Source organism: Felis catus, chromosome X (assembly GCF_018350175.1).
Source record: "Felis catus isolate Fca126 chromosome X, F.catus_Fca126_mat1.0, whole genome shotgun sequence".
NCBI lineage: Eukaryota > Metazoa > Chordata > Mammalia > Carnivora > Felidae > Felis > Felis catus.
In genome coordinates, this window is record NC_058386.1 from 47,336,342 (window position 1) to 47,408,430 (window position 72,089).

Genomic DNA, 72,089 nt, shown 5'->3' on the forward strand with positions numbered 1-72,089 from the left:
CCACCCAGGTGCCCCACTGAAGACTGTTTCTAACAGCAAGAAATGGAAACAAGAGTATGGGTGAATAAATTCAGACATATTTATACGATGTAATAGTATAAAGAAAAAATGAATGAACTCTAGCTACATGTATCAACATGATGAAACTCAGAAAACCTAATGCTGATTCAAAAAAAGTTATAGGAGAATATGTTTATATAAAGTGGAAAAACATGAAAAATTACACAGTATTTGGATACAGTCATATGTTATAAAACTACACAAAAAAAGCAAAGAATGAAAAATGAAAATTCAGCACAGTGGTTACCTCAGGGAGGGGAAAGAGATGTGACTGGGGAGTGTTACCCAGGGGGTTTTGTCATTTGTAAATGATCTGGTTTTGAAGCTAGGTGATGGGTACACAGATATTTATTATTTATTCAAACAGTTCATATATGTATATTCTAAAGTATATAAAGTATATCATGAAAAATAAATAAAATTCATTTAACAAACAGGAATAATTGTGTAGAGTGCTGTTGAGAGTGTAAATTATTACAGGACCCTCCATGGAATCTGAGGGAACAGAACACCTTTCTCACCCCTACTGAAGTGGACCTGGGTGTGTAGGCAATTCCACTGAGAAGCTTGGCTGTGAAGGGGAATAGAGACCAGAGAGATAAGATGATGGTAGAAGGAGGGTTAAAAAATTATTTTTTTAAGTTCATCAGTTTATTTTGAAAGAGAGAGAGAGAAAGACAGAGAGAGAGAGAGAGAGAGAGAGAGAGCGCACAAACAGGGGAAGGGCAGAGAGAGAGGGAGAGAGAGAAACCCAAGCAGAGCCTGATGTGGGGCTTGAACCCATGAGCCATGAGATCATGACCTGAGCTTAATCCAGAGTTGGATGCTTAAACAACTGAGCCCCCCCCCCGACGCCCTAAAAGCATGATTTCTTTAAAGATGGGAGATACTAGACTATGCTCGTTTGTTGCTGGGAATGATCCAGTAGAGGGGGAGAGGACAAAGATGCAGAAGAGAAAGAGAAAGGAGGGATTGGGATCTGGGGCACTGAGCCTCCAAGAAGAGGAGGGTCTTCAAGCCCCTCATTGTAACTGGTAGGAATGAGACAGAGCTGAACACAGTTAATGGGAGGTTTAGAGATTCGGTGGTGAGAAGATGAGGGCCCAGTAACCATTCCTGATGTCTGATGGCTTCTATTTTGTCACTGAAGCATGAGGTAGGGTCATTTCTTACAGAAATAATAAAAATATTAGGCTTTCTTAATAGCGTGGTTGATAGAAATTTGTGTTTTAGAAAAGTTTCAGCTTCACAATAATGTACATTTTTAGGACTTGTCAAGTTTGGGAAAACTTCTGTTTAGTTTCTTTCATATATAAGCTGTAAGATGTTAGGGCATTTCAATTTTCTTGCAAAGTAACAAATCCTCATTACTCTTTGATTTTTCACTGATGGTTAAACAGAGCCTTAGAAGGGACCTGTGCAAATAAGGGATCCTGAACCTTTACTGACTTCTGTATATATCTGCCTCTGGCCTCTTTGAACTATCCCCTCCTCCAGGAAGCATTCTCTGATTATCTCAGGCTGGGGTCTGCCACAGTTTATTAGTGACACTCATAGGACTTTTTTTCCAGTCTCTCTGAGCTAGCCAGGCCAACCTTTTTCACCGGATGGAGGGAGCTCGAGAGGGTAAGGAGTCGGACATGCTAACCTTGGCTCAGCAGGCTTCCATCAGTGTCAGTAAGGCTTCACTGAAGCAGTGTGGTATAATGGTCAAATGTGTAGACCTTGGAGCCAGACAGACTAGAATTTGTTTGCACCTCAAGTTCATGGTCAGGAAAAGATTCACCTTAATCCTTGGTTCAAGAAATACTTTTGCCATTGGTACAGGCTGGGGCTTCACTCCTAGTTCCTCTGTGTGACCTTGGGCAAGTTACTCATCACTCTGAGTCTCAGTTTCTCCATCTGTAAACTGGGAATGATGATAATAATACCTACCACATCAGAGTTGTAAAGATTCAATGGCAAAATCCATGCAATGCATACACAGTTCCCAGGACCTAATATTTAACAAACAGTAGTCCTCCACATGATTGGGAATATATTGTAGATAGAGGATACAGTAGTGAATAATGAAGGCCAAGGCCTTGCCTTCTTAAGCTCATAGTCTAGTTAGCACCACACAGCCCAGTGCCAGCCCTGATATATCCAAGAGACTTGCAAGTTGTTGGATCAAGATGAGTTTATTTTGTCTTTGTCTTTCTTATTTTTTACTGTCTCCCCCTCCTCAAGTTCACCATCACTGTTAACCACCTCTCAGACACCACCCCCCCATCTCTGTCTACATTTTGCTTTCTCTTGTTTTTCTGGTTACATCTCTCTAGTGGTTTCTTTTTCCTATCTCACCTAGTCTCGCTCCATCTCTCTCCTCTCCTTGCTCCACTCTCTCTATATTGTGTATGTTGGGGGTTGCCTTGTTTCCATCCTGTTCCTAATTCATCTTGGTCTGAGTCTCTGTCCTCATACATATACTACCATATTGCCATACCTCATCTGTTTCTGAATTTCTGTGTGTTCCAGAATGTCTGTCTTTTCTATTTCTCTTTCAGTTTCCTTTGGCTCCTTGGCCTCTTTACTGTCTGCCTTTCTGTCTCCACTGCTCTGTCCCTCCTTCTCTCTGGATGTTTCCCAGTCATCATCTTTCTGTTTATATTGCTGCATTCATCTGTCTCTCTTCCCAACCTATCTTTCTCTATTCTCACTTTTCTGTTCCATTATTTCCCTGCAACATTTATACTCTTTGTTTCTATCTCTCTTTGTTGGTCTTTTTGCCCTTGTTTCCCTATTTTATTCTCTCCTAATCTTTTCCTTTTCTGTCTCTTAGCATCTCTCTTATTTGGTTACTCTCCTCATGTGCCTGTCTCTCGTCTTCATCTCTCTGTCCCTACATGGGTTTCATCTGTTTGCTATCTTGTCCCCAGCTCCCCGTTCCTCTGTCTCTCTTTGTCACTGATAGAGTAGCCAAGAGTACAGTCACTGGTGCTAGATTGTTTGAATTCAAATCTTAGTTGTACTGCTGACTTGCTGTGCCTCAGTGTCCTTATCTGCAAAATAGGGTTGATAACAGTACATGCACAGCATTACTGTGAGCATTAAATGAACTAACACATGTACAGTTCAAAGGGCCATGCTTCAGACATAACAAATGCTCAAAAATTTCAGCTTCTACATCATCAGCCTGTCTCCTCATCTTTAACACTATCTGTTTCTATCTTTGTTTATCTCATCCAGTCACCCCCTTCCTATATACCTGGCTGTTATCATCTCTGTGTCCCTCTCTGTCCTCATCTTAAAACAATTTTTTTTAATGTTTATTTATTTTTGAGAGAGACAGAGACAGAATGCAAGTGGTTTAGGGGCAGAGAGAGAGGGAGACACAGAATCTGAAGCAGGCTCCAGGCTCTGAGCGGTCAGCACAGAGCCCGACGGGGGACTCGAACTCACGAGCTGTGAGATCATGACCTGAGCCGAAGTCAGATGCTCAACCGACTGAGCCACCCAGGCACCACATCTGTCCTCATCTTTTATATAGCTGCCTCTCTAACCTCATGTCTCTCTCTCTCTCTCTCCCTACATTCATGCCTCATTCCTGTCAGTCCCTCTTTCTTCACCCTTCCCACTCCATCTCTCTGTATATCTGTCTGTCCCCATCCTTATTTATTTATCCCTATTTCTGAGTATTTGCTCCCAGCTTTCAGCCCCTGTTTCTTTGTCTCTGTCTCTTTGTCTTTATCTCCTGTTATCATTTCTGTATCTGTTCATCTCTTCCAAAATCTAATCTTTATTTATCTATTTACTTTTAAAAATCTTATTCTGTTTCTTTGTCCTCATCTCTCTGTGTCTTCCCCTGGCCTCTCTGGACAATTTGGATCAGAATTGGTCTGGTAGATAATGTGGAGCTATAAAAGGGTTTAGGAGGAAGAAGTAGGCCTGGCAGGAGGCAAGTGGCAGGGTGTGGAATTTCATGGCTCTGCCAAGTCCTCCTGAAAGACAAGGCCTCTGAGGTCAAGGTTAGCATAAACCCCTTCAACTCAGCCTCTTGAAAAAAGACAAAGAATGTTGCAGTTATTGGGAGGACCAGGAAGGGGTATTTTTCTGAGTGAAATTCCATCCGGAAGCTGGAATCCAGAGCATTTCCTGTTGTAATGTTTCTTCCAGACTTGGAGAGTCTGAACTTGCCACGTAGCATGTGCACTCCATGCATATATTTCTACAGTGAAACAGAGATGCATACAGAATTCTCCCCACTCTTAGAAACACAGACGGGTGCAGAGACATAAAGATACACACAAAATCATGAACCCTTATAGTTGCAGAGACTCTGAGACATGGAAAAACACACAGAATTAATCAACACTGGTGGAGAGGCAGACATACACAGAGACACTGAGAGACCCAGGGAATTACCCTCTTACAGCTCAGGGACACATATAGACAGAAAAAATAACTACACAGAGGATCATCCAGCTAATTTCCCTTTGAAAAATTGTTCTCTTTTAGTTTATTTTCGTATAAATAGAAACACATTAGAACATCATGTATAAACACACACATTTATAAAAGTGCACACATTCATATACAATCACAAATATCCAAAGCAACAAAGAATTACACATAGCCATTGCTTTGCTGGAAGTGCAAAGGTAGCCAATCTCCCTCTGGTCCCAAATGACAGACATGATGCTCCTTTAGTGCTCCCCTGTCCATGAAGGTACTAGGTAGTCAAGCCTGAAACCTATTAGGAACTAGATAGAAATAATTGGAAAATCTAGGTAAAACTTTATTCCTAGAAAAATATAAAATGACAAAAATGGAATAGCAAGAAGTAAAGAACTTGAATAGACCATTAAGTATTAATGAAATTGAAATGGTATGCAAGGACATCCCTTCCCCCCCCCCGCCCCCCCAAATCCAGGACCAGATAAGTTTACAGGTATATTGTGCCAGACTCACAAGGAATACTTACTTCCCTTCTTATACAAGTTATTCCAGAAAATAGAAAAGGAGAGAAAGCTGCCTAGCTCATTTTATTAGTCTAGGACAATCTTCAAACCTTGATTCTAAAACTAGATAAGGACAAAAAAAGAAAAGAAAATTATAGGCTCATTTCAATTACGAATGCACAGATCCCAAATAAAATATTAGCTAACTGCATCCAACAGTAGTATGTCAAAAAGTACATCACAATCAAATGGAGTTTATTCCAAGAATGCAAAGAGAATTCGTTCAACCTCAGAAAAATCTATGGATGTAATTTACCACACTGAGAATACTTATAGGATTATCTCAATTAATGTAGAATAAGTATGTTACATTCCCACTTATGATGAAACTCTTAGCAAACTAGGAATAGAAGGAAAAACTTTTTTTTCATAAATAAACTCTATGCCCAACATGGGGCTTGAACTCATGACCCTGAGATTAAGAGTTGCATGCTCTACTGACTAAGCCAGCCAGGCACGCCAGAAGGCAAATTTAACTTGGTGAAGGTTACATACCAAAGCCTTACAACATATTTTATACTAAATGGAGAAACTTAAGATACATTTCCTTGAAGATTGAGGATAAGACTAGATACTCTCACCAATTACTGTTCAACATAGAACTGGAAGCCTTGGTGAATACTATAATGGGAGAAAAATAAATAAGATGTATAAGGATTGGAAGAGAAGAAATAAAACCAACTGATTCAACAGACATACTATTAGAATTAAAAAAGAGTTCAATGAGGAGGCCAGGCACAAAACCAACTCATAAAACTCAATAGTATTTTTTTTTGTCTTCCATTTTCTTATTTGAATACAGTTGACATACACTATTACATTAGTTTCAGGTACACAACTTAGTAATTTGACAAATTTATACATTATGCTATGTTTACCACAAGTATATATAGCTAACCTCTGTCCCATTACATCGCTATAACAATATCATTGACTGTATTCCTTATGTTATGCCTTTTATTCCTGTGACTTATTCATTCTATATATAGAATATATATCCCTGTATATCCCTCTCCCTTTCACTCATTTTGCCCCACCCATCTTCTTTCCTTCTGGCAACTAGACCTGATTCTGCTTTTTGTTTATTCATTTTTTAAGAGTCCACTTATGAGTGGAATCATATGGTATTTGTCTTTGATTTATTTTACTTAGCATAATACCCTCTAGGTCCATCCATGTTGTCTCAAATAGTATAATCTCATCCTTTTTATGGCTGTGTAATATTTTATATCTCTATGTCTATATCTATATCTATTTGTCTATCTATCATCACTTCTTTTCTTCTCTCCTTTTTTTTTTTAGTTAACATATATTGTAATATTGGTTTCAGGAGTAGAATTTCATCACTTTCATATAACACCCAGTGCTCATCATAACAAGTGCCTTCCTTAATACCCATCACTCATTTAGCCCATCCCCCACCCACCTCCCTCCATCAACACTCAGTTTGTTCTTTATCGTTAAGAGTCTCTTATGGTTTGCTTCTATCTCTCTTTTTTCCCTTCCCATATGTTCATCTGTTTTGCTTCCTAAATTCCACATGTGAGTAAAATCATATGGTATTTGTCTTTCTCTGACTTATTTTGCTTAGCATAAATCACTCTAGCTTCACCCACATTGTTGTAAATGGCAAGATTTCATTCCTTATGAAGACTGAGTAATATTTCATTGTATACATATACCACATATACTTTATCCATTCATCAATCAGTGGACACTTGGGCTCCTTCCATAGTTTGGCTATTTTTGATAATGCTGCTATAAGCATTGGGGTGCATGTACTCCTTCAAATCTATATTTTTGTATCCTTTGGGTAAATACCTAGTAGTACAATTGCTGGACTGTAGGGTAGTTCTATTTTTAATTTTTGGAGGAACCTCCATTCTGTTTTCCAGGGTGGCTGCACCAGTTTGCTTTCCCACCAACAGTGTAAGAAGGTTCCCTTTTCCCTGCATCCCTACCAACATTTGTTGTTTCCCGTGTTGTTCACTTTAGCCATTCTGACAGGTGTGAGGTGTATACCACTTCTTCTTTATGTATTCATCTATTGATAGACACTTAGGGTGCTTCCATATCTTGGCTACTGTATATGATGCTGCGATAAACATAGGGGTGCATATATATTTTTGAATTATTTTTTTCATTTTCTTTGGTTAAATATCCAGTAATGGAATTACTACATCATATGTAGTTGTATTTTAATTTTTTGAGGAAACCCTATACTGTTTTCCACAATGGCTGTACCGATTTACATCCTATCAATAGTGCCCAAGGATTCCTTTTTCTCCACATCCTCTCCAACACTTGTTTTTTTCTTGTCTTTTTGATACTAGCCATTCCGACAGGTATGAGGTGATAACTCATTGTGGTTTTGGTTTGCATTTCCCTAATGATTAGTGATGTTGAGCAGCTTTTCACAGGTATAATACAAGTTCTTTATATATTTTTAATATTAACCCCTTATTGGGTATACCATTTGTAAATGTCTTCTCCCATTCAGTAGGTCTTCTTTTTGTTTTGTTGATGGTTTCCTTTGCTGTACAAAAGCCTTTTATTTTGGTATAGTTTCAATAGTTCCATTTTGCTTTTGTTTCCCTTCCCTTAGGAGACACATCTAGAAAAATGTTGCTAAGGTTGATGTCAGAGAAATTACTGCCTGTGTTCTCTTTTAGGAATGGGTTTCTTTACATTAGCAATACACAAGTAGAAAAAAAGTAATTAAAAATAAGATACCCCAAATTAGTCATTAGGCCAAAATACAAACTTTTCTAAACATCAGAGTAACTACAAAAATACCAAACAAAACAGACTACATAGTAAAATAGATTTTTAAAAATGTTCATTTATTTTGAGAGAGAAAGAGAAAGAGAAAGAAAGTACATGTGTGCACACGTGCACATGAGCAGGAGAGGGGTGGAGAGAAAGAGAGAGAATCCCAAGCAGGCTCTACACTCAATGCAGAGCCAGATGTGGGGCTCGATCTCACGACTGTGAGACCGTGACCCGAGCCAAAATCAAGAGTCAGACGCTTAACTGACTAAGCCACCCAGGTGCCCCTAAAATACTTTAAATATATAAACACATAGCTAAAAAGTTAAATAAAAGTTAAAATAATATGACAATGTTGACACCAAACATCTTTTGTATCAATAAATATAAATGGCCTTAACTTATTTGTTTAAAGAGAAATATTTTTCCATTGGATCACTGAGTAAAATCTAAATGCTGATTCAAGAAAATCGATGAAAACAAATTGATTCAGAAAGGTTAAAAATACAAGAAAAGACAAAGGTATACCAGTTAAATGTAAATAAAGAAAATATAGATTGCGATCTTAGTTATCAGACAAAGTCAGGAACTCAGAACAAAAGGCATTAACTGATTATCAAGGTCATGAAAAACAAGGATAAACTGAAGAAGTGTCACAGATTGGAGATATGATGACTAAATGCAATATGGGATTCTGGGTGGGAGTCTGGAACAGAAAAGAGACATCAGTGAAAAAATTGGTGAAATCAAAATAAAGTCTGGACTTTCGTTAATAGCAATGTAGTAATATTTAGTCTTGACAAATGTAGTCATACAAGATATTAACATGAGGGGCAACTAGGTGAAGAGTATATGCAAACTTTGCACTAACTTTTCAACTGTTTTGTAAATCTAAAATTATTCCAAAATAGAAAGCTTGTTGCAAAAAATGCATTAATTGAGGCAAAAAGGCCACAATTCACAATAGACATATAAAGTTATGACTATTTTTGTACCAAATAACATAGCAGCTTCATAAATCTGAGATGTTAAGGGATACAAGGAAAAATAAATAATAGATTAAAACACACTAAAAACAGGAGAAATTTAACTCACCTTTCTCATTCCAGGACAGATCAAATCATCATCAACAACAAAAAAAAACCAGTAAGAATATAAAAAACCTAAATAACAAAATCAATATTGGGCCAAGAAGAAAATCTTAACAAATTCTAAAAAGTAGAACTAATAACAGTGTTCTCTGATCACACTGGATAAAATTGGAAATCAACATAAAACGGATCTTCCATCTGAATATGTAAAATCTCTTTGTCAAACAACTCTGGGGTCTGAAAGGAAACTCAAACCAAAACTTCTGAATTTTTAGAAAATAATAATGAAAACACTAAATATCAGAATTAATGGATACAGATAAAGCTACTTTGTAGCCTTAAAATATTTGTATTAAAAACAAGGGAAAATATTAAATTAATAAGCATCCAACTCAGAAAGTTATAGAAAGAAAAAATAATAAAGTTAAGGAAAATGGAAGGAAAAAATTAAAAAAGAGATAAGTTCAAATAAAGGAGTTAGAAAAGAGATAACAGTAAAACTAATAAATAAATAGATGGGCTGATTTTGTTAAATAGAAATATATGTCATTAAATAACCTAATCAAGAAGGAGAAAGCACAATATACAAATTAGGAAATGAAAAGTTGGACACAACCATAGTAAGAGGACATTTTAAACATAAGAAACTTCCTTTTCCAACTCTATGCAAATTGTTTTAAATACCTGAAAGAAATGGAAAACATCCTAGGAAAATATAATTTATTTTAATTTGATTCTAAAAGAGAAAAACCCATATAGGTCCATTTTCATGGAAGAAATAGAGAAAGCTATAAAAGAGCTACATTTCCCCAAAGGTTACCAGACCATGATGCTTTCACAGGGGAAGTCTAATACTAAAAAGCAGATAATTTGAATGCTATTTTTATTTTCCTGAGTCTAGATAAAGAAGGAACACTTCCCAATTCTTGTATAAAGTAAGTATAATATTGATACCAAATATCTGACAAAGATTCTACAAGAAAAAGAAAATGATATAGACCAATATTCACTTATGAATGAATGCACTTATGAAAGAATGCAAAATTCTTTTTTTAGCAATGCAAAATTTTAAATAAAATATTAGCAAATAGAATCCATGACTGTTTGGGGTTTATTCCAAGAAAGCAAGAATCATTCACTATTACAAAGTCCATTAATATAATCTAACATATTAAATCTAAGGAAAAAATCATACCATCATTTACAGAGATGCCAAAGAATCATTCAGCAGAATTCAATACCCATTCTTTTTTTAATGTTTGTTTATTTTTGAGAGAGAGAGAGAGAGAGAGAGAGCGCGCGCACGCGCGCGCGAGCCAGCGGGGGAGGGGCAGAGAGAGGGAGACACAGAATGCAAAGCAGGCTCCAGGTTCTGAGCTGTCAGCACAGAGCCCCACGTGGGGCTTGAACTCACAAACCTTGAGATCATGACTGAGCTGAAGTTGGAAGCTTAATTGACTGAGCCACCCAGATGCTCCAACACCCATTCCTTATAAAAATATTCAGTAAGAGAAATATAGGGTTTCTTCCTTGATGTAATTTAATTGTGTGTGTGTGTGCACGTGTATGTGTGTGTACCTCCAAATCCAGCAATTCAGCCTTTCACTTAACCAGGAAACACTAGCAGCATTTATATACTAAAATCAGAAACCAGGTAAGGATACTTTCTCCACTACAAGTTAACATTGTATTGGAGGTAGCAAGCATTGTAATTAAAAAGAGAAATTAGAAGTATAAAATTGGAATTGAGGAGGTAAAGCTATCATTATTTATAGATAAATTTGTATAGCCAGAAAACCCAAACAAATCAATAGAAAACCACTACAAACAAGATAAGGTAGCAGGATATAAAATTAATACATTAAAATCATTTGGTTAGAAGATATATGGAACAGGGGTGCCCGGTTGTAAGTTTCAGGTCCACATTGGGTGTAGAGATTACTTAAAAACAAAATCTTTAAAAAAAATAAGAGGGGCATCTGGGTGGCTCAGTTTGTTAAGCTTTGACTTCAGCTCAGGTCATGATCTCACAGTTTGTGAGTTTGAGCCCCACATTGGGTTCTCTGCTGCCAGCCTGGAGCCCACTTTAGATCCTCTGTTTCCCTCTCTCTGCCCTTCCCCCACTCTCATGTGCTCTCTCTCCCTCTCTCAAAAATAGATAAACATTAAAAACATTAAAAAAAGAAGAAGACAGCATAGTGACAGAAAAGGTAAAATATTGCTTTAGTACGTTGTGGGTGCTATAACAGAATGCCATAGACTGGGTGGTTTACAAACAACAGAAATGTATTTCTCACAGTTCTAGAGGCTGAAAAGCCCAAGATTGAGGCAGACAGATTTGATGTCTGTTTAGAGCTGCTTCCTGGTTCTAGCTGTGTCCACTGGGGCCCCTTTTATAAGGGCACTAATCCCACTCATGAGGTCTCCACCCTCATGACCTAATTGATTTCCAAAAGCCCTACCTCCAAATACCATCACAGTGAGGATTTGGTTTCAACATCTGAATTTTGAGGCACACAAACATTTAGTCTATAGCAAATACCTAGAAACAAACTTAGTAAGAAATGTCCAAAACCTTTATTAGAAAATATTTATAACACTATGAAGGAACAAATGGAAAGGTAATTCATTTTCTTAAACAGGAAGATTCAAAATTATTAAGATGTCAAATTAATTTATGATGTTAGTATAAACATTAAAATACCATTTTTCCTCTTTTCCTGATACTAGACAACTGAATTAAAGTTCAAATGGAAAAATAACAAACAAGCATAGCCAGGATATCTCTGAAAAGGAAGAACAATGATGTGGGACTATTGCCACAATAATGCTCTGTAAAAAGACAAAATGAACATTTATGTATCAAATTTAGAGTCTGTGGGTCATTTGAGAAGTTCTACAATCTGCATCAGGCTCTGTTGATCTCAACTAGGCTAGCTCATGTGTCTGTACAAAGTTTATGGCTTGTCTAGAGATTGCCTACTATAGGATGCCTTGACTGGGAGGACCAGGCTCATTTCTACTTCTCTCACATCCTTCCAAGGCTAGCTTAGGTATGTTCTTGTAGCAGTGGCTCGGGTCCAAGGGAGGAAACAGAATAGGCAAGAACTTTTTCAAGTCTCTTCTTATATCAAGTTTGCGAGTATCCTGTTGGTTAAAGCAAATTATATGGCCACATTCAGAGTCAATATGAAAGGGCACTATCAAAGGATGTGGATACATAGAGACCATGAAAAATTGGGGTCATTAGTGCAATCTACCACCAACAACGACTCAAAATCTAGAATCCATAAAAGAAAACATAGATAAATTTGTTTACATAAAATTAAATAAAACTTCCCTGGAAAAAAATCCATTAGCAAAGTCAAAGTATAACATATTGGGGAAAACCACTGACAAATGATATAATTCACAAGTGTCTAATCTCTCTATTTATATATAATAACATTCTAGAAATCAAGGAAAAGCCAATAATCCAAAAGAAAAATATAGGATACAAATAGACACCTCACAGAAAAAGATATAAAATTTACACTTAAACATATGAAAAGATGCTCAACCTCACTTATAAGAAGAGAAATGTAAATTAAAACTACCATAAGATACCATTTCTTACTTATCACATTGTAAAAAATCTAAGTCTTTAATAATACACTTTGTTGGTGAGGCTGCAGTAAAACTGATAAACTCATACCTAGGTGGTAAAGTGCAAAATGGTATTCCTATGGTGGGAAATTTTGGCAATATCTACCAGTTACAAATATAATTATCGGAATTTACCCTACATAACTATCTGCATATGTATAAAATGTCTATTCATTACGGCACTGTTTGTAATACCAAAGGACTAAATACATTCCAAGCATACATCAGTAGGGGACTGCAGTCATTAAAAAAAAAAAAACTATTGTAAGAATTTGAATTCTCTTTTATTAAGCCACAGGTCAAGCCATGTTCTTAAATCCAAATTAACTAGCAATAAAGATGACTTTTGATCAAGAAAACATTTTTAATAAATAAGTTCTCTCTCTCTTACTATCTCTACTTTTCTCTCTCTTTCTGATATAATGATTTTATAATGACCATTACAGATTTTTAAATAGTTTAAGACCCACAATCTCAGGAACATGTGTCATAGAAAACTTGTATTTTAAAAATTTTAGTTACAGCACTTACAAAATTGGTGAATAAATTAATATTATTTATTTTGATTCTACAATGTTCTTATAAATTACTTCATGTTTAGGAAATTCATGTTATTAAAGCCTTAGAAAATTAGATGGCTACTTTCTTGGCAGTGCTGAATCTGAATGTTTGTGAATAAATCTTTTGTACAAATGAAAAACAAAACAGAGCTACTGTATATACACATAATGTAATACTTTGAATAAGTACTCTATATGCTTCCATACAGTGACTTTCTATGTACAGGAAAGTCTAATGCTCTGATATAGAAAGACCTCCAGGATGTATTATTAGGAGAAATAAGCAACATGTTTAACAGAATATACAGTATGTCACCTTTTGTGTAAGAAACGGGGAGATGGACTAAGATACACTTATGTTTGGGGTGTCTGGGTGGTTTAGTCAGTTAAACATACCACTTCAGCTCAAGTCAGGATCTCGCAGTTTGTGAGTTCAAGTCCCACACTAGGATCTCTGCTGTCAGCGTGGAGCCCATTTTGGATCCTCTGTCTCCCTCTCTCTGCCCCTCCCCCACTCATGTGCACACACATGCACTCTCTCTCTCAAAAATAAACATTAAAAATATAAAAAAAGATACATTTATGCTTGTATCTGCCTAAAGAAATACTGGAAGAATACAAAACTAATTAATAAAACTGGTAACTGTGAATCAAAACAGTGTGGTCAAAAAAATAGGCACATAGATCAATGGAACATAATAGAGAGCCCAGAAATAAACCCATGATTGTATAGTCAATTAATCTATGACAAAAGAAGCAAGAATATATAAAGGGGAAAAGACAGTCTCTTCAACAAATAGTGCTGGGAAAACTGGATGGCTATATGCAAAAGAATAAAATTGGACCATTTTTCTTATACCATACACAAAACAAATTAAAAATGGAATAAAGACCTAAATGTGAGACCTGTAACCATAAAACTCCTAGAAAACAACATAGGCAGTAATTTCTTGGACACCAGCTATAGAAACATTTTTCTAGATAAGTTTCCTCAAGCAAGGGAAACAAAAGTAAATTAAACTATTGGGACTATACCAAAATAAAAAGCTTTTGCATGGCAAAGGAAATCATCAATAAAGTGAAAAGGCGACCTATTGAATGGTAGGAGATATTTGCAAATGATATATCTGATAAGGGGTTAATATCCAAAATATATAAAAACTTACACAATTCCTCTCTCTCCATCTCTCTCTGCCTCTACTCCCCTCAAAATAAATAAATAAACATTTAAGAAATACAGGAGCACTTGTTTGGCTCAGTTGGTTAAGTGTCTGACTCTTAATTTCAGCTCAGGTCATTATCTCGAGGTTTGTGAGATTGAGCCCTGTGTTGGGCTCTGCACAGAGCCTGCTAGGGATCTTCTCTCTCCCCCTCTCTCTGCCCTTCCCCTGCTCTAGATCTCTCTCTCTCTCTCTCAAAAATAAATAAATAAATATTAAAAAAGAACTTACACAACTCAACACCAAGAAAAAAACAATATGATTAAAAAATGGGCAGAGGACCTGAATAGACATTTTCCAAAGAAGACATACAGGTGGCCAACAGACCTATGAAAAGATGCTCAACATCACTAATTATCAGGGCAATGTAAATCAAAACTTCAATGAGATATCACCTCATATCTGTCAGAATGGCTAGTATCAAAGAGACAAGAAAAAACAAGTGTTGGAGAGGAGGATGTGGAGAAAAAGGAATTCTTGTGCACTATTGGTGGGAATGCAAATTGGTGCAACCACTGTGGAAAACAGTATAGAGATTCTTCAAAAAATTAAAAATAGAATTATATGATCCAGTAATTCTACTAGTGGGTATTTACCCAAAGAAAATGAAAACACTAATTCAAAAAGATACCTGTACCCCTATGTTTATTGCAGCATTATTTACAATAGCCAAGATGTGGAAGCAACCCAAGTGTCCATCAATAGATGAATGGAGATATATATTCTCACATCTTTTTTATTTTATTAAAAAATTTTAGGGGCGCCTGGGTGGCACAGTCGGTTAAGCGTCCGACTTCAGCCAGGTCACGATCTCGCGGTCCCTGAGTTCGAGCCCCGCGTCAGGCTCTGGGCTGATGGCTCAGAGCCTGGAGCCTGTTTCCGATTCTGTGTCTCCCTCTCTCTCTGGCCCTCCCCCGTTCATGCTCTGTCTCTCTCTGTCCCAAAAATAAGTAAACATTGAAAAAAAAATTTTAATGTTTATTTTTGAGAGAGAGAGACAGAGTGTGAGTGGGGGAGGGGCAGAGAGAGAGGGAGACACAAAATCTGAAGAAGGCTCCAGGCTCCACGCTGTCAGCACAGGGCCTGAACTCATGAACTGTGGGATCATAACCTGAGTTGAAGTTGTATGCTTAACTGACTCAGTCACCCAGGCACCGCTCACATCTTTTTTCTTTTAATGTTTTCTATTTATTTTTTAAAGAGAGAGAGCATGAGAGGGGAAGGGGCAGAGAGAGAGGGGGCAGAGGATCCAAAGTGGGTTCTGTACTAACAACAGTGAGCCCGATATAGGGCTCCAACTCCTGAACCACGAGATCATGACCCGAGCCAAAGTTGGATGCTCAGCCGACTGAGCTATCCAGGCTCCCCTCACATCTTCTTTATATATATACCACATCTGTGAGTGTTCTGCAAGAGAAGGAAACATTTCTAATAAATTTTAACTTGATAAATGAGTGATGTCTTGCAATATGAGTAGTATGTGATGCAAAATGTCATATGATCACAACTGAGCTAATGGTCCGTCTCTCTTGCGTGTGCTCACTGTGGGGTTGTGGGTGATCATCTCCCATGCTTGGATGCTCAGCTCAGTTTCAGGCCATGGTGTTTGGCAGAAATCAGTGATTTTTCAGAAAGTTGGAAGGTGCCCACAACCGGCACTAGTGTATTTTTGTCACTTCAAAGCACCTATGGACAGTCCTTTGCTTTTCCACATGAGTAAGCTTAGGAATGTTTTGCTTTATTCTAGGTCAGGCTGCCTGCAGATATAGACCCTTTGCTCTGCTGCCTTATTGCCAGTTACATTAAATACAGTATATGAAAAGAATTTATTAATACTGGACTGTAGTCAGCATCCATGTGAGCATATACAATGGCTCCCATGCAGAAAAAGATTTCATTGAGCCAATAGACAGCAGTGATTCCATTAGTGATAGTGAAAGCTGTCTTACGCAATAACTCTCCTCTCTCTTGTCTCTCTCACACCAGCAATTAAGGTTTTCAAAGGTAAGTGCAGGTTAATTTGTTTATTTTTCTTTATATTTTGACGTTTATTTATTTTTGAGACAGAGAGAGACAGAGCGTGAGCAGGGGAGGGGCAGAGAGAGAGGGAGACACAGAATCTGAAACAGGCTCCAGTCTCTGAGCTGTCAGCAAGCACAGAGCCCGACGCAGGGCTTGAACTCACGAACCGTGAGATCATGACCTGAGCCGAAGTCAGACACTTAACCGACGAAGCCACCCAGGCGCCCCTATTTTTCTTTATATTTTGTATTTTCTTTATTATTTTATATTATATTATAGTATTGTAATTATTTTTATATGAATATTTTTGGGTTGTGGAATAAATCATCTGAGTTTCCATTATTTCTTATGGGGAAATTCACCTTGATATACAAGTGCTTTGGATTAAAAGCATGCTTCTGGAAAAAATTATGCTTGCAAACCAAGGTTTTACTGCATAAATACAAGTATATAAAAAATATATATATATATACACAGTATGTATATATATTTGCATGTTACATATATATATATTTGCATGTATATATGTATATATGTACATATATCTCACATCTTCTTTATATATATCTTTATACATATATACATATAACATCTTATTTACACACACACACACACACACACACACACACACACACATAATGGAATACTATGTAGCCATAAAAAGAATGAGATCCTGTCATTTGCAACAACATGGATAGACCTAGAGGGTATAATGCTAAGTGAAATAAGTCATTCAGGGAAATACAAATACTACATTTCACTCACCTGTGGAATTTAAGAAACAAAACAATTGAACAAACAAAAGAGACAAGCAAACAAAAACCCCAGACTCTTAAATACAAAGAACAAACTGGAGGTTGCCAGAGGGAAGGTGGCTGAGAGGAAGGGTGAACTAGATAAAGGGGATTAAGAGTACACTTATCCCAATAAGCACTGAGTAATGTATAGAATTGTTGAATAATTACATTGTACACCTGAAACTAATATAACACTGCATGTTAATTATACTTCAATAAAAAACAAATGAAAAAAAAAAAACCCTGGTAACTGCTGAGGTGTGTATGGTGGCAACCAGGTGGAATGGACAAGAATGACACTTCTTAAAGTATAATTTTTATATGGTTTTGATTTTCAAATTTATGTTTATTATTTATTCAAAAAGAAATAAATTTAAAATATTCACAATAATAGGAAGAATTGCAAAGCAATTTGGAATTAAATTAGTAAAAACACAAAATTCTAAAGAGAAAACTTGAAATTCTTAATAAAGAACCCAGATAGGTGAATTGAACAAATGAGATATTTCATGTTCTTGGATAAGATGAGTTAATATTTTGATGATGTCAACTCCCTCAATTTAATCTATAAATTTAGTGTGATTCCAATAAAAATTCCAGGTGGATTTCTGAAGAGCTTGATAAACACTTTCTAAAAATTATGTGGAGATATAGCTAAGACAATACTAAAAGAAGACTACAATGGAGGTACTTGCCCTATTAGATGTTATGATATATTACAAAATATCAAAAATAAGGTAGTATTAGTAGAAGAACAGAAACAGATTTGTGTGTGTATGTTTCATAATATGTGACAAAGGTGGCACAGCAAATCAGTGAAAAAGTAAGAATTGTTGAAACATGGCTCATTGTGAAGAAAAAATAAAATTGCATCCTTACTTATCACTTCATATGATAGTGGATTCTAGATAGATTAAAACCTAAGGGTGAAAGGTAAAACCATAAAGTTAATGGGAAAAGAAGTAGGAGAATATCTTTGTGATCTGGGAGGAGGGAAATACTTTTTAAATCAAACCCCCAAACCAAAAACCATAGAGCAAAAATTTGATGGATTTGATTATATAACCATTTCTGTTTAAAAAAAAAAGGTTAACATGGACAAAGTTAAAATAGGGAGAGAATATTTGCAGTGTCTGAAACTGATAGGATATTAATAGCTAGACTATATAAGGAACTCTAGCAAATAGATAGGAAACATAGGAATCTCAATGGAAAAAATGGGCCAACTATACAAGCAGACAATTTACAGAAGAGGCATTTAACACACATATAAAGAGATGCTAAAAAATTCATTAGTAATCAGAGAAATGCAAACTAAAAATAAGATATTACTTTATACTTGTTATACTGGCAAAAACTAGATATCTGGAAAATGTCAAGTGTTAGTAAGCATGTAGGGACACAGGAATCCTTGTACATCGATGGTAAAACTGTGGACTGGTGTAGCTCTCTCAGAGAATCATCTAGCAGTATGGATGTTCTTAGTCAAACTAAGTACATGCACACTTTATGATGCAATCATTCTGGTTCTGAGTGTATGTTCTAAAAGAAATTCTCATACAGGCCAATAAGGGGACATGCACAAGAGTGTTCATCACAGTATTATTTGTGGTATCAGGGAGCTGGAGGCAATCTTGCTGTCCATCACTGGGGGAATATTCAAGGAAAATAGGAAGGCACACTGTAGTTAGCATGAGCAAGTAGAGCAATGGATTAGATGTGTACACAGTCATATGGATAGACTTTAAAAACACAAAGCCAAATGAAAAAAATAAGAAACGAGATACCGTTTATATAAAATAAAAATGCACACATAAAGCTTCCTCCATAGTGGCACAACCTGATGTTATGTTCCTCTCGAGGTGATACCATATGAAACAAATGATTATTGCTGGAAATATTTAACCTGAATCTAATCATGTCAAAAGAGCAGATGAATTTAGAATGTGGGACATTCTGCAAGAAACTGCCTGGACTCTTCAAAAACATTAGTGGAATACAAAACACACAAAATATTGGAGTACTATTCTATATTAAAAGAAGTTAAAGCAATACAACAACCAAACATAATGCATAAAATTTGGTTAGATCCTGGGATCAAAAATGATTAGATCTAAAAATATTTTGGCCACAATTTGAAAATTTGAATATAAGTTACCTTTGATGGTATTATTGAATTGTTAAATTTTCTTAAGTATGATAAGGGTATTGTAGTTGAATAGGAGAATGTCCTTATTCTTGTAGATGTTGCCAAAGTATTTAGGGGTGAAGTGTTACATTGCCTGCAACTTTTAAATGGCTCATCAAAAAAGAAAATGTAGGGGCGCCTGGGTGGCGCAGTCGGTTAAGCGTCCGACTTCAGCCAGGTCACGATCTCGCAGTCCGTGAGTTCGAGCCCCGCGTCGGGCTCTGGGCTGATGGCTCAGAGCCTGGAGCCTGTTTCTGATTCTGTGTCTCCCTCTCTCTCTGCCCCTCCCCCGTTCGTGCTCTGTCTCTCTCTGTCCCAAAAATAAATAAACATTGAAAAAAAAATTAAAAAAAAATGTATACATACACATAAAAAGAGAAGTAGAGCAAGTCTGGAAAAATATTAAGGGTATATGGGTTTTCATTGTACTATTCTTTCAAGTGTTCTGAATTTTTAAAATGTGAAACATAAAAATTTGGGGGAATTACATGAACATAAAACAGCAATACATATTTTGCAAGAACACATATAAAGAAAAAATCTGCATAAAATACCATAGAATGGATGCCTACAGGCGGGAAATAAGAGTTTGAAGTAGAGATTAAGGTGAATTAAATAAAAACAAAACAACAAAAACCTCTCCGTAAAGTAGTTCATATTCATTGACTACATAGAAAACACAGAAAAGCACAATAAAGACAACAAAATTCACCAATAATCTCATTTTCTCTGTCAGTAGTTCTCAAAATATGGTACTTGGACAAGCAGCAGCTGCAGATGATTCTCCTCTTCCTCCCCCTCTTTCTTCTTCATCATCATCATCATCACTTGGAAACTTGTTAGAAATTCAAATTCCTGGGCCCTACCAGACTTAGTGAAACAAAACCTGGACGTAGGGCCCAGCAATCAGTGTTCTGACAAGCCCTCCTAGGTTTAACCATCATTAATTTTGTTATAGATACTTGTAGTCTTTCTAAAAAGATTATGTAATATTTCAGGCATACAAATAGGTATAGAGAATAACATAACACACACCCATGTACTTACTACCTGGATAAAATATTGGATAAACAATTGAAATCCTCTGTGTATCTCTCTCTCATTCTGTTCCTTTGTTTTCTTCTCTGGGCCTAATCACAATTCTGCATTTGGTATTTAATTCCCTTGTCTTAAAAATATTGGTTATATATTTATATAATCTATAAATAACACACTGCATTGTTTTATAGATTAAAAAAAAAAAAAACTATATATGGTCACCTGGCTGGCTTAGCCGGTAAAGAAAGCATCTGATTCTTGATCTCTTGCGGTCAAAAGTTTAAGCCCCATGGTGGGTGTAGAGATTACTTAAAAATTTATTTAAAAATCTACATATCCTTCTACAATTTGTATTTTATCTCAGCACTGTGTTTTTGAAATTTATCTGGGTTGAAATATGCATCTCTGTTTCATTTTTTTGCTGCTGTATAGCTGTACCACAATTTATTCATTCTGTTGGTGAACTTTTAGATTGATATTTCTTCTCTATTACAAACAGTTATGCAATGAATTTTCTTGCACATGCCTCCTTGTGCATATGCTTAAGAATTTCTCTAGGACAGGGGCACCTGGGTGGCTCAGTGGGTTAAGCGTCTGACTTTAGCTCAGGTCATGATCTTGTGGTTCATGAGTTTGAGCCCAGAGTAGGGCTCTGTGCTGACAGCTCAGTGCCTGGAGGGTGCTTTGGATTCTGTGTGTGTGTCTCTCTCTGCCCCTCCCCCACTCTCACCTGTCTCTTTCTCTAAGAGTCTAGAGGTTATATACATCATTACCAGTAGAATTCCTGGGTCCTAGGGCCCATCTTTAACTATTCCGGATAACTTGCTAATTGTTTTCCGAAGTAGTAACACCAATTTTCATTCTTATCAAAGATTTCATTGCATTTTCCCCTTATAGTTTGCACATTTGGGACTTTGTTGAAAAAGTGTTTCCCCAGTTGTGGGTGACAAAGATACTCTTCACTATCTTATGTGGAAATAAGTCAGGATCCAGTTTTATTTCTCTGTTTATGGTGAGCCAAATTTCCCAGTGCTATCTACTAAATTGTCCATTTTCCATTGATCTGTGGTGCAGGCCTATAAACTAACCCATTTCACATATATTTGCTGAAGTCTGCCTTGTACCAGTCTTGTGCTGGGTCTTGTTGAGGTCTTGAAGATATATGGCCCCTAGTCTTAGGAAGTGAGACTGCATTTCCATTTGTGTGGAGATGCAGCCATATAAATGATTACAGTATTAAGAGATAAGTGCAGAAAGGTGTTCTGAGTTTCTAACTCAGCTGTGAAAGTTCACAGAAGTGACCAGAGTTAGGTCTTAAACAGGAAGAATTTGCTAATGCAGGGGGAAGGGTCAAGGTGGTGAGGACTGGTTTGGGGTGCAGAGTTTTGTGTGTCTCCAGGGTGAGAGGATAGAAGACACAATGAGTAGTGCATATGTAAGGGGTAGGACTAGACAGAGGGAATCAGTTTCTGCTTGGATACTTTTGAGGTGGAGGAATACACACCCGAGGTACTGGGGGCCTGGCCCCACACCCAAAGTTTAGGTTTGAGGAAAAGAAGGGGCTGCAATTAAATTATCACAAAGAAATCATTGTCAGACTAATATTTACTATTTTTAAGGGGAGACCTCATTCTCCAGCCAGGTCAGGAGCTTCTCAAGATAGTTTCTAAAGAAATCCTTATTTGTACCCACTTCAGAGATATACATTCATTCCTTTCTTCATTTGCCGCTCTGGGGCCAAAGATAAGAAGGGAGGAGGAGGAGGAGAAGAGGGCAAACGGGTGGGAGAGGCTTCCAGTTGTCCAGCTCCTGGGCCTGACCATGCATTTGAACTTCGGCAGAAAGCGCTGGGAGCGGCTGCCTCAGGGTTTGTCTGGGACCCTACAAGCCAGGAAGAAGTTGGGAACGGCTAACCAAGTCACTTTTAGGTGGGGAGCACTCGGCAAGACATGTGACCTAGGCGGCCATTTTCTCACACCCAGCCCGTCGCCATCTTCCTTTGTAGACAAAGGGACTGACCCCCACCCTTGTATGATGCGGTCATGGTGATTGCTTGGTTACTAAAATTCGGGAACACGCATATTTGGGCCCAGGCAGAGGTCATCGGACAAGCTCTTGGCTTACAAGTAGGTTATATGGCCACACTAGTCGACCCGGCCGCTCGGTCCCCCGCCTACCCCTTCTCGGCTTTTTTCTCACCGCACAGGGAAGCTGGGAGGCGGGACCACCGCGCCTGCGGAGTAGGGATGGGCGAGCGCGAGCCGTCAATCCGAAGCAAGGCGGGCGGACCGGCGCCGTAAGGCTGGGATCCGGAAGTCGGAGCCTATCCGCGTTAGCTCAGCCTGCCGACCAACCGTATCGTGGTGCCATTCTCTCCTCTTTGATCCCCGCCGGAAGTGGAGGTAAGAGACGACTCTCCTCTTTTCTCGTTGTGAGCGCTCTCCCAGCCAGCTGCGTGTTAAGGCTCGTGTATTTGAGGTGGAAACAAGAGGCGTCCTCCACTCTGAAATAGAAAGGTAGAGAACCAGCTCTCATCCAGGGTAGAAGGGCCCAGGTGAGGGACAGGGATCGCTCCGCACATGGGCATGTGCCCAAATGCACTCTTGCTGGGTAGAGGGGCACGGCCTCACCCCATCTAGGCAGATGTAGAGCCCTGGACATACTGTGTAGAAAGTCACAGACCTCACTTGTGTGGAGAAGCATCGAGTGCCCTCCTCTCTTCAGGATGGCGAGGCTCCATTCTGCACCCCTTCAGGGTAGACAGGCGTCTCCGTGTGGCGACATCGATCCCACGGTTATAGAGACATACCTCCCTCCCCCAAAAGCTGAGCGACTCGGGCCTTTACCGGCGCTAAGGCACACAGATCCGCCTTGATGCAGCAGTTCCCCTTGGACAGAGGCTTTGGTGTATTACTCCCTCTGCACACATCCACTCCCGCCTACCCTGCTGGACCGCCAGTACAGGGGAGCTCAGAAACGTTTAATATACCGAGGTAGAAGAGCTGGGGGACTTCCCTGCCTAGCTCCCTTGTAACCAGTTGCAGAAGCCCCGCCCCCTCTACTGCAGAGATGTTAGATCACCCCTCCTCAGTGGTTTGAGGCATACCTCTCAGCCCTTAGAGAACACGTAGATCTTCCTCACCTTGGCTAGAGTGAGACCCCATTGTGGAAAATAAGACTTGACTCCTCCCCCCACCCCATAAGGAGGCACTGGTTTACCGAATTTGTAATGGCCCAGCTTCCCAAATGCCCCGCCGCGAAGAGAAACAGACCATAACCCAGGAATGCTGTCAGATCTGCCCCTGGTGCCTGCCTTCCCCCGTCCCCTGGTAGAGGGGCTCAGATTTGAGAGATCATCCCTCTCCTACTCTTCCCTCAAGGATTTAGAATCACCAAATGTAGCAAGGAGAGACCCCCAAGGGAGCAGAGAGGTGCAGCTCCCCCTCCCCGCAGTGTTGAGAGGCAATGACATCACCCATCATCCTACCTTTGATCCAGATGGGCTCCCCCCTTACCCAAGGTGGAGGAGCTCAGATCTCTTTCTCCATCCAGGGTAAAAACACAGACACCCCTGCCTGCCCAAAGTGTAAGGGCTGATCCACTGAACTTATAGCTGTGTCCCTACCCGCCACTCCTGTACGGAGAACTAGAGGTCCTATTCCCTTCAGTGTTAGCACAATGCTGACTTCAACCCATTTAAAAGATAAACACATCGTCCCCCATCCCACCTCCCATGGAAGGGTCTGGAATAGCTCACTACAGGCAAAGTGCAGACCCCATTCATGCAAAGCTGCATGATTCCCCCCCTTCATTACTGTGGCAACTAATGTCACCTTGTAGTGGAAACAGGCACATCATTTTCCCCTCACCCCAGCCCTCCGCAGGGCAAAGAGACCCAGGACTTCTCCCTGACCACTTACAAATATACAGCCCTTCACTTCTCTCCCATGCACCAGAGATGCACACAACCACTGTGCTGGTTTTCCCAGTTGCTCTGCACCCCATAGTAGAACAACAGAAGGTATCTCCTAACCCCCATTCACTAAGGAACTGATCCTAACCCATACATGCAGGTATAGATTCCCCGCCCCCAAGATTTTTCACTGATCTCTTGGCCTCAGTATAACATAAACACAGATTAAAAGTATTGTTCTGAGGTCCCTTTTCCCTAGGGTAGACTTCTGGTATCTCTCTTTCCCCCACTTCCAGGATAGATCAGAACCCTCTACTTGAGAAAAGAGGTACTATTAATATCCTATACAGAAACAGGTCATCCTTGTATACCCTCTCCCCTCAGCATAGAGAAGTTTAGTACTAGGGTATATAATATTACAGGATGGAGGATTGAGGGCCAAGGACCCCATCTGATACATCGAGGCAGTGACTCCACCCAGGAAGAGGCGTTTAGGTATAGCCTCCTTTTGGGTAGTATGATGCTGCCTTCCCTGTGTAGATTCAGCTATACCAGGCCCCAACTCTATTATAGCCCCTTCTGGTTCCTCTAGTTGTTCGGACTTTCTTATCATGTTCTTTAACATTTCATTTTGCCTACAGGGGGCTCAGAAGGGAGCTTGTGGCATTGTGGTTCCCCTCTCTGTCTTCACATTGGTTCTTCCATTCTGACAGGACGAAAGCCTGCAGATTTGAACCTACCTGCTTTCAAGTCAGTCATCATGATGAAACATAGACACAGTGAGTTTCTTTTACTATCCCCTCTCAATGCTAAGCTTTAATGAATATTTGTAGTATTTCATGGCAACTTAAAAAATTACTATCTTTTAAAAATTTTAATTCCAGTAGAGCTAACATTGAGGGTTATATTAGTTTCAGGTGTACAATACAGTGATTTAACAATTCTATATATCACCCAGTGCTTACCAGGACAAGTACACTCCTTAATCCCCATCACCTATTTCACCCATGCCCCCAACCCACCTCCCCTCTGGTAACTATCAGTTTATTCTCTTAGTTAGGAGTCTGTTTCTTTTTTTTTTTAGTGTTTATTTTTGAGAGAGAGACAGAGCAGGGGAGGGGCAGAGAGAGAGGGAGACGGAGGATCTGAAGCAGGCTCTGTGTTGTCAGTGCAGAGCCCAGTGCGGGGCTCAAACTCATGAACTGTGAGATCATGACCTGAGCTGACGTCAGACGTTCAACCAACTGAGCCACCCAGGTGCCCCAAGAGTCTATTTCTTGGTTTGTCTCTTTTTTTTTTTTTTAACTTTGCTTATTTGTTTTGTTTCTGAAATTCTGCATAAGAGTGAAATCATATGGTATTTGTCTTTCTCTGACTTATTTTGCTTAGCATTATACTCTAGTTCCATCCATGTTTTTACAAATGGCAAGATTCCATTCTTTTTTATGGCTGAGGAATATTCCATTGTATATATACATTACATCTTTACCCATTCATCAGTTGATGGACACTTGGGCTGTTTGCACAATTTGGCTAGTGTATTGTAGATAATGCTGCTATAAACATTGGGGTGCAAGTATCCTTTCGAATTAGTGTTTTTGTATTTTTTGGGTAAATACTCTGAAATGTGATTATTGGATCATAGGGTAGTTCTGTTTTTAAAAAATGCTCAGTATGGCATGAGGGGATGAGCAAAATGGGTGAGGGGAGTGAGAGATACAGGCTTTCAGTTATGGAATAAATAAGTCATGGAATTAAAAGGTACAGTATATGGAATATAGTCGGTGGTACTGTAGGACCATTGTATGGTGACAGATGGTGGCTATGCTTGTGTTGAGCATAGCATAATGCATAGACATAGACTTGTTTTGTGGAATCACTATGTTGTACACCTGAAACTAGTGTAACATTATGTGTCAAATATACCAAATTGTTTAGTCTTGTCTTTTATGTATGGTATCATTGTTGTCTTACCAACTTGTTGGAGGTAGTGTTCCCCTTATCCCCCATTCCCATTTTACAGTTGAGGAAACAGGCTCAACAAGGTTAAGTGACTTGATCTGAAGTGAATAGTAGTATATACCAGACAGTGGAGACAAATTGTTGTTCTTTCTGCCTTTGAGACTCTTTTCCTCCCTTTTTCCTCATTCTTCAACTGGATAATCCTTGCTTGTTTTTCAGATTTCAACTTACACATCACTTACTCTAGGAAGCTCTCCCATTAAGCTCCTCCCTTAGTTTCTACCATCTGCACCCACAGGAACTGGAACTATTGACACTGTATGATCGAGTCTGTCTCCTACACTGTGCTGTTAACTTCTCACCCACATTTCGTTTATCTTTGTGTCCCAAGGACCCAGCATGACCAGGCATAGCTGTTTGGTACTTACTGTGTGCTAGGCACTAGAATGTCTCAGTGTGCTAACTCAATTCTTCCTCCTACCACTATTCTTTTATAGCCTAGAGAGAGAAGACAAATGTGATGCATGGACTCTCCCTTATAAGAGGGAAGGCAAGAGCATTAAGGCAGGTTTGGTTCTGTGCTTCCTGCCTTTATCTTGCTGTAGTCCACATAGAAAATGACATTATAGACTGGACAAGAATTATGCAACCCAGTTACCCCATATTCTGTGTGAATGGTGGCCCTGCCTATGTGGGCTTGGTGAAAAAAAATTCAGTACATTTACTTTATATATCACACAAAAATTTCAACAAGAATCAGACTGTGGTTATGTGAATACCAAAAGTAAATAATTTTTTTCAACACAAGAAAAATGAACAAAATTAATTATACTTTTAAGAATATCAAATACCAGGGGCGCCTGGGTGGCTCAGTTGGTTGGGCGTCCGACTTCAGCTCAGGTCACGATCTCGCGGTCCGTGAGTTCGAGCCCCGCGTCGGGCTCTGGGCTGATGGCTCAGAGCCTGGAGCCTGCTTCCAATTCTGTGTCTCCCTCTCTCTCTGCCCCTCCCCTGTTCATGCTCTGTCTCTCTCTGTCTCAAAAATAAATAAACGTTAAAAAAAAATTAAAAAAAAAAAGAATATCAAATACCAGATGATTATAAAATTATTGATACTGATGGAAAAGACAATAATTAGCTGGTTAAATGAAGTGGAGTGTATGCATACAAAAGAACCCTAGCAGTTTAAAAGAAATGAAGTATTATAATAAAAAATAAATGAAGTATTATATGGAAAGATTATATATAGAGAATATTGTATGGAAAAAATATTAGATGAAAAGATCCCCAATATTTATTTGTTAAATGAAAAAAGCAAGTTGTCAATAGGAGGACATACTATGTTATTGTCAGTGGGAGCAAATGGGGGGAAATAAGATTATATATATTTGCATTTGCATTGATAAAGTGGTTTCTTGTTGCAGTGAGGAGAGTGCAGTGGTTAGGGACAAGTGTGGAAGATCTTTCAAAATACACCTTTTTAGTTTGGAACCATATGACTTATTACCTGTTACAGAACAATCATATTGTTCTACCTGAGTGGGAAAAATGGTGAATATTAAACAAAACCTTTACATGTATTCACAAAACACAGACTTTGGTAAATTGCAGCTAAAGTAATGATCATACTAACTGGAATGACTGCAGTGGAAGATAGGGGAGGTGCCTCATGGTGCAGCCACCCTCGCTCTCAGTCATACCTTGGACCCAAATGGTAATGATAATGATTAAATCTGGGGAGGTTATTGAGGAGCCCTACAAGGAGTGGTTAAATCCAATTTTAATTGTACATTTTTGAATGGTTATTAAAAAGGAGGATGTGTTTTGTCATTTAAAAGATTTATAGCTGCCAGGGCACCTGGGTGGCTCAGTCAGTTGAGTGTCTGACTTTGGCTAAGGTCATGAGCTCACAGCTCGTAAGTTTGAGCCCCGTGTTGGCCTCTGTGCTGACAGCTCAGAGCCTGGAGCCTGCTTCGGATTCTGTGTCTCCCTCTCTCTCTGCCCCTAACCCACTCGCATTATGTCTCTGTCTCTCTCAAAAATAAATAAACATTAAAAGATTTATAGCTGCCTGTGGCTGGTGGCACAGGTATGTAATCCATTGTAATGACAGACGAATGTGTGCTGCGCAGGGAGGGAGGGTAGGGGTATGGCTGATGAATAAGGAACAGAGTGGAGACTTCACTTTGGAAGACTCTAGGGGGTGAACAAATGAGCTTGAAGATGACTGAGAGGGATGTTTGAGACTGCTATGTGAAGTCCAGTCAGTTACAGATGATGATCATAGGCATCACCACTGCAGTGGGTAGGCAGGTGACTTCATGGAGTGGGGATGTCGAGGAAGTGTGAAACCCATATTGGCAGGGGCCCTGGGGTCACCAAAGTTACCCAGGTTGATGATGGCAGGAGTCAGATTGAAAGTAAAGCTATGCGCCAGGTGTGTCAATAAATGAGCAAAAGTGACTCATAGGTGACAGGGATAGTAGCAGTCTCAAAAAGAGCAGGGTTTCCCCCCTCTTTTTTTTCATTTCTTTAACAAGAAGGAGAAGTAGTTTTAGTTTGGCAATGGTGAGTCCAGAGGACACCTCCTCCACTTGTTGGCCCACAAAGTATTCGTGTACCTGAGGAAACAACAGCCACCTTTCCAGAGGTAGGAAGGTGAAGCAGGAGAGCTGAGTCTCCATTAAGGGAGAAGGTTGGGGAATTGTTTCCAAGGAGAGATGGAAGAATTAGGGTGAGAGATCTGCCTTTAAGTAGTGGTGGGTGGAAAAGTTGAGGCTTACAGAGACTTAAGAAAATTCTTCAGGGTCATGTAGCTAGGTAGCTGTTGAGCCAGAATGGAAACCTAGGTCTGGTTCTGGCTGTCTACAAAGTGATAGTTGTTTTCTCTCTGAAGCTGTTACAAGACAGGTTAACCATGGCTCCTTGAGTGCTGTGGTGCTGTGAGTGATGACTGTGTCCTTCCTTTCTTCTTCACTTTGCATTCTCTCTTCCTGCCTTCCTTCTCCCTTCTGAAGCAGATGTTTTCCCTGTCACTAAGTGATATATTTTCTTTTATTGTATGCCTGTATCCAGCACAGGGCCCCAGTTTCTAGGGAAGTTAGGCAGATGGAAACTGTTGAGTAAAATGGCCAGTCCTGGTTCATTCCCAACCTCACATTCTTTTCATTGCAACATGAGTACTTTGAAAGAAAAGGAGACTTGAGGTCTGTTGTTGTTGTTGTTGTTGTTGTTGTTGTTACAGGGAAATTTGATCCATTAACATTCATCATGGTAACTAATATGTTTGGTCTAATTTCTGCCATATTATTTTATATTTTTTGTTTGTTTCCTCTTAGTCTCTTATTTATTTACTTTTCAAGCTCAAAAAAATCCTCCACCAGTAATTAAGGTTATGGTAGTAATTGCATTCATGTTTATGTCAAACATAATTAAACTTGAATATCTCTGTCACTTTACCAAAATTAAATAATAACTATTTTTATCCTGCCCTTCCAAAGTAAGACATTAAGCATGCTTTCATGATTTTGCTTTTCCAACCCCTATTGCTTGATTCCAGGATTTTGTTGAAATGATTTGATACTTTGATGCTGAGCTATTTCCTTATGATATGCTTCCTGGACTTTAAAAATCTTTTCTAAATATGTGTTACAGTTCTTAGCTACATTAGTAGCGTTTTAAAAGATTTAATGGTTTTTCTGTTATTTTTTCAACTTAAAGCTTTAATAGATTTTCTGCCCACTATTATTTGTTTCCTTTAGCTTGAGATCTTTATCTGAGTTAATTTTTATTTTTACTGGTTTACTTCCTCAAGTATAGTTTACCCTTGAACAACTTGGGGGTTAGTGGCCTCAAGCCTCTATGCAGTCAAAAATCCACACATAACTTTTGATTCCCCCAGAACTTCACTACTAATAGCCTACTGTTGACCAGAAGCCTTACCAGTAACATAACAGTCAATTAACATGTATTTTGTTGAATGTGTTATATACTGTATTCTTCCAATAAAGGAAGCTAGAGGAAAGAAAATGTTAAGAAAATCATAAGGAAGAGAAAACACATTTACAGTACTGCACTGTATTTATATAAAAAATCTGTATAAGTGGATCCATGGAGTTCAAACTTGTGTTGTTCAAGGGTCAGCTATAGTTTTACATGAATTCAGGTGCTACTAATCTTTGCACATCTGAAAATGTCTTTCACCTTCATGTAAAAGAAGGTTAGGTATAGGAATTCAGCTTGTGTCTTGTTTCAGAACTTTGTAATTGTTTTTGTGTCTTAAATGTTCAGAGTTGTAGATTTGAGAAGGCTGTCTGCTTCTCTTCACTTCTTTGGAAACTCCTGTTTCGAAGTTTATAAGATTTTCTCTTTATCCTTGGAGTTGAGAAATTTCATTAGAGTATGCCTATGATGTGTCTTTTTTTGTTAATCTTGGTGCTTCATGAGTCTTTCTAATCTGAAACCTCAAGCCTATTTTCAATTTAAGGAACTTTCATCTATCATTTAAAAAAGCCAAATGCCTCTCATTTATACCTTTTTCTCATTCTGAAACTCCTGTTATTTAGATATTAGCTCTCCTGAGTCTATTCTCCATTTTGTATTTTTACCCATAATTTCCATTTCTTTAGAGTTTTGTTTTAAGCAAGCTCTTCCCTTGATCTTCCAGCTTGTTAGTTTGGTTGTTAATGATGTCTGTGCTGTTTTTCACTACATCTATTGAATTTTTATTTAATATTAAATTTTGGGAATTTTTTTTCTTACAGTTCTTTTGAAGTATCTTCTTGAATCTCCTTAAGAATTTACAATAGTATTAAATTCTCTGTTTCCTTTGTTAACTCTGCTTTGGTGTGAATCACCTTATGTGATTGGGGAGCCTCTCTCTGGTAATCCCAAGCTGCCCCTATATTTGTTTGTATATATCCTGACCTTCCAGAACTTCCCCCTTTAGGAATTCCTTTAGCTCCCTTGCAGGTGGTAAGAATTAGGAAGCCATTGTTTCTCAAGAGGCCAGCTGTGAAGAGGATGACAGATGGGACTTCTCATGAAGAGGGTGAGGCCTCTTAAGTTTTTGGGCTTTGTTTAGATGTGATTGAAGAAGGTGAGCTCTCGCTTCCTTATATCCAACGGAGGCCTCAGTTTGGCTAAATAGGGCAAGTCCTTTTGGAGGTAATGGCCAGAGCAGGATCAGCAGGAAGGAGCACTTCTCTCCCTGTGTGCTGAGGGTATCTGCCTTGGCTTAGCCACCTGGGACTCCTCAGATTACCTTCCCATGCTGTCAGTGCCTAACTTCAGATTGGTGTGGCAATTGGTGAGTTGCCCCCAGCCAAAACTTAGGGGAGAGAGAGGAGTCACAAGCATGCACTCAGGTCACTTTTCACAGAATTCCCATAAGCATTATTTCAGTTTGCATTAAAATAATGCCTCAAATATTTTATCCATTACTTCCTCTGACCCTGTTGCTGCCATCTTCATGTCTTTCTTGTTCTGAGCCTGGACAGACATGGTATCTGAGTCCTCCTTAGGTTCCCAGTGTGACTTGACTTTGATTAAGGTATAAACAGATGTTGGGTAGGTGGATAATGGCTTTTTTTTTTCTTTTATAGAAAATAAAAAACCAGGTAAAGGTTCCAAAGGCTGCAAGAAGGTAAGTTGGCTCCACCCTCAGGTAAGCTATACCCATTGTTGTGGGTAGTTCAGGACTGCCTGCCCTGGAAGAGGCCTACAAATGCCAGTAGATGTTGGATCATTCCAGATAGAGCACCACATTGGAATTAGAGGATCTGGCTTTTCCCCCCTCTCTGGTTGGCTGCAGTACAGAGTCAGCGTTTATTAAGTTTCCACCACAAGCCATGTACTGCTTTGTGCTTGAGTTACCCTGGTGTAGGGATTGCCATTGTCCCATTTTTAAGATGAGGAAACAGCCTTAGTGAGAAAGTTCCTAGGTTCAAGGTAGCACAGCTAGAACTTGAGTATGTCTGGTTCCCAATCCCAATTGCTCTTGTTGAGGAGGGAGGCCAAAATATAATCTTTGGCTCCAGATCCTGGTCCTCCTAGGAAAGGTGTAGACAAGTAAGATGGTCCAGAGCAGTGTTCTTAAATTTTAGTGTGTTAAAGTTCTCACACTTTTTTAGTTTTGGGTAATTAACTGGAGGGCTGGTTAAAACACAGATTGCTAGCCTCCAGCCTTGAGTTTCTGATTCAGTAGGTCTGTCATGGCCTTCCATAATTTACATTTATAACAAGTTCCCAGGTTATGTCACTGCTGTGCTCCAAGAACCACACTTTGAGAGCTACTTAGCATTTCTCTTGGCCTTTAATTGGGAAACTTTTCCATTTGTCTCCACCTTTCCTGGGGTTCCTCAGTCAACCCCCGCCTAGGAGAGGGAGGGTCTCTCTCGAGCCAGATGGGCAGACCTGTGGGAAAGGAGCCTTTCTTTTTGCCTACTTTTGAGCAACCCTCCAGGATGGGTGATTTCCATGGATTCATTAGCTCTGTTTGATTGTTTCCTCTTGTGCGGTGACCAGCCTACAAAGCAGAATGGAAAGAAAGCAGCTTCCAAAGTAGCCTCTGCTCCCCAGTTTGTTCACTCCAATGATCATGCCAGTCGGGAGGCTGAATTAAAGAAGAAGAGGGTAAGCCCTTGACCTTGGGGGAGAGAGAGGGCCTGTCCTGACTGCCAGGTCCACAGAAGTGGTGAAGGGAAGGGCAAAGACCAGAGTTGTTAGGGTTGTTGAGGCTGTTTGCAGAATAAAGAAGAGAAGGTAGTCACTTTGATACTTGATTTAAGTGTCTCCATTTGCTCACCTCCCAGTCCATTGTTGCCCTGCTGCTCCACTGAATCCTGTCAGCCTCACTGTCTGCTCATTCTCTGACATCACACTCATGGATAGTTTCATTCTGTCATCTCATCTGAATTCTCAGGATTTGAGACCATGCTTTCTTTGAAACACCCTCCCTTTGACTTTCTTGTCATTTTACTCTCCTAGATGTCTTCCTTCCTCTTTTCCAGTCTCCTTGGCTGCTGCTTCATTTTCTTGCTCTTTAAATGATGGAGCATCCCAGGAGCTTGTCCTCTTTTCTCCCTCTGGTCTTAATTGGTTCCCTTTTCCCAGAACACGTTCTCAGCTTCACATGCCCTCTTTCTTTTGTTCTCTGCCACACTTTCCCTTCCTTCATCTCTTGTTTCCTTTCTCTCAAGCCCCTTATCCCCTGCTGTTATATCTGTTTTCTCCCTGTATCCCTGTTCCTCCTACCTCTGCCATATCAACACTGTTTCTTCCCTCTGTCACCTGCTCCCTGTTATTCGAGGTCTCCTATCCCTCCCTTAGGCTACAGATCTAGTCAGCTGTAGTCCTGGTGTGTGTTCACTTGTTAGGTTGAAGAGATGAGGGAGAAGCAACAGGCTGCACGGGAGCAAGAGAGACACAGACGTAGGACCATCGAGAGCTATTGTCAGGATGCCCTGCAACGCCAGGAGGAGTTTGAGCACAAGGTAAAAGAGCAGCCTTTGCTTCTGGGTCAGACTGGTTTGGGTTTGCTCAGAAGCATCTTGAAAGGGAAAGAAGGAGGATGTGAGATTGTTGGAGGGGAAGTAGGGAATTAGTGCAGTGAAGATGGGAAACTGTGGAAAGGGAAGAAGGGAGGGATGAGAGGGAGGCAGATGGCCATTTCGAGCCTTATCTGTGACTGGAAAACCCCTAAGCTGGAACCCAAATATGGGGTTGGGAATAGGAGAAGGGAGACCTAAGACCAGGGGACAGTGGGGGAGAGAAGGTATAAGTGTGAAGGAAGTGTTAACAGAAAAGTGCGTGTGAGGGGGGTGCCATCTTCCCTCTTGGACTTCTTACTGCCCTTTTGGCACGTATTCTCATCTCACAGAATATGCACTTTCCAATTCAAAGTTCCTTTTCTAACATAAAGTGCATATTTTGCCTCTTTCATCCCATGTTCCCCCCACAGGTTGTTTTTCTCACTTATACCTCCCTCTCACATTCTTTCCTTACATACACAGATGCATACTTAGGTCTCTAGCTAGTACTTGAGCACATACTTACACACAGGCACATACATGCACCATGTAGCTCTATCCATTCTTCCAGTTCCCAGCTTTATTGGCTAGTCAGAGTTACTCTTTGGTGGGCTGGGATTCCCATGGCTCCCTCAGCCTGTCATGGTTTCCAAAGACCTGACTTTCACTCCCTCTTTCTTCCCTGGACCATTCTCTCTCTGTTTTTTTCCCTTTAGGAGGAAGTTTTGCAGGAATTAAATATGTTTCCTCAATTGGATGATGAGGCTACAAGGAAGGCTTATTACAAGGAGTTCCGTAAGGTATTGGGACCCATTTCTTAAGGCTCTTTAGGGAGGGCACCAATCCTGTCCCAGCTCTTCTCCATTTCTGTTTTTCCTGACTGAGACGGAGACCTTTTCTTTCCTGGGCCTTTGTGATTGATACCCAATGCTTTCCTTGCCTTCATCCTCTGTCCTCTGCTCTGAAGGTGGTGGAATACTCTGATGTGATTCTGGAAGTCCTGGATGCCAGAGACCCATTGGGCTGTCGCTGTTTCCAAATGGAGGAGGCTGTCCTGCAGGCAGAAGGCAACAAGAAGCTGGTCCTGGTCTTGAACAAGATTGGTAGGTGTTGGGCAGAATTGGATAAGGCAGGGCAGGGACCAAACCTTGAAAGACTAGCTCCAACCAGACCCTGAGACTCAGCAACTCAAGGGTAGTTATAACAGTTTTGCAAAGTAGGAATTCTTATCCAGTTTTTAAAGCCGGGAATCCGAGAGGTAAAGTTAATTGTTGAAAGATACACACACACACACACACACACACACTGTATAACAAGTTGGGAGAGTTCCTGTCTACCCTAAGCTGGAACCCAAAGACTAGGGCACAAGATCACATGGACTCAAGAGTCACTGAGATCTGAGTCTTATCTCAGTTGTACTGTCATTTTCACTAGGATCTTGGACAAGTCATGTCACCTGAGAGCTTCCATTTCTCTAGCTGTATAGTGGGCTGTGATTGTTCCAGCCTCATAGGGTTGTTGTGAGAATTCATGATAAAATGCTTGGTATATGCATGGTTAGTACTCCACAAATGGTAGCCATCTTCTCTTCAGAGTTATTCTTGACATTTGGCCCAACCTAGAATGATCCACAGAGAGGATGGGAAACACAATCTTCAGGAAGCCTTGCTTGGAAGGAAGGCATCTGGGACCAAACAGTTAATTTGCCCCTTTTCCCTAAGGGACAGAGGTCCCCTCAGGGAGGGCTAACTGGTCCCCTAGAGTAAATTGTCCTTTCTAATTCTAACCTGGGAACTGGACAGATACTGGTAGGGTGAGGGAGAGACATCTGTTGGCAGGAGGTGGGCCTAGCCTTGGTGTGGGTGGATGTATATTTGGAGTGAGCCATCAAAGTGATGTTCTCCTTACTAAGTCTTATGTTTTTCTATTTTCCCCAGACTTGGTCCCCAAAGAGGTTGTGGAGAAGTGGCTTGATTACCTTCGGAATGAGCTGCCAACGGTGGCTTTCAAGGCCAGCACACAGCATCAGGTCAAAAACCTGGTAAGCTGGAGCTAGGGGCATTTAGCCTCTTTCAGGGTAGCCTGGGGCCAGGGTTGGAGGGTCATAACTTGGACTATGGCTTCCAGCCCTTTAGTAATTGAACTGGGCCTCAACTTTGAGCTTTTTGCTTTACTAGATGACTTTTTAATATTTGTTTCACTTTACTCCTTTCTATATTTTAGATTTTTGGAAAGTCTTTTTTTCCCCATATATAAGGATAATACATACTGTCGCTAGAAAATATGGAAAATATAGCTAACTGTTAACTTTTAAAAAAAGTCTCCATTTTTCTGTTTAACACAAATCACACTACTTTCTAATTATATCATTAACACAGAAACACAGTTTTGTTGTAAAATGTTAAAGTATTATAGTAACATGGTTGCTTCTGAGGAGAGAAACTGAGTGTTGCAGGACGTGTTTTCAGTTTTGCACTAGGTGCAGAATTTCCTAAAGTAGAAAAAATAAAAGCAATTATAGACAGGTTAAGTAACTTTCCACCAGTATCCTTAATTCCAATTTCCTTTATCCATACCCAGAGGTAACCACCATTGTTAGCTTGGTGGCTGTTTTTTCAGATGTTTTTCTTTGTTTTATATATATGTAGATGTATATATAGAGAGAAATAGAGAAGGAAGTGTTTGGAAGTGTCATTCATATGTGTCATCCTGGGGCTTGCTTTTTTTTGTGGCAAATTTTTTGTAGAGGTGTACTTTTCTTATGCTAAATAAAGTTAGTTTCTAATTTTTAATCATTCTAAGCAGTACTTTAACACACACCCTTGCCCATGTTATCTTGGCTGGTGGGTGAGTGTATAGGTTGGGTACTAAGAGGTGGAATGGCTAGGTCATATACTTTATGTATTTTACATTTTCCCAGACACTGACAAATTGCCTCTCTTCTAGTGGCTATACCAATTTATCTACCTACCACTGGGGTAGATGAATGTGTGAGGGTTTATTTCCCTACATCCTTTCCAACATTTGATATCATTAAACCTTTTAATCTTTACTCATTTGGGAGAAACCTGATATCTCATTTATAATTTTTGGCCTTCTTTATGGCAAAAAAACGTGGTGAGCATCCTTTTCTGACATCTCTCTTTCATTTGTATTCCACTTTAAGGATATATTTCCTTAACCTATTTCTTACTGATGGATATTTAGCTTAATTCCTATTTTGCATTGCTGTGTTGGGTGAGTAAGGAAAGAGGAAGAGATGGAAGGGCATCAGGAGTAAGGAGTTGGAGGCTGGAGTGGCTTTGTCCTATGTGAGGGATCAAGGGAAAGTAGGCTATGGGCCAGGCACTATTTTGCCAACACAGGCAGGGAAGGTAGTTTACCTGTTTTGTGGATGAGGGCACTGAGGCCCAGAGAAGGGGAACAGGATTTGATGCACACACACCTGTGAGAGGCAGAGCTGGAATTCAAACCTGGCTTGACTAGAGGCCAGGATGCCATCTTTCCCCTGCTGAAGGAGGCAAGAGATCTGTGTGTCTAGAGAGAGGGAGGGACAGAGAAGACTGAAGATGCAGTGACAGTGGAGAAAGAGGCCTTGTGCAAGCAGGCAAATGGCAGGTATTCAGGACCTGTGTGAGAAGCCCTCAGTTTCAGCCTTGGGGATCTTGGTGGTCACAGGGAGGTGGCCCTGAAAGTTTCACTGAAAGCTGGAGATCTGGACTCAGACCACATATCCCACCTGATGCCTCTTCTGTAATAACCCCTCATTTTCCAGAATCGTTGCACTGTGCCAGTGGATCAAGCCTCTGAGTCACTGCTGAAAAGCAAAGCCTGCTTTGGAGCTGAAAACCTCATGAGGGTTTTGGGGAATTATTGCCGCCTTGGTGAAGTGCGCACCCATATTCGTGTGGGTGTTGTGGGTAAGGCCTAGAGGGAGGTCATGGGGCTCAGGCTCCTTCCTTGGGCAGGGGGTTTGCTGGGTGAAGGACTCTGGGAGCTTCACGTTACCCTTCTGGGGAAGAGAGGAGCAGTTCAGGAAGGGTTTTGTGATTTATGATATGTATTGGTGAATGTAGGAAGGCATACTCAGAATCACCACCATGCATTGAGTATTAGAGCTATGGACCAAATACACAGGGCTATGCTTGGTGTTGGTGCCATCTCATCCTACCAGAACTGTTGGGGGAGGGAGGGGTGAACATATCTCTTTTACAGATAAGAACACTGAGGCCCAGATAAGGGAAAGGGACTTGTGGGGATCAACCCTGTGTGAGGCAAGGTAGGCTGATGCTCAAACTTGGGCCTGTATGGAACCCAGGGCACTAAAGGAAGGATGATGGGGAGAGAATAGGGAAATTGAGAGAAAAAGAGATAGACTGTCAGGGAGAGGAAGTAAAGCCAAGAGAGAAAGACATTGGAGAGAGTTGGACACTGAGAAAAAGGTATAGATATACAGACCTGAATAGACCTAGAAAAAGAACTGGGAAATGGTGGGATTGGTGGGGAGTAGAAAGGAAAGATGGATTTAAATGACAGAGGCATGTAGAGAGAGGGAGATAATGAAAACAAAAAGATACCAGAAGCAACATAGAGACAGACATGTGCACAGAGACCTACAGAAAGACACATAAGAGGGCTAGACACTCCATGCATCTAGAGAGACAGACCTCCATACCAAAGAAAGAATGAGAAAGTCAGATACAGGGATAGAGACTGAGAGGGAGGTACACATGGAAAGAGCCAGGAACAAAGAAGTAGACATGGAGGAACACACACACACACACCTGTGAACACACGCAGGTCCACAAATACATGTACAGATCTATACTTGTGCAAACATATCCAGACCCAGAGGCAAAATATATGCAAACCAGGTTCTTCCTACACACTCATCCCAACTTTGCTCCCTGCAAAACGAATAGAGGCACAGAGAGACATGTGCCCATATACACTTAACCCTCAGACACAGTCACATATCCAGTCATAGAAGGAGACAAATATACAAACATGTCTATGATGAGATAGATGTATATTCATAGAGAAATAAAGATAGAGAGAGGGGTTAGGGATGTAGACAGGGAGACAGAAGAAGACATAGTGAAACACGTACAGAGGGATATACAGAGACAAGCCCATGGAGAGAAGGAACACCAAAAGAGACTGGGAGAAGTTGGCATAGAGGGAATTAAAAAGAGGCAGAATTGGTGGGGTGAGGACAACCAGAAAGGGCAATGGCTAGAATGAGAGATAAGGAGACAAATCAGCAGAGAAATAGGTGTTTAGATAGAGATACACAAAGAAAGACATATATGATAGAGAAAAAGACTGAGTGGGAGAAAGTAAAAATGGAAAAGTAAATAGTAACATTTAGAATGAGGACAACCGAGATATGCATGTGTGTGTGTGTGTGTGTGCGCGCATGCACACACACATTGGTGTACAGACTTCTATGTATGAGGAGTACATACACATAGGCACATCCATGAAAGAGTGATCTGCGTATAAATTCTAGCACACAGAGAAAGATAATGGTGAGAATGAGAGACCTGGTGAGGGAGTAGCACACAAAGACATCCACAGGCCTAGAGGTGCTCACAGATGCTTGAACAGAAAAACATGCACCACAGGCAGACAGTTGCACTGAGAGACTGACATCTGGGGAGGGCCCTCCCATTCCCCACCAGGTGAATTTACACCAGGACAGATGGTTCTCTGTTTCACGGACATGTCCTGATATCTACCTTCTGTTGGATCATGTTACAGAGGCCTTGCATTGAGCACCTTTCCCAAGCTGGTTGTAGGTGGGAGGTGAGTGTCACATCTATAGAGTGACATGTTTACCCAGTATGGTCACAAATGGAGGAAAGGGTTAGGAAGGCCATGTTGGGGCTTGGCCAGGGCCTGGGATGGGAAGGCAGGAGGCCAGGCCCTGTTTTTGGCTTCCCCATGGCTTGGTCATTGTTCCTGCCTGGACACAGGCTGGCCCAAGTGTTCCTGAGGGCCTTTCCTGCCCTGAGCCATCTGTTGTTCCTTTATAGGCCTTCCCAATGTTGGGAAGAGCAGCCTGATCAATAGCCTGAAACGCAGCCGTGCATGCAGTGTGGGAGCTGTTCCTGGGGTCACCAAGTAAGCACCTGCCTGCTCCCTGACTCCACAGCTCCTTGACCCTACCATTCCTCCATCTCCCATGACTTCAGCCCCTGCCCCTTTCCTTATCTTGGCCCAGTCTCTGATTCTTCCTCTGGGCATGGGAGTCTCACTAACAGCCCTTGGTGTGGGCCAGGTACTGAGCTGGATGCTTTCCCCCTTAGCTCCTTGAAGTCTCTTAGCAGCCATGCAAGATTGGGCTACAGATAAGCAACTCTATTTCTTTGATGAAGCAACAGAGACTCAGAGAGTCAGAAGCTTATCCATGGTCCTACAGCTTAGTCCTCACTGCCAGAGACTAGACTAGAATTAGTCCCAGGTTTGTAGGCTGCAGAGCCCCAGCCCCACATCTCTTCATCTTAATCTGTATGCTATCTTCCCCTCACCCCTCTCCCAGCTGTGTGCCTGGGGCCTAGAGGATACCAGACACATCCCTGCTCATCAGTGTCTTGTGTTCTCTCTTATCTCTTTTCTGTCCTAGGTTCATGCAGGAGGTCTATCTGGACAAGTTCATCAGGCTGCTGGATGCCCCAGGCATTGTCCCAGGACCAAACTCAGAGGTGGGCACCATCCTGCGCAACTGCATCCATGTACAGAAGTTGGCAGACCCTGTGACCCCAGTAGAGACCATCCTGCAGCGCTGTAACATGGAGGAGGTACAGAAGGCTCTAGCTCATACCCTGCCTCACTCCAAGGGCCCCTCAATTTTCCTCATTGTTTCTCTTCCTTCTTTCTTCACCAGATTTCCAGCTATTATGGCATCTCTGGGTTCCAGACCACTGAGCACTTTCTGACTGCAGTGGCTCACCGCCTGGGGAAGAAGAAGAAGGGAGGCGTATACAGTCAGGAACAGGCAGCCAAAGCTGTTTTGGCTGACTGGGTGAGGTGAGGAGGGGGCTAGGTGTCAGGGTGAAACCTGCTGAGAGTCATGCTCCACAAAGGGGTGCATCTGTGTTTAGTGATGGGCAGCATGACATCCTGGGTCCTAGGGCAGGGGAAGGCTGAGGCACCAGGTCATGTTCTGATCAGGAATTTATGGCCAGTGGTTATCCAGAAACTCAACTTGTTGTTCTGAAGCTACTGTGGGTTTTCTTGTTGTTCCTCATTGTTTCTGACTTGGTAACTCATCCTCTCTTTGGTCATTTGTTCTCTTAATGACATCACCAATTTCCTCCCACCTCCCAATGCAGTGGGAAGATCAGCTTCTATACACTGCCACCTGCCACCCACACTTTGCCTGCTCATCTCAGTGCTGAGATCATTAAGGAGATGACTGAAGTCTTTGACATTGAGGATACCGAGCAGGCCAATGAAGATACCATGGAATGTAAGTGGGGGCAAGTGGAATGGCCTGCCCAGCACTTTGTCTTGCCCTGGGTGGGAGCCACACAGACCCAACAACAAATCCCATGTTTGATCCACGCCCCTGCCCTGGCCCTACTCTGGCTTTGAGAAAATGGTTTAACCAACTCTAAGCTTAATGTTTTCTCCCACAAGGTGGAGAGTTCTAATCTGGACCATGGGGGTGGTTGTGGTCTTTTGGTAGATAGGAAAAAAGTCAGCAAAGTACTATGTACACAGTGGGGTGCTCAGGAAATATGAGGGTCCTTTCCCTATCTCTTGGGACCTGGAATGGACTAAGACACTCCTATGCAAAACCCCTTCTCTCTTGTTGCCCTAGGCTTTGCCTCAGCCATTGCATGTCCATTTCTAGATTTTCATTCTTACCCCCATTGGCAGGGAGACATCTGAGTCACAGAAAGGTGATACTTGCTGAATGGTGCCCGGTCAATGGCAGGCAGAGGTGGCATTTAAAGTAGCTCTTCTGCCCTGTGGTCTAAGACAGTCCTAGCCCAGTGTAGCTAAGTGGTTAAAAAATGGATTGCCTGGATTCAAATCCAAGTTTTGTTTCTTGCTAGCTGTGTGATGCTGCATAAGTTACTTAATTTTTCCATGTCTCAATGACATCATCTGTAAAATGGGGACAGTGGCACTCACCCGATAAGTTGTTCGTGAAGACTTACTTAATATGTAAAAACACTTGGAGCAGTGCCTGGCTTATAGTACATGCTTGGTGAGTATTAGGTGTTATTAAGATGATCATTTGCTGGGGTTCAGAGGTGTGGCTTTCAGAAATTTCTGTAGGAAGTTTGTTCTTTTCAGATACTACTATTTGCAAACTTGGCTTATGGCTCCTCCCCCCCCATCTCTATCTCACCTAGGAAAGGTGCCCAGTGTTCTCTGGACCTGTCTGGGGTAGTGGAAAAAGCTGTAGCTGGCCTGCCTTCTGGTTTCTCTGTTTCTCTTGAGGGCCACTTGCTTTCCTTCTCTGGGCCTTTTAGTGTCCTTGGAGTTTAAATGAGGACAAGGAGACTTGCTTTCTCTAGAGTTTATTCTCCATGTGGCTTTAGGCGTGTCCATTCCCTTTCAGAACTTTACTTCCCTCTTCTACCAAGTGGCCAGTTGGGGGAGAATTAGAGCTCACGTTCTTATGATGATGCTTGACCCTGGCTGCATGTGAGGGCAAAAGGGGCTCCATCACTGAGAATGTGCTTTGGCAAAATATTGAGGTCTGGGAAATTGAGGAGAGGGAGAAATTAATGGTGAGAGTTTCCTAGAGGAGTTGGTCCTAGTGTTGTATCTTGAAGAGTGAGTAGGGATTAGAGGAAAGGGATAGGGGCAAAGTTTAGAAGTAGGTGGGATAATGTGGGCCCAGCGCAATGGGTTACATTAATGGTTTTCAGTGGAGACCAACTCCAGGCAAGGGGCCAGAGCGAGGGGGAGAGAGGCCTGGTCCTAGGGAGGGAAACCCAGTGGCTGCCATTTACTGAGCAGTGTCTCAGACCAGTGCATTTCAGGCATCCTCTGCTGTGACGGCAGCCTTATGTCATAGACTTGTGGTATTCTCATTTTCCAGATGAGGAAGGTAAGGCTCCAAGAACAGCTCCCAGCAGGTGAATTTAATCCTCACATGCCTTTAATCCTTTGACATGTGTCCTCCCAGCAGGAATGAAAGAGTCTTCCTTTCCAACTCTCTTGGGCAGTGTCCACATATCCTTTCCACTGAGGCCTAATCAGTGGGGATCAGGGGGCTGGCCACAGGAAGGAGCTAGGGCCCTGACAGTGGTTTTGGTTGTGTTAAAGGCTTGGCCACTGGAGAATCAGATGAACTGTTGGGTGATGTGGACCCGCTTGAAATGGAGATCAAGTGGCTCCATTCTCCGATGATGAAAATAGCAGATGCCATGGAAAATAAAACCACCGTGTATAAGGTACCCGTCCTCTTTATTCATAGCAACCCTCTCCTCTACCCAGGGCTCTGGGAAGTGGTTGGTCCCTTCTGCTTGGCTCCCACAAGGTTTGCCTATAATGGTGGGGAGATGTAGGTCATTCATTCACTTCCTGTGGGCTCCCTGGGTGTCAGGTGGTGTGCATCCTTTGCCAGGCAATGGCAGGTCCAAAGAAGAGGCATATTCTCTCAAGGAGCTTTGCCTGCCTGGCTCCAGCCTAGAGAATAAGTATCCCCATTTGGCCACCCAGTTGTTCAAGTTGAAAACCTGGTTATCCTTGACTCTTCTCTCCAACTAGCATCCAGTGTCCCATACAGTCAGGAAGTCCTATGGCCTCTCTCTCCTAAGTCTCTTGAGAAACTATCAGCTTCTTTTGATCCCTACCCATTCTATAACCCTAGTCTAAGCTTCTAACCTTTTCTCACTTGGACATATGTCCCATGGTTTCTAATGGCCCAGTCTGACCATGTCACCTCCCCTGTTACGGCTCCCCAGCACCTACATGATCAAGTCAATATGCCATGCTATGATTCCTGGAGGCTCTTTTCAGCTTCTTCTGCTAGTCCTCCTATCTCTGCCCTTTGAGAGGTCGCAGTTTAGTGAGTTTTAGATACAGACATCTGTACTGTTATGGGAGACACACAGTCTAGAGGTGGGGGCAGAGGTTGGGAAAGCATGGATCTGAGGGCTGTAACTATGCTACTTGTGAATCAAGGAAGTCTTGCTGGAGGCCTTGATGCTTGCGTCACCTTTTGGAGGCTGAGGAATTCTCTGGGCAAGTGGCAGGGGGTGGGGGGCAGCAGCCGATGGCTAGGAGCTCAGCCAGTGCTTATGCCGAGGCCCAAAAAGGAGATAGTGTGGTGTTTTAGGGAAATCGTTTGTGGTGCAGAGTGGTTGGAATGAGAATGGAGGCAAGGAAAGATGAATCTGGAATCAGATTACAGCAGTCCTTGAGTTTGACTTTAAGCCATGGGTATTAGGAAAACACTGAAAGTTGGTTATTTTTTTCTGTCAAAGCATTTTCCTTTTTTTCTGATTTTATTTAAAATATCTTTTCCTTACATTTATATTTCGACTAGGTAATATGTGTACATGGCATAAAATTTAAAAGGTACTAAAGGGTATGCAGTGAAAAGTTTCTCTGGCATCTGTCTCCCAGCCACCTTGTCCCCTCCTTGGTGACAGACTTGAATGTCCTTTCATAGCTATTCCATCTTTATGCACACACATATATATGTGTAAGGAGATACAGAGATCTGTTTTAGTTCAAATAATAGCATAGTATTTATATTATTCCATATTTTGCTTATGTCACTTACAAAATCATCTTGTAGATTGTTTCACATGATTACTTAAAGAGCTGTCCTTTCTTTTTGATGGCTACATACCATCTGGAAGGGTTTCTTAAGCAAAGAAGTGGCGTGGTTAGGTTTGTGTACTATAGGTATCACTCTGGTGGCCAGAGTAAAAATCAGGTTAGAAAGAAAGGGAGCAGGGTGGAGGCAGGGGTTCAAGGAAGGAAACTGTCATCTGTATTCTATAAGAGATGATGAGGCCTGCACTGAGGTAGTGGCAGGAATCACGCCATTCTCATCCTCACACAATTTTAAACATTCCCCTGGTGCTTACAGGAAAACCAGTGTAAAGTTGTGTGTTTAAGGCCATCCTCTGGTAATACTTCTTAATGAGCCCATAAGCCCCAGGACATACCATTTTTCCTCAGGGACCTATAGTAGTTCCCCACTCTATGCTACAGGTTTCAGACTCAGGTTCAGGGAACCTGAGTAGGACCACTTCATTATACAACTCTGGGAGATACCATTTAGATGTGCTATATTGTGAATGGTGCCCCCGGCTGCAACCCCAGAATTGTGTAGTTTGGTAGTCTTGCCTTTTCTCCACTATAGGGAGGTGAGTAGTCATACATACATATAAGCGTGACTGCTAGGGTTCGTATTTATTCCACTATTTACTAGTTGTGTGACCTTAGGTGCCTTGTTTGTCATAGCATTGTTACAAGGATTAAATGAGTTAATACGTATATGTGTGTGTATATATATATATATATATATATATATATATATATATATACACACACACATGAAAAGATGTTCAATATCACTCATCATAGGGAAATACAAATAAAAACCATAATGAGATACCACCTCACATCTGGCAGAGTGGCTAAAATTAACTCACGGAACAACAGATGTTGGCGAGGATGTGGAAAAAGGGGGAACCCTTTTGCACTACTGGTGCGAATGCAAACTGGTGCAGCCACTCTGGAAAACAGTATGGAGATTCCTCAAAAAATTAAAAATAGAACTACCCTATGACCCAGCAATTGCACTGCTAGGTATTTATCCAAAGGATACAAAAATGCTGATTTGAAGGGACACATGTACCCTAATGTTTATAGCAGCACTATTGACAATAGCCAAATTATGGAAAGAACCCAAATTTTCATCAACCGATGAATAGATAAAGCGGATACAATGGAGTACTACTTGGCAAAGGAAAAGAATGAAATCTTGCCATTTGCAACAACATGGATGGAACTAGAGGGTATTATGTTAAGCAAAATAAGTCAATCAGAGAAAGACAAATATGATTTCAGTCATGTGGAATTTAAGAAACAACAGGTGAACATAGGGAAAGAGAAGAAAAAAATAAGATAAAAGCAGAGGGAGGCAAACCACGGGTGACTCAAATACAGAGAACAAACTGAGGATTGCTGGAAGGGAGGTGGGTGGGGGATGGGTTAAAGGGGTGATGGGCATTAAGGAGGGCACTTGTTGAGATGAGCACTGGGTGTCATATATAAGAGATGAACCGCTGGATTCTACTCCTTAAACCACGACTACACTGTATGTTAATTAACTTGAGTTAAAAAAAAAAAAGGAATCATCATAATACCAATTGTCATTAATCAAGTAACTCATTTTTTAAATTTTATTCTTGTAAAAGCCATGCAAGCTACCCATTGTCTATCCCATTTGACAGATGATCAAACTGCAGCTGAGAGATTAACTGAAGCACCTTCTAGTTTGTGATAGAGCCAGACTTGGAGCTTAGTTCTACCTGTTCTTTTTTAAGTTTATGTATTTTGAGAGAGAGAACACAAGCAGGGAGGAACAGAGAGAGAGGGAGAGAGAGAATCCTAAGCAGGCTCTGCACTCTCAGTGCAGAACCCAACATGGGGCCCAAACTCACAAACCGTGAGATCTTGACCTGAACCGAAATCAAGAGTCAGATGTTTAACCCTCTGAGCCACCCAGGTACCCCAGGATTCCTATTCTTAAGCAAATCTGTCCCTGCCTCCTCTGCAGAAGTCTTTGGAGGACCCAGACCTTACTGTTGCCCTCTCTCTCTCCAGATTGGAGATCTCACTGGGTATTGCACCAATCCAAACCGTCATCAGATGGGGTGGGCTAAACGCAATGTGGACCACCGCCCCAGGAATAATAGCACTGTGGACATCTGCCCTGTGGACCGCCGTCCAATGCTGCAGAGGATCATGGAGACAGACCCCCTGCAGCAGGGCCAGGCTCTGGCATTTGCCCTGAAGAATAAGAAGAAGATGCAGAAGCGTACTGGTGGGGGCACCTGACCATACCCCTCTTACCCATGCTCCAAAAATGCCCACTTAGGCCTTGATTAGGGGCTCTTGAGCGAACATTTACATGTGTCCAGCGCAAGGCTAACCCTGGTTAGGGGGCATAGGTTTGGAGGCTCACCTATTAGCACAGTGGTTGTCAAACTTTATAGCTTATTATTAGAATCACCTGGAAGGCTTGTTAAAACACAGATTACTGGAACCCACCCCTAGAGTTTCTGATTGAGTATATTGGCCATAGCACTTGAGAATTTGTGTTGCTAACTGGTTCCTGGTGGATGCTGATGTTGTGCCTCTGGGAACCACACTTGGAGAACCTAGTCTGTGTATCAAATAGCTACTATTTATGTATTAGCTGCTTTCTACGGAATTTACAGATTATATATAATGTTTACTTTATCAGTAGGCAATGTACTCAAAATCTGAAAGGTACAAAAGGATATACAGTGAAATGTTTCTCTCCTTCCAATCTCCTAGTCATCTAGGGCTTCTCACAGAGGTGACCAGTTAATTTCTTCTCATTCCTGAGATAGGTACACAGGCAAATAGCTACATATTTTTTATTCTCTTTTTCTATGCAGATGCTAGTCAGCTGATCACACAGTTTTGCCATATCATGTTTCCATTTAATATGTAATGTAAATTCATAAAAGAACTTCCTCCATTTTAATGGTGGTCTGTTGTGTGGCTGGCCAATTTAGGTCTTCATGCTGTACTAATCTTCACTAACTCATTGCAAGCCTTATCCCGATTTGGTAAGTGAGGAAACAGGCCCAGAGACATTAAATGATATACTCAAGGTAAAACACTAGGATTTGATGGAGCCAAGATGTAAACCTAGGATTTATTGACCCCATAAGCCCAGTTCTTTGCTCTTGGCCTGGTTTCACACTGAGTCCTGGGAATCCGGAGATGAAATACCCTTGAACTCCTGGTCTTATTATAAGGGAGTGAGGAAGAGATAAGAAAACAGACATTGGTCACAGACAGAGAAAGAAGAGTGGGGAAACCTAACCCAGCCTGGTGAACCTAACCCAGATGGTGGTGGGGTAGGGATGATCAGAGAAGGCTTCCTGGAGGAGATGTTATCTGAGGGGAATCCTGAAGAACAGGCTGGAGGATGGGAGGTGAGCATTCAGGCTCAAAGACCCTACTTTATGCTATCCCTTTGCTGTGAGAGCTTTAACAGTAGTAGCAGAGTGCTAAGCTCAACACAGTAAAAGAAAATTGCTGTTTTGATACTAGAAAGGAAAAAAAAATACCTGGAGCCCAGTGAGTCTGACACTCTGAGATAGACCCTATGTTGGGGTGATCATTTCACAAGTAGATAAATGAGTCTACCTGTGAGCTTGTGCATTGACTGCCAACACCCCCCCCCCCCCCCACCGCCCAGTTGTTTTGTATAGTGGTGGGGGTAAGTGAGCCAGTTTGGGAGTTTGATGTAGATCAAGATAGATATAGGCCAGCTCTGGCAGGCCCTCCTGCTGGCAAGCCACCCATTAACTGAATGCTTGTATTTCTCCCTTCTGCAGATAAACTCGCCAGCAAGTTGTCTGATTCCATGATGTCTGTCCTCGACCTCTCTGGCAACGCTGATGACAGTGCTGGTGACTGATCGACTAATCTCAGCCCCCTTTCCCCTCCAAGCACCAGTTCCAGTGGGATGATGGAATACAGATGAAATGGTGTGCTTCTCCCTGAAGCACCTGCATATTAAAAGAACTCCTCCCCCACCATGTCCCCTTCTCACTGTTCCCTCCATTTTTCAAGAAAAAAGAGTCCCAAGTTGCCGGAGCTGGCAAACCTAATACTCTTTATTTAACCCCTACTCTGTTTTTCAAGGGAAATAAAATTATCAGCAGATCCCTGATGCTAACAGTGTATCCCCACCCTGTAGGTTAGGATGGTTAGAAGACTGACCCTTACAAAACCCTCTTGAATAGCTAAATGTGCAACTAGAGGTGAGGCTTTTGGTAACCTGGTGGTCCCTAGGAGGGTGATGATTTCTTTATCAGTCGGCAACATATTTCAGTGGCAAGCCATTCCTGTGGTGGGCTGTAGGCTATTCATCTTCCTCCCACCAAGTCTGCAGATCCTCTTCTGTATGGCAGTGACAGTAGGGGGAGAAGTGATGAGCCTTGTCTGTGGAAGGGTCTGGGGATGGATAGAGAGAAGAGAACACAAGCCTGGATGTGGTAAACACTACCTTGTTTACATGAAGGGAAAACAGGATGCTTGTTGGTAGAATGGCTACATGGCGGGGGGGGGGGGGGCAAGTCACACATTCGGGCATTTCTAGGCAGATTGGGTTGGAGGAATCCCCTGAAGTGAGACACTCTGGCTGGGCCCAACCCTTGCATGATCATTTCTTATCCGGCACCAGCTTTGAATTCTGAATTCCGTCATTCAAAGGGATCTGGTGCCATTAGCTGCTGTATTAGGGGTTCATTGGTTGAAGTCACTATACCCCATTAAAATATAATTAGCCACCTGCTCTGGGAGAGCCTACCCCATCAGACAAAGATAGTGTCAAGGGGCCCTCAGAAAGGGACTGGAGTAGATGGCAGCAGATAAACAATCTTACTTTACCAGAGTTTGGGCTGTGCACATGACATCTGGCCCAGCAATCTACTGGGAACAGATTTGAAGGGATTGGCTGTTACATCACTTCAGTCTTTGTCCTCTACCCCAAACTTCCACATCATCTTTGGATCCACAGCCACATCTTAGTCTTGCCTCATGCTGTCACCCCCTAATTTGCCTATTCAAATCCTAAGAGCAGAATCACATGATGGACTGGCAAGCCCTTGGCTGCAGGCTGATTGGTGGCGAAGTGCAGACCACTCCTGCATTCTGGGGCAGCCAAAAAAGAGAATTAAGTACTACTAGAGCACACACTGCACCAAACCCTGGAAACCTCTTAACTCCTTTAATCCTCAGTACGGCTCTTCCAGTAAGGGGTTAGTCTCCCCATATGAAAGATAGGCTAAGGAAGTTGTTAGGATGTACCCAAGACAGTAAGTGCCAGGATTGGAACCCAGATATGATAAAAAACGCATGTAGGTTCTTTCCTCTGCATTGTGCTGCCTCCTTAACTGATTAAATGCCTACTCATGTGCCAGCTTTAGATACATGCTTTTTTCAGTAAAATAAGAGTCTTACTAAAATTCTACTTCCAAGTCCCTTTGCATGGAGTACAACTTACTTCACAGTATCTTATCAAACTCTCCTGGCAGGTAAATAATGTTACAATGAAAAATTGGATCCCAGGATAGCTAAGGCCATTTTAAAACTTATATGGCATTTCATTGAACTTTGTGACATTTTCTAGAGGTGTCTGGGTGGCTCAGTTGGTTGAGTGTCTGACTCTTGATTTTGGCTCAGGTCGTGATCCCAGGGTCATGGGATTGAGCCGTGTCAGGCTCTGCACTGAGCATGGAGCCTGCTTGAGATTCTCTCCCTTCTCCTATTCACCCCTCTCTCCCATTCACAGTCTCTTTCTAAAATTAACAAAAAATGAAAATGTTTTCTAGTACTCCTAAGACATACTGGAAACTAAGCACTGGACATACGAGGTATCTCAATGAGTAAGAAGGAGCATGGGAGGAGCACCTGGCTGCCTCAGTTGGTAAAGCATGCGACTTAATCTTGGGGAGTTCAAGCCCCATGTTGGGTGCAGAGCTTAATTAAAAAAAAAGCATGGGGATGTGATTTGGCCTAAATCAAACAGAAGAACTAAAGTAGTCATGTCGGGATAAGAATTTGGGACTCCACATTCTCTACAGTGTATCACAACCTAAAAAAAAAAAAAGCTCTTTCTTGAGTCATTTCCCTCATTTAAAAAAATACTAAGATTTGATGTATATACCATAAAGTTCACCCTTTATAGTGTAAGTTATTTCACTTTGGACAAATGTATACAGTAGTGAACTACTAATACAATCATGACATGGCATAGTTCTATCACCCCTGAAACACTAGGGCCTTTTGTAGTTAACCCTTTTATTCCTACCTTCAGATTCTGGGAACCACTGATAATGTTTTCTGTCTCTATAGTTTTGCTTTCATGTGAATGTCATGTGAAAAGAATCCTACAACATGTAGGCTTATTTTATGCCTATAGATTTTTAAAATTGTATTTAAAAAGTTACATAGAATAAAATTCCTCTTGGTGTACATTTCTATAAGCTTTGACAAATGCAGAGTTGTGTAAACAACACAATCAAGGTACAGAACAGTTCCATTATTTCCTGCCCTCCACCAACAAAGTCATTCCTGCTACTTATAGTAAAAACCTCTCTAACCCTAACTCCTGGCAACCTTGATTTGTTTATCCTTATAGTTTTATCCTTTGGAGAATGTCATACAAGTTGAATTATACTATATGTAGCCCTTCTTAAAGTTTAGTTTTGAGAGAGACAGCACGAGTGGGGGAGGGGCAGAGAGAGTGAGAGAATCTCAAGTAGGCTCCATGCTGTCGGCACAGAGACTGATGGTGGGTCTCAAAACCACGAAGCTGTGAGATCATGACCTGAGCTGAAACCAAGAATCCAATGCTTAACCAACTGTGTCATCCAGGTGCTCCTACAGTATGTAACCTTTTGAGACTGGTTTCTTTCAATAAGCACAATACACCTGAGATTCATCCATGTTGTGGGGTTTATCAGTAGTTCCTTATATCCAAGCCATACTTCATTGTATGGATGTACCACAACTTGTTTTTTCCCAAGTTGAAGGGACATTGGGTTTCCAGTTTTGGGTGATCACAAATAAAGTTGCCATAAACATTTGTATGCAATTTTTTTGTGTTTTCATTTCTTGAGAGAATACTTAAGAGCTGGATTACTGGCATATGTGGGAAGTATGTGTTTAACATTCTCAGAAACTGCTACGCTGTTTCTCAAAGTAGCTGTACTGTTTTTCATTCCCATTAGTGTGTGAAAGTTTAAGTTGTTTTACATCCTTTCCAGCACTTGGCATTGTCCGTTTTTTGACATTAGTTATTGTAGTAGGATGTAGTGGTATCTCATGATTTTGATTTGCATTTCTTTACTGACTAGTGAATTGAGAATATTTTCATGTGCTTATTTGTCATCCATATATGTTCTTTGGCAAAGTGATCGAACCTCTTGCATACACACACACACACACACACACACACACACACACACACACACATATATATACACACACAGTGCTATTTCTTTATCATATATGCTTTGTAACATTTTTACCCAGCTTGTGGTTTTGCTTTTCATTCTCCAAAAAATTTTTTCCATTCCAAAACTCTTAAAAAAATTTTTTTAAACGTTTGTTCATTTTTTGATAGAGAGAGACAGAGTGTGAGTGGGAGAGGGGCAGAGAGAGAGGGAGACACAGAATCGGAAGCAGGCTCCAGGCTCTGAACTGACAGCACAGAGCCGGACGTGGGGCTTGAACTCATGGACCTGAGATCATGACCTGAACCGAAGTCGGACGTCCAACTGACTGAGCCACCCAGGCGCCCCCCAAAACTCTTTTAACAGATTTTTTTTTATTTTTAAAAATTGTGGTAAAATACATGTAACATAAAATTTACCACCTTAGCCACTTTTTCCCAATGAAATAAGTTTGCTTTATTTAAAAACAGTAACTTCCTTATGTTGGAGCACAAAATTCAATACTGATACAAATATGAATTTCTCAGGAGGTCAAGATATATGTCAAGCAAATTTTCTGAATTTCTTCTTTTTAAATTTTTTTACTGTTTTATTTATTTTTGAGAGTGACAGTGTGAGCAGGGGAGGGACAGAGAGAAGGCAACAGAAGATCTGAAGCGGGCTCTACACTGACAGCAGCAAGCCTAATGTGGGGCTTGAACTCACAAACTGAGATCATGACCTAAGCCAATGTCAGATGTTGAACCAACTGAGCCACTCAGGCTCGCCTCTGAAATTCTTTTAAAGGAAGAATTTTTAAGCCATATGAAACAATGTACATCAACAACATGTATAAATAAGCCACAGTTCAAATTTAAGCTGAATAATCAAACCATGTAAATGACCTCAACTACTATTTGCTAATATTTACAACACTGTACATATTTTCAATAAGTTAAGTGAATCATCTATCACTCTTCCCATCTCCCAGTCTCCCCAGGACATACATTTTTTTTTCACTAGATTTAATCCAAAAATTTGCTGAGGAGATTCAGGCATGAACTATAGCTGAGTTCAACAGAAATATAGAAAACCACAAAGATTTATTGAGCATTCACAAATGATTACAGCAATTCCTTAGAAACCCTCTATGTTGTCTCCTTCCTTCCTTCCTTCCTTCCTTCCTTCCTTCCTTCCTTCCTCCCTCCCTCCCCTTCCTCTCTCTCTTTCTTCCTTCCTTCCTTTCTCTTTCTTTCTTTCTTTCTTTCTTTCTTTCTTTCTTTCTTTCTTTCTTTCTTTCTTTCTTTCTTTCTTTCTTTCTTTCTTTTTAAATTTAAATCCAAGCTAGTTAACATATAGTGTAATAATAATTTCGGGAATAGAATTTAGTGATCCATCATTTACATATGAACCCAGTGCTCATCCCAACAATTGTCCTCCTTAATGCCTCTTGCCCACTTAGCTCATCCCCCCAACCCAACATCCCTCCAGCAACCCTCAGTTTGTTCTCTGATTTAAGAGTCTGTTTTGGTTTTTCTTCCTGTTTTTATCTTATTTTTGTTTCCCTTCCCTTATGTTGTTTTGTATCTTAAATTCCACATATGAGTGAAATCATATGATACTTGTCTTTCCCTGACTATTTCGCTTAGCATAATACATTCTAGTTCCATCCATGTTGTTGCAAATGGTATGATTTCATTCTTTTTGATTGTCGAGTAATATTCCACGGTGTATGTATGTGTGTGTGTGTGTGTGTGTGTGTGTATATATATATATATATATATATATATAAATTTCTTTATCCATTCATCAGTCGATGGACATTTGGGCTCTCTCGTACTTAGGCTATTATTGATAGTGCTGCTACAAACATTGGGGTTCATGTGCCCCTTCGAATCAGCATTTTTGTATTGGATAAATACCTAATAGTGCAATTGCTGGGTTGTAGGGTAGTTCTATTTTTAATTTTTTGAGGAACCTCCATACTGTTCTCCAGAGTGGCTGCACCAATTTGCATTCCCACCAGCAGTGCAAAAGGGTTTCTCTTTATCCGCAGCCTCATCAATATCTTTTGTTTTCTGAGTTCTTAATGTTAGCCATTCTGACAGATGTGAGGTGGTTTCTCATTGTGGTTTTGATTTGTATTTCCCTGATGATGAGTGATGTTGAGCTTTTTTCATGTGTCTGTTAGCCATCTGGATGTCTTCTTTGGAGAAGTGTGTATTCATGTCTTTTGCCCATTTCTTCACTGGATTATTTGTTTTTGGGTGTTGAGTTTGATAAGTTCTTTGTAGATTTTGGATACTAACCCTTTATTTGACATGTCATTTGCAAATATCTTCTCCCATTCTGTCAGTTGCCTTTTAGTTTTGCTGGTTGTATCCTATGCTGTGCAGAAGCTTTTTATTTTGATGAGGTCCCAATAGTTCCTTTTTGCTTTTGTGTCTCTTGCCCTGGAGACATTTCAGGTAAGAAGTTGCTGTGTCCAAGGTCAAAGAGGTTGTTGCCTGTTTTCTCCTCTAGGAATTTGATGGCTTCCTGCCTTATATTTAGGTCTTTCATTCATTTCGAGTTCATTTTTGGTTATGGTGTAGGAAAGTGGTCCAGGTTCATTTTTCTGCATGCCACTGTCCAGTTTTCCCTGCACCATTTGCTGAAGAGACTGTCTTTATTCCTTTAGATACTCTTTCCTGCTTTGTCAAAGATGAGTTGGCCATATGTTTGTGGGTCCATTCTGGGTTCTCTGTTCTGTTCCATTGATCTGAGTGTCTGTTCTCGTGCCAGTACCATACTGTCTTGCTGATTACAACTTTGTAATTCAGCTTCAATTCCAGGATTGTGATGCCCTAGCTTTGACTTTCTTTTTCATGATTGCTTTGGCTATTCAGGGTCTTTTATGGCTCCATAGAAATTTTAGGATTGATTTTTCTAGCTCTGTGAAGAATGCTGGTGTTATTTTGACAGGGATTGCATTGAATATGTAGATTGTTTGGGTAATATTGACATTTTAACAATATTTGTTCTTCCAATCTATGAACATGGAATGTTTTTCCATTTTTTGTGTCTTCTTCAATTTCTTTCATAAGCTTTCTATAGTTGTCAGTGTATAGATTTTTCACCTCTTTGGTTAGGTTTATTCCTAGGTATTTTATGTTTTCTTGGTGCAGTTGTAAATGGGATCGATTCCTTGATTTTTCTTTCTGTTGCTTCATTATTGGTGTATAGAAATGCAACCAATTTCTGTACATTGATTTTATATCCTGCCACATTGCTGACTTCATGGATCAGTTGGAGCAGTTTTTTGGTGGAGTCTTTTGGGTTTCCCACATAGAGTATCATGTCATCTGCGAAGAGAAAAATTTGACTTCCCCCTTGCCGATATGGATGCCTTTTAGTTCTTTGTGTTGTCTGATTGCTGAGGCAAGGACTTCCAACAGTATGTTGAATAACAGTGGTGAGAGTGGACATCCCTGTCGTGTTCCTTACCTCAGGGGGAAAGCTTTCAGTTTTTCTGCATTGGGGATGATATTAGTGGTGAGTCTTTTGTATATGGCTTTTAAGATCTTGAGGTATGATCCTTCTATCCCTACTTTCTTGAGGGTGTTTATCAAGGAGAGATGCTTTATATCGTCAAATGCTTTTTCTGCATCTATTGAGAGGATCATGTGGTTCTTATTCTTTCTTTTATTAATGTGATGTATCTCATTGATTGGTTTGTGGATATCGAACCAGCCCTGCATCCCAGGAATAAATCTCATTTGATCGTGGTGAATAATTCTTTTAATGTATTTTTGGATCTGGTTGGCTAGTATCTTGTTGAGGATTTTTTCATCCATGTTCATTCATCAGGGAAATTAGTCTGTAGTTCTCCTTTTTAAGTTGGGCCTTTCTCTGGTTTTGGAATCAAGATAATGCTGGCCTCATAGAATGAGTTTGGAAGTTTTCCTTTCATTTCTGTCTTTTCAATAGCTTCAAAAGAATAGGTGGTAACCCTTCTTTAAATGTTTGGTAGAATTCTCCTAGAAAACCATCCAGCCCAGGACTCTTGTTGGGACATTTTTGATTACTGATTCAATTTATTTACTGGCTATGGATCTGTTCAAATTTTCTATTTCTCCTTGTTTTGGTTTTGGTAGTTTATATGTTTCTAGGGTTTTTTTCATTTCTTCCAGATTGCCCACTTTATTGGCATATAATTGCTCATAATATTCTGTCATTATTGTTTGTATTTCTGTGGTGTTGGTTGTGATCTCTCCTCTTTCATTTGTGATTTCACTTATTTGGTCCTTTCCTTTTTCTTTTTGATCAAACTGGTTAGGGGTTTATCAATTTTGTTAATTCTTTCAAAGAACCAGCTCCTGGTTTCCTTGATTTTTTTTCTTTTTTTTCCCTTAAATTTCAATGTCATTGATTTCTTCTCTAAACTTTATTACTTCCCTTCTTCTGCTGGCTTGGGGTTTTATTTGCTGTTCTTTTCCCAGCTCTTTAAGGTGTAAGGTTAGGTTGTGTATTTGAGACCTTTCTTCCTTTTTTAGGAAGGCCTGGATTGCTATATACTTCCCTCTTATGACTGCCTCTTTGCATCCCAGAGGTTTTGGGCTGTCGTGTTTTCATTTTAATTGGCTTCCATGTACTTTTTAATTTCCTCTTTAATTTCTTGGTTACCCATTCATTCTTTGGTAGGATGTTCTTTAATCTCCAAGATTAATGGTCTTTCCAAAATTTTTCTTGTGGTTGATATTGAGTTTCATAGCATTGTGATCTGAAAATATGCAAGGTATGATCTTGATCATTTTGTACTTGTTGAGGGCTGATTTGTGTCCCAGTATGTGATCTATTCTGGAGAATGTTCCATCTACACTTGAGAAGAATATGTATTCTGATGCTTTAGGATGAACTGTTCTGAATATTTCTGTTAAGTCCATCTAGTCAAGTGTGTCATTCAAAGCCATTGTTTCCTTATTGATTTCCTGCTTAGATAATCTGTCAGTTGCTCTACGTTGGGTGTTGAAGTCCCCTACTATTATGGTATCATTATCAATGGCTGTCTTTTGGTTTGTGATTCACTGACTTATATATTTGGTTATTTCATGTTGGGGGCATAAATATTTATAATTGTTTGATCTTTTTGGTGGATACACCCCTTCATTGTGATATAATGCCCTTATTCATCTCTTGTTAGTCTTTTTAAAAGGAATTACATTTATGTATGTATGTATGTATGTATGTATGTATGTATTTTCTTATTTAATGTTTCTTCATTTTTGAGACAGAGCGCACAAGTGGGTGAGGGGCAGAGAGAGAGGGGGACAGAGGATCCCAAGTAGGCTCTGTGCTAACAGCATGTAGCCCAATGCAGGGCTCAAACTCACGAGTTGTAAGATCATGAACTGGGCTGATGTTGGATGCTTAACTGACTGAGTCGTCCAGGTGCCCCTCTTGTTACAGTGTTTATTTTAAAATCTTATTTGTCTGATATAAGTATGGCTACTCCAGCTTTCTTTTGATGGCCATTTGCATGATAGATGGTTCTCTACCCCCTTACTTTCAATCTGAAGGTGTCTCTAGGTCCAAAATGAGTCCTTTGTAAGTAGCATATGGATGGGTGTTGTTTTCTTACCCATTCTGATACCCCATGTCTTGTTTTTTTAATGTTTATTTGCTTTCTAGACAGAGAGATAGAGCGTGAGTGGGGGAGGGGCAGAGAGAGAGGGAGACACAGAACCTGAAACAGGCTCCAGGCTCTGAGCTGTCAGAATAGAGCCCAAAGTGGGGCTCGAGCCCACAAACCGTGGGATTATTACCTGAGCCGAAGTTGGACCCTCAACTGACTACCCCAGGCGCCCCACCCTATGTCTTTTGATTGGAGCATTTAGTCCATTGACAGAGTGATTACTGAAAGATATGAATTTATTGCCATTGTGTCGTCTGTAGAGTTCGTATTTCTGGTGGAGTTCTCTAGTCCTTTCTAATCTTTGTTGTTTTTGGTCTTTTTTGTTTTGTTTTGTCTTTTCTCCACTCAGAGTCCCCCTTAAAATTTCTTGTAGGGCTGGTTTCGTGGTCGTGAACTCCTTTAGTTTTTGTTTATCTGGGAAACTCTTTATCCTTCCTTCTATTTTGACTGACAGCCTTGCAGGATAAAGAATTCTTGGCTGCATATTTCTCTGATTCAGCACGTTGGATATATCCTGCCACTCCTTTCTGGACTGCCAAGTTTTTGTGGATTGGTCTACTGCAAACCTGATGTGTCTTCCCTTATAAGTTAGGGACTTTTTTTCCCTTGCTGCTTTCATAATTCTTTCCTTGTCTGTGTATTTTGTGAATTTGTCTATGATATGTTTTGGTGATCGTCAGTTTTTGTTGAATCTAATGGGAGTTGTCTGTGTTTCTTGGATTTTGATGTTTGTGTTCTTCCCCAGATTAGGAAAGTTTACCACTCTAATTTGCTCACATAAACCTTCTACTCCCTTTTCTCTCTCTTCATCTTCTGGGACTCCTATGATTCAGATGATATTTGTTTTTACTAAGTCACTGAGTTCTCATGGCATCCATTCAAGATTGTGTCTTGGTTAGAGCATTTTTAATTTTGTGCTGACTAGGCTTTATTTCTTTTATCTCGAAAACAAGGGATTCTATGCTGTTTTCAACCCCACCTAGGATTCTTATTATCATGGTTCTAAATTTTAGTTCAGACATCTTGCTTATATCTAAGTTGATTAAGCCCTGGCTGTCATTTCTTCCTGTTATTTGGAGTGAATTTCCTCATTTTGTTGTTTTGGAGGAAGAAAGTAATTAATAAAATAAAAAATAAAAAAAAACAAATAAAGGGAGCTAGATCTTAAGTGTGTTTTGGTCTGCTTGTTGAAAGAAGCTTTATAGAATAGAGAAAAAAGGGAAAGAATAGAAAGAACAGAAAAAAGATAAGAAGTTTAAAAATTAAAAAAAATGTATAATAAAATAGATGAATAGACCCTGTAATTATGATATAATGCCCTTCTTCATCTCTTGTTACAGGCTTTAGTTTAAAATCTAGATGCTAAGTGAAATAAGCCATACAGAGAAAGACAGATACCATATGGTTTCACTCTTATGTGGATCCTGAGAAACTTAACAGGAACCCATGGGGGAGGGGAAGGAAAAAAAAAAAGAGGTTAGAGTGGGAGAGAGCCAAAGCATAAGAGACTGTTAAAAACTGCGAACAAACTGAGGGTTGATGGGGGGTGGGAGGGAGGAGAGGGTGGGTGATGGGTATTGAGGAGGGCACCTTTTGGGATGAGCACTGGGTGTTGTATGGAAACCAATTTGTCAATAAATTTCATATATAAAAAAAAAATCTAGTTTTTCTGATATAAGAATGGTTACTCCAGCTTTCTTTTGACTTCCAGCAGCATGGTAGATGATTCTCCATCCCCTCACTTTCAATCTGAAGGTGTCCTCAGGTCTAAAATGGGTCTCTTGTAGACAGCATATAGATGGGCCTTATTTTTTATCCATTCTGATACCCTATGTCTTTGATCATAGCATTTAGCCCATTTACATTCAGTGTTATTATTGAAAGATATGGATTTAGTGTCATTGTGTTATCTGTAGGTTTCATGCTTGTAATGATGTCTCTGGTCCTTTGTAATCTTTGCAACATTCCACTCACAGATTCCCCCTTAGTGTCTCTTGTAGGGCTGGTTTAGTGGTGATGAACTCCTTCAACTTTTGTTTGGGAAAACATTTATCTCTCCTTCTATTCTGAATGACAGGCTTGCTGGATAAAGGATTCTTGGATGCATATTTTTCCTATTCAGCTCATTGAAAATTTCCTACCAATCCTTTCTGGCCTGCCAAGTTTCAGTAGATAGGCCTGCTACCACTCTTATGTGTCTACCCTTGTAGCTTAAGACACATTTGTCCCTAGCTGCTTTCAGAATTCTCTTTGTATTTTACCAGTTTCCCTATGATATGTTGTGCAGAAGGTTGATTCCTGTTATGTCTGAAGGGTGTTCTCTGTTCCTCCTGGATTTCAATGTATGTTTCATTCCCCAGAATGGGGAAGTTCTCAGCTATGATTTGTTCAAGTACACCTTCCACCCAGTTGTCTCTCTCTTCTTCCTCAGGAATGCCTATGATATGGATATTATTACATTTTATTTAATCACTTAGTTCTCTAATTCTCCCCTCATGTTCTAGAATTTTTTTATCTCTCTTTTTCTCAACTTCATCTTTTTCCATAATTTTATCTTGTATTTCACTTATTCTCCCCTCTGCCTCTTCAATCCTTGATGTCACTGCATCTAGTTTGTTTTGCAGCTCATTTACAACATTTTTCAATTCATCCATGACTACTTTTTAGTTCCTGATCTCTGTAGCAGTAGATTCTCTGCTGTCTTCTATGCTTTTTTCAAGCCCAGCGACTAATATTATGACTATTATTCTGAATTCTTGTTCAGTTATATTGTTTATATCTGTTTTGACCAGGTCTTTAGCTGTCATTTCTTCCTAGAATTTATTTTCAGGAGAATTCTTCCATTTTGTCATTTTGGCTAGTTTTCTGTCCCTTATGTGTTTTAAAAGCTTGTTATGTGCCCTGAACATGCGAGCACTCCTATATTAAAGAGGGGTCATACATTGTCCAGGGATGGCTCTTCAGGAGGTGTTTTTTGGAGACTGTTACTTGCTCTCTGTTGCTGTGACTTTGGTTATTTTATCTCCCTACTTGTAGTGATGTTTTGAACCCTCCACCAGGTATGCTTTGATTTGTTCATTGAAGTAGTCCTGGAAAGGAAAACAAACAGATAAACAAACAGAAAACAAAAACACACAAACACACAAACACACAAATTAAAAACAAAAACATAAAACCAGAAACACCAACTACAAGTAAGCAACAGGGTGGAGGTGGTGCCGATGGATCAGGCCTTATCCCATACACAGGCAGAAATGACATGGGCGGGGAAAAGGAAAAAATAAACATTTACCAGGCAGAGAAACTATACAGCTCAATCTAGAGAGTGAGAAAGGAAAATAAAGAAGGGGGGGGGGGAATGAAAAGAAGACAAAGTTACCCAGACAGAGAAACTGTACAGCTTAATTATCCCAGAGAGAGAGAAAGGAAAATAAATAAGGAAGTGTAGAACATGTATAAAGAGAATGGATTAAATATGTCTGCTTAAGCAGCCAACAACCAGAGTAACTAGACTAGATAAAGGAAGAGATAAGAAGGAGAAAAGGAAGGAAGAGTATATCTATATAATAAGAATTGTCTGAGAATTAAACCAGGCAATGAAACAGCACTGGTCTAAGGGAGAGCCGTTTGGTCTTCAGCATCAATTCCGCTCCAGTAGATATCAGTTACCAGGCGTGGAGGGGTGTGGTTTGGGGTAGGAGGGTCCCGCCTTCACTGTGGGTCCTGTTGTCTGATCCCTAAGGCCCCACCATGGTGGTGGTGGGGAGGAAAATGGCAACACCCCAGTCTCTCCTCTACAGACCTGGTGTCCCAAACCACACTGTTTGAGCTGTCCTCACTGTGCCGTGAGTGCAAACGAGGCAGTTTTTCCCACTCTGCTGACTCCCATGCCTTAGTACTTGGCTGGGATTCAAACTCTCACTCTGTGCACCCCGGTACTGGGTAAACACCACTCCACATAGCCCAATATGTGGTCTCTGGCTAGTGGATGCATGTAGGCTTTGTCCTGTCCCACAGAACTCCAGGGAGGGGAATGCTTTCCCCTACTGTGGACTGTGCCCCTCTCCTAGTCACCCAGCCTGCGGCTGGCTCCCCTCCTCCCCAGGTGCATGATCAGGGCAGCTGCCCCCAGTCTGGAGAAAGCCCCTCAGTTAGAGATTGGATCTTTCTCTGTCCCAGTCTGAGGTTTTTCTCTTGTCCAGATACAGTCCTATGCTTCCTCAGCCTCTCTTTCTCTTCCCTTTGTCTCTCTATAGAAGGCAAGCCCTCCCCTCTGCGGAAGGGGATCCTTCCCCTCCATTCGTTTTATCTCTCCCAGATTGCAATCATTCACCTATGGCCCATCTGGTTGTCCTGGTGGGTCCCTGGAAGTGACTCTGTCTCTGTTCCTCCTGGACTCTTGGGGTTCAAAGTCCTTTGGCTTCAACATTTCTTTGTTTGACAGAAGAAGGAACTTTGGATTCCCTTAATTCTCTGCCATGTTTTTTGATATTTTATCAAGTTGGCCAATGCCTTGGGCAAATAGACCTCAAAATTCTCAATACATAGAATGTGCCTGGGACTTTTCTGCTCTATGTTTAGAACTGGGAAGCATTGGGTGATATTTCTATTTTTGATTTTTGTGGAACCACCTTACTGTTTTCCACAGTGGTTGCACCAATTTATAAACCTACTAACAGTGTGTGAGGATTTCCTTTTCTCTACATTCTTGGCTTTTCTCCACATTTCTTGAATAACTTTATTGTCATTTCTTGTCTTGATACTAGCCATTATGACAGATGTGAGATGTGATATCTCACAGTGTCTTTGATTTGCATTTTTCTGATGATTAGTGACGTTGAGCATCTTTTCATGTGATTTATGGCCATCTGTATGTCTTCTTTGGAGAAATATCTGTTGAGGTCCTCTGCCTAGAATTTATTATTATTAATTAATTAATCAATTAAGTAATTAATTTTATTTTTTAAAAATTTACATCCAAGTTAGAATATAGTTGAACAATAATTTCAGGGGTAGATTCCTTCATGCCCCTTACCCATTTAGCCTATCCCCTCTCCCAAAACCCCTCTAGTAAACCTCTGTTTGTTTTCCATATTTAAGAGTCTCTTATGTTTTGTCTCCCTCCCTGTTTTTATATTATTTTTGCTTTGCTTCCCTTGTGTTCATCTGTTGTGTCTTAAAGTCCTCATGAGTGAAGTCATTTGATATTTGTCTTTCTCTGAATGACTAATTCCACTTAGCATAATACCTTCTAGTTCCATTCATGTAGTTGCAAATGGCAAGATTTCATTCTTTTTGATTGCCGAGTAATACTCCATTGTATATATCCACCACAACTTCTTTATCCATTCATCCATCAATGGACATTGGGTCCTTTCCATACTTTGGCTATTATTGATAGTGCTGCTATAAACATTGGTGTGCATATGCCCCTTTGAAACAGCATACCTGTATCCCTTGGATAAATACCTAGTAGTGCAATTGCTGGGTCATAGGGTAGTTCTATTTTTAATTTTTCGAGGAACCCCCATACTGTTTTCCAGAATGGCTGCACCAATTTGCATTCCCACCAGCAGTGCAAAAGAGATCCTCTTTCTCCGCATCCTCGCCAACATCTGTTGTTGCCTGAGTTGTTAATGTTAGCCATTCTGTCAGATATGAGGTGGTATTTCACTGTGGTTTTGATTTGTATTTCCCTGATGATGAGTGATGTTGAGCATTTTTTCATGTGTCGGTAGGCCATCTGGATGTCTTCCTTTGGAGAAGTGTCTATTCATGTCGTTTGCCCATTTCTTCACTAGATTATTTGTTTTTTGGGTGTTGAGTTTGACAAGTTCTTTATAGATTTTGGATACTAACCCTTTATCTTATATGTTGTTTGCAAATATTTTCTCCCATTCCGTTGGTTGCCTTTTAGTTTTGCTGATTGTTTCCTTCGCTGTGCCGAAGTTTTTTATTTTGATAAGGTCACAATAGTTTATTTTTGCTTTTGTTTCCCTAGCCTCTGGAGATATGTTGAGTAAGAAGTTGCTGTGTCCAAGGTCAAAGTGGTTTTTGCCTGCTTTCTCTGCGAGGATTTTGATGGCTTCCTGTTTTACATTTAGGTCTTCTTTAATTTTGAGTTTATTTTTGTGTATGGTGTAAGAAAGTGGTCCAGGTTCATTTTTCTGCATGTCACTGTCCAGTTTTCCCAGCACCATTTGCTGAAGAGTTTGTCTTTATTCCATTGAATATTTTTTCCTGCTTTGTCAAAGATTAGTTGGCCATACGTTTGTGGGTCCATTTCTGGTTCTCTATTCTGTTCCATTGATCTGAGTGTCTGTTCTTGTGCCAGTACCATAGTTTCTTGGTGATTACAGTTTCTAATACAGCTTGAAGTCCAGGATTGTGATGCCTCCTGCTTTGGTTTTCTTTTTGAAGATTACTATGGCTATTCGGGGTCTTTTCTGGTTCCATACAAATTTTAGGATTGTTTTTTCTAGCTCTGTGAAGAATGATATTGTTACTTTGATAGGGATTGCATTGAATATGTAGATTGCTTTGGGTAGTGTTGACATTTTAACAATATTTGTTCTTCCTATCCAGGAGCATGGAATCTTTTTCCATTTTTTTTTTTTTGTGTGTCTTCTTCAATTTCTTTCATTAGCTTTCTATAGTTTTTAGTGTATAGATTTTTCACCTCTTTGGTTAGATTTATTCCTAGGTATTTTATGGTTTTTTGTGCAACTGTAAATGGGATCAATTCCTTGATTTCTCTTTCTGTTGCTTCATTGTTGGTGTATAGGAATGCAACCAAATTTGTGCATTGATTTTATATCCTGCCACTTTGCTGAATTTGTGAATCAGTTCTAGCAGTTTTTTGGTAGAATCTTTTGGGTGTTCCGTATAGAGTATCATGTCATCTGCGAAGAGTGAAAGTTTGACATCCTCCTGTCTGATTTGGATGCCTTTTAGTTCTTTGTGTTGTCTGATTGCTGAGGCTAAGTCTTACAATACTATGTTGAATAACAGTGGCAAGAGTGGACATCCCTGTCTTGTTCCTGACCTTAGGGAGAAAGCTTTCAGTTTTTCCCCATTGAGGATGATATTAGCATTGGGTCTTTTGTGTATGGCTTTTATGATCTTGAGTTATGCTCCTTCTATCCCTACTTTCTTGAGGGTTTTTATCAAGAAACGATGTTGTATTTTGTGAAGTGCTTTCTTTGCTTCTATTGAGAGGATCATATGGTTCTTGTTCTTTCTTTTATTAATGTAATGAATCACATTGATTACTTTGCGGGTACTGAACCAGCCTTGCATTACAGGTATAAATCCCACTTGGTCATGGTGAATAATTTTTTTAATGTATTGATGGAGCCGGTTGGCTAGTATCTTGTTGAGGATTTTTGCATCCATGTTCATCAGGGAAATTGGTCTATAGTTCTCCTTTTTAGTGGGGTCTCTGGTTTTGGAATCAAGGTAATGCTGGCCTCATAGAAAGAGTTTGGAAGGTTTTGTTCCATTTCGATTTTTCGGAACAGCTTCAAGATAATAGGTATTAACTTTTCCTTAAATGTTTGGTAGAATTCCCCTTGGAATGCCATCTGGCCCTGGACTCTTGTTTTTTGGGAGATTTTTGATTACTAATTCAATTTCTTTACAGGTTATGGGTCTGTTCAAATTTTCTATTTCTTCCTGTTTCAATTTTGGTAGTGGATATGTTTCTAGGAATTTGTCCATTTCTTCCAGATTGCCCACTTTATTGGTGTATAATTGCTCATAATATTCTTTTATTATTGTTTGTATTTCTGCTGTGTTGGTTGTGATCTCTCCTATTTCATTCTTGATTTTATTTGCTTACTTTCCTTTTTCTTTTTGATCAAACTGGTTAGTGGTTTATCAATTTTGTTAATTCTTTCAAAGACCCAGTTTCTGGTTTCATTGATCTGTTTTACTGGTTTTGGTTTCAATAGTATTAATTTCTGCTATAATCTTTATTATTTCCTGTCTTCTGCTGGTTTTGGGTTTTATTTGCTGTTCTTTTTCCAGATCTTTAAGGTGTAAGGTTAGGTTGTGTACCTGAGACCTTTCTTCCTTTTTTAGGAAGGCCTGGATTGCTGTATACTTCCCTCTTATGACCACCTTTGCTGCATCCCAGAGGTTTTGGGTTGTGGTGTTATCATTTTCATTGGCTTCCATGTATTTTTAATTTAATTTACTCTTTAACTTCTTGGTTAGCCCATTCATTATTAGTATGTTAGTTAGTCTCCAAGTATTTGTTACCTTTCCAAATTTTTTCTTGTGGTTGGTTTTGAGTTTCATAGCATTGTGGTCTTTAAATATGCACAGTATGACCTCGATCTTTTTGTATTTGTTGAGGGTTGACTTGTGTACCAGTATGTGGTCTATTCTGGAAAATGTTCCATGTGAACTGGAGAAGAATGTATATTCTACTGCTTTAGGATGAAATGTTCTGAATATATCTGTTAAGTCCATCTGGTCCAGTGTGTCATTCAAAGCCATTGTTTCCTTGTTGATTTTCTGATTAGATTATCTGTTCATTGTTGTAAGTGGGGTGTTGAAGTCTCCTACTATTATGGTATTATTATCAATGAGTTTCTTTATGTATGTGATTAATTGATTTATATATTTGTGTTCTTACACATTTGGAACATAAATGTTTACAATTGTTAGGTCTTCTTGGTGGATAGATTATGATATAATTCCCTTCATGTCTTCTTAGTCTTTATTTTAAAGTCTAGATTGTCTAAGTATGGCTACTCCAGCTTTCTTTTGTTCACCATTAGCATGATAGATGGTTCTCCATCCCCATACTTTCAGTCTGAAGGTGTCTTTAGGTCTAAAGTGTGTCTTGTGTGAACAGCATATAGATGGATCTTGTTTTTTTATTCACTCTGTTACCCTATGTCTTTTGAGTTTAGCATTAGTCCATTGACATTTAGAGTGAGTACTGAAAGATATGAATTTATTGCCATTATGTTGCTTGTGGAGTTGGAGTTTCTGATGGTATTCTCTGGTCCTTTTTAGTCTTTGCTGCTTTTGGTATTTATTTATTTATTTATTTATTCAACTTTTTTCCCCTCAGAGAGTCCCCCTTAAAATTTCTTGCAGGACTAGTTTAGTGGTCACTAACTCCTTTAATTTTTGTCTGGGAAACTTTTAATCTCTCCTTCTATTTTAAATGATAGCCTTGCCGGGTAAAGAATTCTTGGCTGCATATTTCTCCGATTAAGCACGTTGAAGAGATCCTGCCACTCTTTTCTGGCCTGCCAAGTTTCTGTGGATAGGTCTGCTGCAAACTTTATCTACCTACCCTTGTAAGTTAAAAACTTTTTTTCCCTTGCTGCTTTCAGGATTCTTGCTTTGCCTCAGTATTTTGTGAATTTGACTATGATATGCCTTGTTGATGGTCGTTTTTTTTTGAATCTAATGGGAGTCCTCTGTGCTTCCTGGATTTTGATGTCTGTCTTTACCCTGGTTAGGAAAGAGTTCTGCTATGATTTGCTCACATAACACTTCTACCCCCTTTTCTCTCTCTTCATCTTGGGACCCCCATGATTCTGATGTTGTTCCTTTTTAATGAGCCACTGATTTCTCTAATTCTTAAATTGTGCTCTTTTGCCTTAGTCTCCCTCATTTTTTCTGCTTCATAATTCTCCACAATTTAGTCCTCTATATCGCTGATTCTCTGTTCTGCCTCATCCATCCTTGCCACTGTGGTATCCGTTCGAGATTGCAGCTCAGTTATAGCATTTTTTATTTCATCCCGGCTAGCTCTTACTTCTTTTATCTCCGCAGAAAGGGATTCTTATCTATTTTTGACTCCAGCTAGTATTTTTAATATCATGATTCTAAATTCTGGTTCAGACATCTTGCTTGTATCTGTGTTATTGAAGTCCCTGGCTGTCATTTCTTCCTGCTTTTTCTTTTGGGTTGAGTACCTTCGTTTCATCATTTTGAAGGGAGAAAAGGGATTAATGAGGTTAAAATAAATTTAAAAAATTAAAGTAAAAAATAAGTTAAAAAGTTAAAAACAACAAACACACACAAAATAATCAAATAGATGATGGTAGATCCTAGGTGTGTTTTGTTCTTGGTGCTGAAATGGGCTTCATAGATTAAAGAAGGTGAAAGAACAAAAAAAAGAATCATTTGAAATTTGAAAAAATGCATACACTGAAATAGAATAAAATGAAATGATGGAAGTAAAATAGAATTTGAAAAAATTTACACACAAGTAAAAAATATAGTAGAAAAAATTAAAAATATTTTTAATACAAATTGAAAATAAAAGTGAATTTTTTCTCTTTCTGTATTCAAGAAAAATGAAAGAAACATAAACGTGAGAAAAAAAAGAAAATTGAATTGATGAACCAGCGAACAGACTGAAATATGATTGAAATTACTTCTATTTCACCTAGAAGTCAAACTATGAAGGGCTTTATAGTCTGTAAACTAAGCAGGCGGAGAGACTTATGTTCCTGAAGAGCGAGGTTGGTCCAGTTGGGTGGGACTTAGTGTAATGGCTCCGTTCTCCACTAGATGGAGCTGCTTAGGTTACTGGGGTGGATTGTTGTGGCATTTGTAGGTGTGTATGCGCATGCGCGGGAGCAGTGAAAATGGCATCACCCAGCTACCCAGTCTCTAGTATCGGAACTCTGTACTCCCCGATCAGCAATCATGCATCTGTCCTTTGTCTCTGGCTTCTGTCCAGTCCCTGCCTTTACACTGTCTGTGACCAAACCCCAGGCAGCACCTGAGTGATATCTCAGAAGCGGCTGTGTTTTCTGATCCCTTACTTCTGAGGGACTGCTGCTTTTCCCCATTCTGCCCCTTTGCAGGAGGGTCTCACTGCACAATGGCCAGGTGCTGCCACACCCAGGAACGTTTGTGATCGTGCTGCTGCCAATGCCCAGAGACTGTGGCTGGGTGCCAACCTGCCCCAGAAAATGTTCATGCGATTGTGTAGAAGCAGTGTTTCAGGGATAATGGCAAATCTCAACATGCATCTGGCAGCAGGCTCCACCCCCAGTGACCTTGTTCCAGCACCAGCAAATGTGGTTGTTTTCCACTGGGGCCTTTGCCTTTGGGGGAGCCATGCAGCCTCTACCAGATGTCTTCACAGCAGTGGAACTGCCTCTCCCCATGTGGCCCGAAGACCCCTGGAATTTACTCTGCTCCTGGGGCTTCTCCCTTCCCACCAGAGTGCCACCAGGTATTGAACTGTGGAGTTTCAGATTCTGTGCTCCCCCTGTTTATAGAGTCTTAATGGAATTTAAACCCTTTCCTTTTTCCTTTCTCCATTCAGTCCTGTGGATGTTTCCACTTTTCCACTTTCTCTCAAGCTGCATTTGGGGGAGTGCTTTTCCTGTATTCTCCCCCCATCTCTATCTCTCTCCACATACAAAAACAGCTCCCTGCCCTCCGCAGCTTCTCTCCCTCAGTTCACCTCTCCATGCCTCATACTTGTTGAGTTCTGTGGTTCAGGTTGTTGTGTTAATCCTCAAATCAGTTTTCTAGGTGTGCAGGAAGGTTTAGTGTTGATCTGGCTGTATTTTGTGGATGCAAGACACAAAAGTGCCTAGATTTTAATCACATTTTTTTGTTGAATATATTTCATATTTTTGAAGCCTATTATAAATGGTATTTTAAAAATTTCAATTTTCAGTCATTTACTGCTAGTATATACAAATACAATTAATTTATGTATATAGATATTATATCTTGAAACAGTGCTAATCTTAGTTCTAGTAACTTTTTGTAGATTTTATTGGACTTTCTTTTTCAATTTATTTTTTATTTTTTAGAGAGAGAAAGAGAGAGAGCAATTGGGGGAGTGGAATAGGGGGAGAGGGAGAGTGAACCTTAAGAATACTTCGTGCTGAGCATGGAGTCTAGTGTGGGGCTCAATCCTATCACCCTGGAATCATGACCTGAGCTGAAATCGGGAGTTGGACACTCAACTTACTCAGCCACCCGGGCACCCCATAATATTTTTTTGTAGAGATAGAAAGAGTGAACATGTGAGCAGGGGAGATGGGCAGAGAGAGAGAGAGAGAGAGAAAGAAATAAAAGTTAGAGAGATGAAGAGACGATCTCACACAAGGTCCATGCTCAAGACCGAGCTGTACACAGGGCTTGATCCCACCACCCTGGGATCATGACCTGAGCTGAAATCAAGAGTCATGCAGTCTACCGAATGAGCCACACAGTGCCCCTGGACTTTCTACATAAACAATCATGTCAACTGTGAATAAAGACAATTTGACTTCTTCATTTCTAATTTGTACAACTCTGTTTCCTTTTCTTGACTTATTGTGGTGGGTAGAACTTCCAGTTCTATGTTGAATAAGAAGGGTGAGTGTAGGTTTTCCAGGATTTTTCCTAATATTACAGGAGAAGCATTTTGCCCTTAACCATTATGTATGTTAGCTGTAGCTTTTTAAAATTACCCTTTAGCAGCATGAGGTGCCAAATTTTTTTTTCAGGAATGGAAGTTGGATTTTTTCAAACTGTGTTTCTACAGCTACTGAGATAATCACATGTTTTTTATTTTTTCTTTTTCTTTTATAATGAGTTACATTGGTTAATTTTCTAATGGGAAACCAACTCTGCATTCCTGTGAGTAAATTCCACTTTATCATGATGTATTATCCTTTTAATATATTTCTGGGTGATTTATTAGTTTCCTAATTCTCTTGTAACAAATGACTAAGACTTAGTGACTTACAACTATGAATGTTGGAAGTCCCAAGTGGCTTTGATTGGGCCAAAATGAAAATGTGATTAGGGCCATACTCCCTCCTAACTCTAGTGGAAAATCCATTTTCTTGCCTTTCCAGGTTCTAAAGGCTTCTTTGATTCCCAGGTCATTGCCCTTCCCCCATCTTCAAAGCAGAAATATAGTACCTTCTCTCCTCTATGACCTCTGCCTCCATCCTTACATTTTCTCTCTCTGACTCTGATCCTCTTGTTTTCCACTTATAAATAACTCTTGTGATTATACTGAGTGCATTAGGATAACCTAGGATAATCTCCACATCTCAAAATCCTTAACTTTGTGACATATGTGAAGTCCCTCTCACCATGTAAAGTAACATGTACAAAGGTTCTGGGAATTAGTACTTGTATATCTTTGGGGGATGGGAGCATCATTCAGCCTGCCACAAATGAAATTTGATAAATTTTTGGTTAGAATTTTTGTATCTGTGTTCATAACAGATGTTGGTCTGAAGGGTTCTTTTGCTTAATGTCTTTGTCTTTGGTATCAGGACAATGCTGGCCTCATAGAATGAATTGGAAAGTGTTTCCTCATCTTCATTTTTGGAGAACATTTTTTGTACAATTGGTTTCGTTCCTTCTTTAAATGTTTGTTAGAAGTGATCAGTGATGCTGTCTGGTCTTAGAGTCTTCTTTGTAGAATGTTTAAGAATACAATTTAAAATTTAAAAAATAGATGTAAGACTATTCTGGTTATACTTATTCTTATATGAAGATTGAATTGTTTTCAAGACATTTCTTCATTTCATGTTATTTGTCAAATTTATTGTCATGACCTGGTTAATAACAGTCTCTTATTATCCTTTTTGTATAAATTGTCAAGCTGATCCTAAAATCCATACAGAAATCGAACTTAGAATATTGCCAAAACAATTCTAAAAAATAAAGGACTAACAATATGTCACCTTTCTCATTCCTGATATTGGTAATTTGTATCTTTTTTTATGGATCAGGCTGGATAAAAGTTTATCAATTTTTTTTTAGGGAGAGAGGGAGAGAGAAAGCATGATAAGTAGAGGTAGAGAGAGAGAATATTAAGCAGGCTCCATGCCCAGTGCAGAGCCTGATGCAGGGCTTGATCTCATGACCCTGAGATCATGACCTGAGCCCAAACCGAGAGTTAGATGCTTAACTGACTGAGCCACCCAGATGACTAAAGTTTATCAGTTTTATTGATCATCTCAAAGAACCACATTTTGGCTTAATTGATTTCTTTATTGTTTTTCTGTTTTCTAGTTCATTTGTTTCTGCTTTAATCTATATTGTTTGTTTTGGTTACATTGGATTTAATTTGATCTTCATTTTCTAATTTATTAAGAAAGAAGCTGAGGTTATTGATTTGAGACCTTTATTCTTCTCTAATGTAGACATTTAGTGTTATAAACTTTCTCCTAAATATTTATTTAGCAGCATCCCACAAATTCTTATATGTTCTGTTTTCATTTTCATTAAGTTAAAAATACTCTCTAATTTCCCTTTTGATTTCTTTTATGATTTTTCAGTTATTTAGAAGCATGTTATTTAGTTTCCAAAGATTTGGACAGATTCCAGAGATCTTTCTATTCTTGATTTCAATTTATTTCATTGTGATAAGGAAACATAAAGTCTATGGATTGAATACTATAAAACATGTCAAAAGTTGTTTTATGG

General features: G+C 40.2%; 1 protein-coding gene and 1 long non-coding RNA gene across 7 annotated transcripts; one reads left to right on the forward strand and one right to left on the reverse strand.

Moving 5' to 3' along the window:
* Positions 1 to 19,990: 19,990 nt before the first annotated feature.
* Positions 19,991 to 23,561, reverse strand: LOC111558658. The gene is made up of 2 exons (XR_002739750.2): positions 23,073 to 23,561; positions 19,991 to 22,893 (listed from the first exon to the last, which is right to left on the reverse strand). It is a non-coding gene; the product is annotated as an uncharacterized LOC111558658 (long non-coding RNA).
* On the forward strand, positions 22,636 to 51,645 carry GNL3L (G protein nucleolar 3 like). 6 transcript variants are annotated; one of them, XM_004000548.6, is made up of 16 exons: positions 22,636 to 22,792; positions 24,945 to 25,082; positions 31,869 to 31,909; positions 32,791 to 32,898; positions 33,642 to 33,758; positions 34,511 to 34,594; positions 34,762 to 34,897; positions 35,732 to 35,835; positions 37,570 to 37,714; positions 39,833 to 39,920; positions 40,423 to 40,597; positions 40,684 to 40,826; positions 41,132 to 41,268; positions 43,086 to 43,213; positions 46,608 to 46,827; positions 48,380 to 51,645. In XM_004000548.6, exons 2-16 carry the CDS (start codon positions 25,064 to 25,066, stop codon positions 48,460 to 48,462), a joined length of 1,728 nt encoding a protein of 575 aa, XP_004000597.1. In that variant the 5' UTR covers positions 22,636 to 22,792; positions 24,945 to 25,063; the 3' UTR covers positions 48,463 to 51,645. The 6 variants fall into 6 exon arrangements, with proteins under 6 accessions (XP_004000597.1, XP_006943821.1, XP_006943820.1 ...); XM_006943757.5 differs by having other exon boundaries at positions 22,642 to 22,792; positions 25,017 to 25,082; XM_006943759.5 differs by lacking the exon at positions 46,608 to 46,827.
* The last annotated feature ends 20,444 nt before the right edge of the window (positions 51,646 to 72,089 follow it).

Bases quoted from the DNA above. Each gene is read 5' to 3' on its own strand.
- GNL3L (XM_004000548.6), top strand. The intron at 32,899-33,641 runs GTAAGCCCTTGA...TTCACTTGTTAG, and splicing joins CTGAATTAAAGAAGAAGAGG to GTTGAAGAGATGAGGGAGAA. The intron at 41,269-43,085 runs GTAAGTGGGGGC...GTTGTGTTAAAG, and splicing joins CAATGAAGATACCATGGAAT to GCTTGGCCACTGGAGAATCA.